This window comes from Lacerta agilis, chromosome 5 (assembly GCF_009819535.1).
Source record: "Lacerta agilis isolate rLacAgi1 chromosome 5, rLacAgi1.pri, whole genome shotgun sequence".
NCBI lineage: Eukaryota > Metazoa > Chordata > Lepidosauria > Squamata > Lacertidae > Lacerta > Lacerta agilis.
This window is the reverse complement of record NC_046316.1, coordinates 63,023,245-63,086,209: the sequence shown is the minus strand read 5'-3', so window position 1 is coordinate 63,086,209 and position 62,965 is coordinate 63,023,245. Positions and strand designations below refer to the sequence as shown.

The 62,965-nt window shown below is 42.2% G+C and overlaps 4 protein-coding genes and 1 non-coding gene across 6 annotated transcripts; 1 reads left to right on the top strand and 4 right to left on the bottom strand.

Moving 5' to 3' along the window:
• Positions 1–2,417: 2,417 nt before the first annotated feature.
• LOC117046323 (G-protein coupled receptor 55-like) lies at positions 2,418–6,744 on the bottom strand. The gene is made up of 2 exons (XM_033148116.1): positions 6,542–6,744; positions 2,418–3,493 (listed from the first exon to the last, which is right to left on the bottom strand). Exon 2 carries the CDS (start codon positions 3,479–3,481, stop codon positions 2,549–2,551), a length of 933 nt encoding a protein of 310 aa, XP_033004007.1. The 5' UTR covers positions 3,482–3,493; positions 6,542–6,744; the 3' UTR covers positions 2,418–2,548.
• Positions 6,745–10,845: 4,101 nt separating this feature from the next.
• LOC117047274 (tubulin alpha-3 chain) lies at positions 10,846–16,222 on the bottom strand. 2 transcript variants are annotated; one of them, XM_033150221.1, is made up of 5 exons: positions 16,122–16,222; positions 14,958–15,180; positions 14,569–14,717; positions 12,814–13,494; positions 10,846–11,232 (listed from the first exon to the last, which is right to left on the bottom strand). In XM_033150221.1, exons 1-5 carry the CDS (start codon positions 16,122–16,124, stop codon positions 10,936–10,938), a joined length of 1,353 nt encoding a protein of 450 aa, XP_033006112.1. In that variant the 5' UTR covers positions 16,125–16,222; the 3' UTR covers positions 10,846–10,935. The 2 variants fall into 2 exon arrangements, with proteins under 2 accessions (XP_033006112.1, XP_033006113.1); XM_033150222.1 differs by lacking the exon at positions 16,122–16,222 and adding an exon at positions 15,740–15,858.
• Positions 16,223–27,771: 11,549 nt separating this feature from the next.
• Positions 27,772–31,021, bottom strand: LOC117046373 (G-protein coupled receptor 35-like). The gene is made up of 2 exons (XM_033148172.1): positions 30,747–31,021; positions 27,772–28,730 (listed from the first exon to the last, which is right to left on the bottom strand). The coding sequence occupies exon 2, from the start codon at positions 28,714–28,716 to the stop codon at positions 27,772–27,774; it is 945 nt and encodes a 314-aa protein (XP_033004063.1). The 5' UTR covers positions 28,717–28,730; positions 30,747–31,021.
• A 5,163-nt stretch (positions 31,022–36,184) lies between these two features.
• On the bottom strand, positions 36,185–40,132 carry LOC117046322 (G-protein coupled receptor 35-like). The gene is made up of 3 exons (XM_033148115.1): positions 40,091–40,132; positions 39,439–39,591; positions 36,185–37,600 (listed from the first exon to the last, which is right to left on the bottom strand). Exon 3 carries the CDS (start codon positions 37,586–37,588, stop codon positions 36,629–36,631), a length of 960 nt encoding a protein of 319 aa, XP_033004006.1. The 5' UTR covers positions 37,589–37,600; positions 39,439–39,591; positions 40,091–40,132; the 3' UTR covers positions 36,185–36,628.
• Positions 40,133–61,131: 20,999 nt separating this feature from the next.
• On the top strand, positions 61,132–61,204 carry TRNAK-CUU. Its single transcript has one exon. It is a non-coding gene; the product is annotated as a tRNA-Lys (tRNA).
• Positions 61,205–62,965: the final 1,761 nt, after the last annotated feature.

The window sequence follows — 62,965 nt, the reverse complement described above, 5'->3', positions numbered from 1 at the left end:
TCCCGCGGCTCCGGCATGCCCCCTTTCAATGCCCTTTCAATAATAATTAAATGGTTATCGGCAAAAAAGGGCCAAAAAAACCATGAATAATCCGCATCAACGCTGAACAGCTGGGCGGTGTTTCTCAGCCCTCTCGGGGTTCCCGAGGACAGACCCAAGATTGATGTCCACCTTGACCACTCCCAGAGAGAGGAAGCGACTTCTTCACACCAATAAGCGTGTGGGGAGGGCTGAGCTTTTACCACCTCGGCGTGCCGATTGGCAGGACAGATCGCCCGCCTTGGCGCATAGGCTCGGAGCCGGGGCCTTACCACCGAGGTAGCCACTGAGGAGGGAGGCGGGCACGGGAGAGCGACGTTTCATCCGGCCAATGAGCCGCCGGGATGCCTGTTCCTGTTTGAGGGGAACGTGCCAATGAGGGTGGCGTTAGGGCGGGGAGAAGAAGGAGCTGGGCTTTGCGAGTTAACGAGAGAGAGAAAAGAGTTGGGATAATAAAGGCGGCGGGAGGTGGTGGCGGCGATTGGAGCGGCCCCTGTCGGGCGGAATCCTTTTCAAAGCGGCCGCGCGGAGGGCGGAGCAGGCGGGCCAGGCGTCGCCGTGACGGGAGGGCGGTAATGGTCGCCGACAGGATGAAGTAGAGCTGCTTTGGGGCGGCGGCGGCGAAAATGTCCGGGCTGCTTCTGAAACCTCCGCCAACCGGTGCTTCGCCAGTGCTCGCTGCGGGCGGTGTACATGCTCAACGACGGCCCCAAGGGCGGCTCGGGGGCCCGGAGCCCCGAGGCCGGCGTGCTGCAGTGCCTGGCGCGATTCCCCCCCCCCAAAACCTGTTTTTTGCTTTTTGGCTTTTTGTCTTGCTCTCCCACCCCCCCTCTCTTTTTCTTCCTCCCCTCCTTTTTTAATCCAAGGGGAGAAATCCCATTTTTAAAACAAACAAACAAACGAAAAACAAACACCCCCCACAGCTGCAGCAGCCACTCTATTTGAATTTTTATTATTACCCTTTTCTCCCTCTATCCCCCCTTTTTCTTTTCTCTTCCCCTTTTGTTTTTGTTTTCAAAAAAAGGAAAAAGAAGAAAAAGATTTCCCCCCTTTATTTTAATTTTTTAAACTACTACATATTTTTAATAGATATTCTCCCCACCCCACCCCCAATTTATATTTTTCCACCCCACTTTTCCATTCCCACCCACCCCTTTTCTTTCTTTATTAGTTCGCTTGCCAACCTATCTTAGAGGGGGAAGCCCTCTCTCCCACCCACCACACCCCCCCCAAAACAACTTTGAGCTGAACCCCAAAAAACGGGGGTAGATCACTGCTGAAAGTAGATCACAGTTTCTTGGGGGTTGGCCACCCCTGGTATAAGACATGTAACTAGAATAAAAAATTTTAAAAAAACCAAGCAAATAATTATAATAACTACTGTAATAAAGCACTGCTATAATTATATATAATTTCCCTAAAATTTTGGTTTCATTCGCCTTTCCGTGCTGAAATGTCACAACCTGAACGACCATGGCTTCCCCCCCCCCCAGTTTTGATCCTGGGTACGCCCCTGAGTCAATGCAAAAAAGTAAGAACTTATTCTTGTTGTTTTTACTAATTATACTTTGCATTGGCTCCTATACGTTATTTATTATTATTGCATTAAGGTAAGAAACAATATATGCAGCGTTATATTTGTTTTAAATGTCGCAATGGTTTTGCGGCTCCCAGTTTGTTTGTTTTCCTTTGTAAACGGGTCCAAGTGGCTCTTTGTGTCTTAAAGGTTGCAGACCCCTGCCTTAGTTAGACAGCACTGAATGTCATGGCCATCTGTATGTACAGTTCCTACTACTCGTAAAGCAACAGTAGGGCAATACCTTTATTACAACTAACTAAAATGTCACAAAGCAGTGAGCAGACTTTTGAGTTCCCCAAGAGGACTTCTCTAACACCAATCTTTCCATCTTGTAATTATGAAACCAAAGCTCGTAAACCAAAAGATAATGGAAGCTGCTGAATCATATTTCCGAGTAAAGTAAATGTTCTGCAAGCTTCAAGCCCACCATGCATCTTCCTCTCCAAAGCATTACAGTTCTGCAACGTAAGAGAAAGCTTGATGAAATGCAGAAAACTGCGCCTGAATTGCCTGTGCTATTCATTTTACTGGTTAAAACACGGAAGTAACATTATTACAGCCAATGGATTTATATCAATATTAAAAGACAAAAACCAGGACAATAGAGAAATCAGTTGCCTGTAAACTCAAATATTGTATGGGTTTGGGGGCAACTGCTACCTTACCACAGTCCTCATTGCGGGCCCTGGTTTGATTTCCAGGAAATTCTTAACGTGATTTAATTGGTGCACACAAGTCTGGATGTCCCTCTCACACAGTTTGTTTTATTTATTTAGGAATTGAAATGCCACTTCAAAACACAGTTTTCTCAAGATAACTTATAATTAACATCATATGACATGAATTTAAGCAAACTTCAGCAAAATTGTTCCAAGGGGAGAAATTTCCACTTCACAACAGCACATCCAAAATGGCTGCTCTCCGAATACTTTAGTCGGTGGTACTCGTTTGTGTGTTCTTCTCCATTGAGGGAAGTTTCATAAACTCCTTTAAGATGAAATAGTAGCAGATACCATCCAGGAAGCAGTTGAGATTAGCCCAGCACAGGCTGATCTGAACAAATGAGCGAATGATCTGCTGGCAATCATCCAGTATTTGGTTCTTCACGAGATAATATAACACCAGGGCCACATGCAAAGGGGTGAAGCAGACGAGAAACGTAGTCAGGTTTGCTGTGATTATATTGATGGATTTGCTCCTGTTTGTGAGGGGCTCACCAGGCGTTTGGTTCCTTCGCAGGCGTACAATGATCTGGACCGTGCAGAAGATCATAGCTGTCATGCAAATGAGAAAAGCTGTTTCCAGGGTGATAAACAAGATGGTGTTTTTCCAAATACTTCCGGAAAAGCCATAGAAGCAGGGGCCTCCATGTTGGTGAAGTTGATATGTACACGCAGTTCCTGCCCACACCCCAGCTGAGATGACAAGACAAGTTGTGGCTGCTTTTTTAGGAGATCTCAGGGTAACGGCAACAAATGGGTGCAATATAGCAATGTATCTATCCACACATATGCATGCAGAGGTTAAGATGCTTCCGTACATGTTCACAAAATACAAGCTTTCCAGGAATGAGCAAAAGGCACCCCCGAGATGCCACTCGCTTTTGTGATAGGAAATTATCTTAAAGGGAAGAGCAAAGAGCATCAAGGTATCAAAAACCATCAGTGATGCCATGTAGATAATGGGTTCTGTCCATTGCCTGATCTTGCGGCAGGCAAACCACATCGCCATTCCGTTGAACAGCAATCCCAGGATGAATGTGGGAATGTATATCGCAAATTGGAAGCGTTCCACATAAGGTGGAATGGAGAGGCTGTTGTTCCCTTGACTAGAACAGTTGGCTGGAAGGCTGCTTATCTCCATCAGTTCAGTTTCCTTCAAAAATGGGAAGAGACAATGAGGCTATTGAGGTGTAGGCTACTGGATGATAGTTTAAAGAATTAGTCAATTGGTCGGTGCCCCCCACCCACACCCATTCAAAACCCACCTGAACCATGAGCTCACTGGATAGCATCAGGGAATCTATTTTCTTTCAATCTCCCATATGTAATATGGAGGTAACAATACTCACCTACAATATTAGAGTTGCTGTAAGGATCGAACACTTAGAAGAGTTTGGATTTGATACCCCGCTTTATCACTACCTGAAGGAGTCTCAAAGCTGCTAACATTCTCCTTTCCCTTCCTCCCCCACAACAAACACTCTGTGAGGTGAGTGGGGCTGAGAGACTTCAGAGAAGTGTGACTAGCCCAAGGTCACCCAGCAGCTGCATGTGGAGGAGCGGAGAAGTGAACCCGGTTCCCCAGACAACGAGTCTACCGCTCTTAACCACTACACCACACTGGAGTAGTTGAGGAGACCAACCTTGTTTCTCTGAGTCATTAGCAGGGTCAAATCCCACCTTTGCCACTTCCACTCATGTAGGCTGGGTGTGGCCCTGCAATAGGACACCAACAGGTTTGATAGCACTGCAGTAAAGCTTCGAGTCTTAGCATTCATATTGGTCCTACTGCAAAATAAACTAAATCGTATCATAGTTAATTAAGGGCATCTCTAACCAACCTGGGTCAATTGGAATATGTTCTTCATTCTCCCATTGAAATGCTGCTGCGACGCAGATGTGAACATAAATTTTACACCACAGCAGTCAGAGCAGAAGGTACCAATGGGCTACCCATTCAAACTCCCAATAACTTATGAAGGAGTAGCTAAAATGGCTTCCTCCATACAACTGGAAGCGAAAATAAAATAGTAATTAACTCAACTGGAACTGCAACCAAATGAAGACAAACAACTGAGAGAAGTAGGCAGTGGAGAGGAAGACACAGAACTCGAAGAAGGCGACTGGCAGCAAATGAACAGAAAGGGAAGAAAAACAAGACGAAAAAGACACTTGCAAAAAAAGAAGAAGAAGCAACACAGATGTGGCTTCCTCTCTGCCTGACATCTCATTGAAACTACTAGCTGTAAGTTGGAGATCTATAACCAAAACAGGCAAGAAATGAGATCTATGAGATCTATAACCAAAACAGGCAAGAACTGGGCTATTATTCTCTTAATTTTTTTTTGTTTGCAATATAACCATGTAAAACATTTTCTGTTTCTGTGGGGGAGGGGTTAGTGCTTATGTCCCCCAATTTCATCTTAGCATCTGACTCATGAAAAAGAAGAGGCAGACTGTTCCACTCTCAGCTATAAGTGCAGACAGAGGGAGGGAAGGTTGTGGCATTTTTGTCTGTATTCTGAGCATTTGCCTTTTCACATTTTAAGCTCATCGTCGTACGAGGGTGCTCTGCGTGTGTAATGTTCCCTTGGAACCTGGCTGCTAGATTATTTTTTTTAATTTTTGTTATGGGTTAGGAGCTGAAATGTGACCTTGAAGTGTGCTGTGGAATATGGTGCTTGGTGATTTATTTTTTTAATTTGCTGCTGAACAAGAATGTGACCTTGAGCTGTGTTTCAAAACCACTTTAGCTTTAGCTAAGCATTGTTGTTCTCTTCAAAAGAGGGCATGGCACACTCTTTAAGTAGTGCCTCATTGTGAGACTCATTGAGAATCCCCTGTAAGCTGCCTTGCCTTCCACAATGGAGAAAGGTCATTAATATTCCAATAATATTCCATTAATACTTGACTTCCTTCACCAAACTGGTGCCCCACAGGTGATTTGAATTCCAACTCTGGTCAGCCGGAGCCTATGATTCTGCTGGCTAAGGCTGACTTACATAATAAGTACCTATAAAACCCTAAACAGTTCAATGCAAAACTACTTGAAGGACTGTCTCCTCATATGTAAATCTGCTCATCCTTTAAGATTCGGTATTGCATCCTTCCTGTGTGTCTACTCTATCGCCTTCTGAGGCAAGATTGGTGACCACCAGTAACCATGGTCTAAATGCCAATGCCAACTGCAATTGAGATAATCTATGTTAGCTCCACCAGCTCAAGTCAGTCAGTATTCAGGATAGTGGGATGGGAAGGCTAGGTTCAGGCTGCCCACACACCATACATTTAAAACACATGACTTCCTACAAATAATCCTGAGAACAGTATTTACCCCCCACAGAGCTACAGCTCCCATCATCCTTAAACCAACTACAGTTCCCCAGATTCTTTGAGGGAAGCTATGTGCTTTAAATGGTGTGTACACTGCCTCACTCCCCACCTTACAAACAGATGGGCATCACTCTCAAAGCTGATAGTGTCAGCCATCTGATTACGGCTGTACATATTGCTTCTGATAAACACACAAAGCACATTTTGTACTCAGGCTGAGGAAGAAATGCACCTTCAAGTATGCTATGCTATGCTATGCTATGCTATGCTATGCTATGCTATGCACATGCACACAAACACATAGAGGAGTTGCACAAGTATGATAAAGGTAAAGGACCCCTGGCCGGCTAAGTCCAGTCAAAGGTGACTATGGGGTGTGGTGCTCATCTCGCTTCAGGCTGAGGGAGCCAGTGTTTGCCCACAGACGGCTTTCCGGGTCATGTGTTCAGCATGACTGAACCGCTTCTGGAGCAACGGGACACTGTGACTGGTGCCATAGTGCACGGAAATGCTGTTCCAACTTCCCTTCGCAGTGGTAACTATTTATTTGCTTGCACTGGCATGCTTTCGAACTGCTAGGTTGGCAGAAGCATGGACAGAGCAATGGGAACTCACCCCGTCATACAGATTTGAACCGTCGACCTTCCAATCGGCAAGCCCAAGCTGCTCAGTGGTTTAGACCACAGCACCACCCACGTCCCTTAGTTGCACAAGTATTTTCCAGGGTCTGCCATATCCAGTACTGAGGCCTACATGAGATGGCTTGCTGGATATAGACAGATATTAGCCAAACTGGAGATAAAGCATTGCAAATTTAAAATCCTAGATGAGATCAATGGTATCAGTACTTAAAGCTCATAGCACTTACCCCCAAACTCACTCTCCATAGAACCAGCCAGAACACTGGATGTTATTCAGTGAATCAACAGTAGGTCCTTCTTTACAATGCCTGTCCTGGAGCAGAATAAACACCAGATCCGAGATGCAAATACTAGCTTCCTCTTATCAATGTTCTTAAAACAAACATGTACCTGCTCACTACTTAATTAGCTTGTGCCATCATTTGTGAAAAGCTGCAGCTCTATTCTGTCTACTCCAGCTAACGTTCTCAACTCACATTATTTGAACTCCTCAGACTTCTGACGTAGTTTTTAAAGGTATTTGCATACGACGTTCCACTTTTTACTATGTGGTAAACCTGTAGCAGAGGAAATGGTATTTAAAAGTCATATTTAGCAACATGCGTGACAAGCTTCTCAACTTGGCCATGGTTAGGGAATAAGATTATGTTTATTTGAAACCACTCGAGAGAAACTGTACCGACGTACCGTAGCATATGCTGTAGCATAACCCAGGTTTTGACGTTGATTTTTATATTGCACTGCACTGAACTGAAACCACGGCACTGCCACTTAACCTATTGCTGTAAATAATTAGCTAATGAATTTCTGGAAAAGAAGAAAGCATGCAGTATAGAGTGCTACTCTTTTACACTTGCAGGTTAACAGTCACTACTGGAGGTGGTTCAAAACTGATTCTTGGCACCCTATGGAATTAACAGGGCTAGATCTGTAGTGCATTATGTTTGCATACTTCTTTTGAAAACCAGGCCACAACTGGGATAACTATTTTAGAGCTCTCAAAGGGCCACACTTGATATTAAGAAGTGAATGATATGCACGACCATGATTTTATAACCTTCCCCAGTTTACTGCCATATTTACAGAATGAGATGTCAGTGTATTTGGTGCAAATGAGACTAGTCTGCTCATTGTACAACAGTTTAGTTGAAGATGAGATCAAAACGTAGTTGTGAGTTTTACTTCTGAATAAGAAAGTTTCTAATTTACTTTTGAGCAATTATTAAAGTCTTTTATAAAACATGACCTTCAGTTCCAGGAAACTTGCAAGTTATGAGTCATCTGCTGTTTTCCCCACGCTGTATAGTGCAAGAGGACAGACTATGACAGAATCATCCAGAACGTAAATGGATTGAATATTCATCATAAGAAAGGCGATGTCAGAACTGAAAATAGTAAAAAAAAAAACATCTTAATGTATGTCGCTTAAGGAATTTAAAAATATTAATGGATGTACAAACACACTGGGCATATGCCTATAGCAAAAACAATACCAGTGATATTATTTCTTTCTGATCACCTATGAAAATCCAAACTCAAAATGAAGTACATTTAACTTTACTAGACCCATCAAGATGTGTAATTAGCATCAACTTGTAAATTGTTTGTGAAAATGCTGTTAGTCCTATCTTACTAGTGAGCAGGATTTTCTGCTCAACACAGTAGTTGCTTCTACTAAATACTAAATACAGGGACACTGCCTTCTGAATAGTTTATAGCCTTTAATTAAAACTCATTATATACTAAATTTATTTCAGCTGATTGTTCATGTGGATACTTTCAAGATATTATTGATAGCTGCTCTACATACTCAGTCATCTCCTGGTTTTCAGTTGCTTTATTAGCCATATTTCAACACTCCTTAGCTGCAGGTAACCTCAGAAAACCACTTCCATCATTTGATTAAAATGAGCTTTCACAGAGCAAATATGGGATAGAATTTTTGTTTGCAGAGGCAGCTCATTCATAATTTTAATGATCAAGAAATGAGAAAGCAATGGTCATACACGAGTTAACTTGGCTTTAGTGTTGGAATTGCTTCCATCTCTCTTTTGTAGAGGGACACAGGTGGCGCTGTCGTCTAAACCACTGAGCCAATCGGAAGGTCGGCGGTTTGAATCCGTGATGGGGTGAGCTCCTGTTGCTTGGTCCCAGCTCCTGCCCACCTAGCAGTTTGAAAGCATGTCAAAGTGCAAGTAGATAAAAAGGAGCGCTCCGTGTCGGCTCCCTCAGCTAGTAAAGTGAGATGACTGCCACAACCCCAGTTGTTCACGACTGGACTTTTAACTGTCAGGGATCCTTTACCTTTACCTCTTTTGTAGACCTATTTCCTTAACAATTAGGCTCAATTGGCCTTTCCCATAATTAAGCTGCAATCAATTCCCATTATGCTGGTTGACTATCATTTCTTCCACTTTTTCATTTTCCTCCTCTAGCATTCTGATTTTAACTTTCAGCTGCCATCTCTTCTGGAGCAATGAGCATATCCTTTTTATTAGCATTTTCCCTCCACTCCACATTTCCAATTTATTTGTTTTATGGCTAAAAGGAGGCAAGTTAATACTTTGAAATTAGATCACTCTCATTTGACAACATACCCTTGAAAACTCAAACTGGGCTCTTCACAATACCTTTGCCACATAGTACTCATAGAAACGTTAAGCTCTTTCAGTTGTTCTGATGCTGCAGACTCTTGATACAAGGAATCAAGTCATTATTGTTACCTAATTATGTTTACGTGGGCTGAATAGCCCCAAATCTGGAAGTTTGTCGGCAATAGGATGTATGACCTTAACAACTCCGTTGATGGTTAGTACCACCCCCCTGGGTCATTCTGGGGCCCAAGCGATCAAAATGATCTCTAGAATTCAGCTGCTGAAATATAAGGGCCCTCCTTCAATGTCTTCCAAGATCCCATATGGCTGCTGAGACCTTCCTAGCTCTGAGACCGGGAGAGGCTATTTCTCAATCCAACAGAAAATCACTCACTCACAGGTCAACCCTGACACTATCATAGCAATAACAGCCAATGTATACAGAAATAAGGTGCTGGCATATGCATTCCATAAACCTTTGGCCATCCCGTATCATATACCCACACTGTTTTAGGGTTCAAGGCAGTGAAGTATTTAGTGGCCGCAGGCTCATTCATTCCTACCCGTTGTTCAAATAACTGCAACTGTTAAAGCTCATTTTTACAGGACAAGGGATAAATGCAAGCAGGCTATATTCATACTAACTGGCGGCTAGAAAAGTATTCAAATGTTGTAAAAAATGCAACCCAAGTTAACTGTAAACTTAACATTGAGAGCAATGCAATTTTGAATAAATGTGCAAATAATACAGTGGTACCTTGGGTTAAGAACTTAATTCATTCTGGAGATCTGTTCTTAACCTGAAGCACCACTTTAGCTAATGGGGCCTCCCGCTGCTGCTGCGCCACCAGAACACAATTTCTGTTCTTATCCTGAAGCAAAGTTCTTTACCTGAAGCGTTATTTCTAGGTTAGCGGAGTATGTAACCTGAGGTACCACTGTATAAAATAGCACCCATCCTTCAAATTTAACAGCATTTTCTATTATAATGAATCTTAGTAAGTCTTTGGATTCCCAACAATAAAGACACACACAGGCTGCCATTGTTGTTTATCACAATTACCCCTGCAACCAATATAAATGTTTTGGTTGCAGGTTTTGCATAGCAGGGACACGAGCTCTAGAATCAGGAGCTTTAATAGGCATCCATGTTTGTTTAACGACTAACAAAAAAGTTAATGCCTGTAAGCTATTGCTGCTTAAGATTGTAGTATGTACTCACCTCGAGTAAAACAGTGAATCTTGCTTCTAATACAGAATGACATTGCACATGAACTGCAAGCTACTTCATGCTATGATCCTGTTTCTTAAGACACAAATACTATTATTTGGAATGGCTCCAAACCTTTGTAAAGGACTCAACTGCCTGCAAAGATGGGTTTATATTCCCTTTCTCAATGTATTGCTTGCAATTTGTCTTTATTTTAAAATTTACATGGACCGATTACATAGTTTTTCTGCCTACGCTTTAAGGATACTTTCATGAGGTATTCTTTCCAGTTGGTTCTGGAAATGTCCTGTATAAGGGTGAACACGACACCGTTATCAGGTTCTATTAAACCATAGGATAGGAAACAGAAACTTTTAAAAAAAGAAATAACAGAAGATATATATGTATATTCATTCATGTTTCTTTATTTAACACAAAGCTCAATGTGCACAATGAAACAATGATATCCCCATGTGATTTTCATTATAAAGACATGTCTGCTAAGATTTAGGATCCTGTAACGTATTAGTATGATTCTTTTCAATATAAATTTTTCAGGTTTTCAAGATTGCTGCAAAAGGAGTGCAAGGGGGAAGGGAGAGATCTTCAAATCTAGGAGGCAGTATATAGCATTTCTGACAGAAACTTTATTTTATACTTTTCTCAGAATATATTTGTATCTATTCTAAGAAAGATTTTAAAGCTATTTTAAATGATTAAACCAAACTGCTAGAACGCTTAAATGTTTATTTGAAACTGAACAAGTGAACTGAAGTATGAAAATATTTTCAAATAATCATCTGACATTACTTTTTTTCTAATACTCTTCTCCTTCTTCAGCCTCAGCTTCCACAGAATCAACACCCACTTCTTCATAATCTTTCTCAAGAGCAGCTAGATCTTCACGAGCTTCAGAAAATTCTCCTTCCTCCATACCTTCTCCAACATACCAATGCACAAAGGCTCGCTTAGCATACATCAGGTCAAATTTATGGTCAAGACGAGCCCAAGCTTCTGCAATGGCAGTTGTATTACTTAACATACACACAGCACGTTGCACCTTGGCCAGATCCCCTCCTGGCACAACAGTAGGAGGCTGGTAGTTAATGCCCACCTAGAAGAAAAATGAAAGTTTAATTATGTTTCCCTACAAGCACAATGCTCCACTACCCACATTCAAGGGAATCATTGCAGGGATTAGGAGTTTTGCTTCTTCCTTACTTCCCATTACAGCAGGCAAGGACATTACAGAAAGAAAATTTGAGGTGAACTGAACTAGACAATCAGGTAGGTGAGAATATAAAAATTGTATATATCTATTCTCCACTATGTTCTGAGGTTCTGCTTCTACACCATAGGGAGGGAAGGACAAATGGGTTTGTGGGCAATCCTGAGGATCCCACTGTGAGCAGACTGTACTTTTGACCTGGGGGTTTGTGTTTATCAATACAATGATAAAACTACACAGGATTAACATTCAGAATGCACTTATCATTAAGTTTTATTTCAGCCAAGAAAGCCCTTTGGGTATAGGGCGGTATATAAATTCAAATAATAATAGTAATAGCAATAATAATACTGTTAAATATATGGTTAACTTACTAATATCTTAGGATCACATTCTTTGGCATACACCAAGATCACAAAATCTACCAGGAAAGGGCAAACTATTTAAAAGCCTCTCTATCGATAGTTAGTCCCCCCCCCCCAATGCTAAAACAAATACTTTTAAAATGATAGGCAAACCCTACTTCTTAAAATCTACATTATTCCAATTCTGAAAATCAGTAAAAGCAATGACAGGCACTGTTCCATCTGATCACCTATTTGAGGGAATGGAGAAAACTGGACCTCTTCCTTGCCCAAATGTCTTTGTTCTGCAGAGGGAAAATCTGCAGCCCATTTCTATATGAGCTATCTGGTTAAGGAGTGATTTCTGTTACATACTTTTTATTTTACTTTTAATAGGTTAGTTGATGTGGTTCTCTGGGCACTCTGGGTAAAAGGGAAAATAAAAATAGAAACATTAATAATAGTCCTTAGCTAGAAGATTTTTAAAGGAAAAATCTCACCTTTTAATATTCTACTTTGAGCGCTTAACGATGATAGGAAATGCTAACTGCCACAAATTAGTAAAAAATAATAATGGTACGGCCATGTACTTTCCAAACTACTGGATATCTTGTGCCTTAATGACAAATAAGAAATGTAATTTACATGAATTTAATATTGTTGGGATAACTAAAATGCACTGAATACCGCACACTCTCCCATTTGGATTATGAAGCACGGTGCATGGGCCTGCCTCTAAAAAATATCTGGAAATCTTTGGAACTCAACACAGCTCAATACAACTATGTGACAAGGATCTGCTCTGAAAGAATGAAAGGGGCCTCGTGAATGAACAAATGTACCCTGTCATTTTAGACTGAGGACTGCATATTCAAGAAGCTTTTAAAGCTGTATTTGATTCATTTTGATTAGTGCAGCATTTTCTATGAACTAATTTGACTAATTTCACTTTCAAAATAATGGATTGAAATGTTAAAATGGCAAGTGTGGAAACAACTACCTATTTGTTGTTAATTTACAACAGATTAAAAATGAACTTATGGACAGCTTGTGTACCATAAAAACAACCTATAAAGAAATGGCTGAAAGGTTCTGTAAACTCACTTAAAATGCTTTAAAATACCTTGAATCCAGTTGGACACCAATCCACAAACTGAATGGTACGCTTTGTCTTGATAGTTGCAATAGCTGCATTGACATCTTTTGGGACAACATCACCTCTGTATAACATGCAGCAGGCCATATATTTGCCATGGCGAGGGTCACACTTTACCATCTGGTTGGCTGGCTCAAAACATGCATTAGTAATTTCAGCGACAGACAACTGCTCATGGTATGCCTTTTCAGCTGAGATGACAGGTGCGTATGTTGCCAAAGGAAAATGGATTCGTGGGTATGGGACAAGATTTGTCTGAAATTCTGTCAGATCTACATTCAGAGCACCATCAAAACGGAGTGAAGCTGTGATAGATGAAACAATCTGGCCAATGAGACGATTTAGGTTGGTGTAAGTGGGACGTTCAATGTCAAGATTGCGTCGACATATATCATAAATAGCTTCATTATCTACCATGAAGGCACAGTCAGAATGCTCCAATGTTGTGTGTGTAGTAAGGATAGAATTATAAGGCTCTACTACAGCAGTAGATACCTGTGGAGCTGGGTAAATTGCAAACTCCAATTTGGACTTTTTGCCATAATCAACTGACAGTCTTTCCATGAGTAAAGATGCAAATCCAGAGCCAGTGCCTCCTCCGAAACTATGAAAAATAAGGAAACCCTGAAGACCTGTGCACAAATCAGCCTAGAAGAAAAAGACAGCAAGCAAAATATTACAGTATTCAATAGTGTGTACTTAATGTACAAATCATTCCTACAAATCACTTTTCACTGTGTGCATTTAAAATATTTGGCTGATTAAAAATTTCCTTTCATTTTTCTTAAAATCTAATGATCCTAGACTTATTTAATGAAATACGCTGTTTTGTTACATTTGTTATTTTGTTAAGAAGTATGTTGTTTGATAGATAAAGCTAAGCAGTAAAGTACTGCATTCTATACTAGTAAGTTCTATTTAGTGTAGAACTAATTAGTCAACTTAAATTAGTCAAGCCCATTAATTTCAGTGGGTCTACAAATATGTTTAATGTTGGATACAATGCACTGAATTTAATAAGTAGTAAAATGAAATCTTAACACATTTTACTTGAAATCAAAGACTTCCAAAAAATATTAAAACATGGTATGTGTGAACAAAAGAGAATTTATTTATTTATCTATTTCAGAAAACATAAATTGTTGCTTTGGATGAAATTAGCTTGTTACTGGTATATGGCTTTTTTCTCACCATCTAAGACACATAAATGACTTCCAATTATTTATGTGGTCAATTAAAGTGCATGGCTTTGGGAATACTCTTTAATGCGCAATAAAGAACCAGTTTTCCTGTCTTTGTTAATTCTGTTAAATCTATTTCAATTACCTTTAAACTCTATTCTGGCACAATAAAATCATACCTTTAAGATTAAGGACCTAAACCAGAGTAACATGGGAAGTTTGTACATACCAGAATCCTGTTAACATAGAAGAGCCCTATGCAATACTGATAAGTGTTGATATTTTACTGCTCTCTATACAAGTGTACTTGTTTTAAAAACCCACTCACTTACAGTTCTATAGTTGTCTGTGCAGAAGTCAAATTGATTCAAGATTGATGGGTCTTTACTTGTAAGTTAAGTTTATATAAAGATGGGAGGTTGTAAGGAGGGTGTGATTACCGGTAGCAATTTGGTTGTGTGTGTCCTTTGGATTTTTCTGACTAGTTTGAAAGGTAGCAAAATAGGTTGATGTCTGTTCTTAGTTTACTACTAAAACTTACCAGCTTGCGAATGCGATCCAGCACTAAATCAACAATCTCTTTTCCTATGGTATAGTGGCCTCGGGCATAATTGTTAGCAGCGTCTTCTTTTCCAGTAATAAGTTGCTCAGGATGAAATAACTGCCTATAAGTGCCTGTACGCACTTCATCTATAAAAAATTATAAAGAATCTTGTAAACCATTCCTATTTCACCTTTGCCTGATGTATTTAGCCTTAAAACATTGTGCATGAAATGGTAAAAACAGATAGCTTGCCACAAAACTATTTTGGAAAATTTGTATTGCTAGTTAATATTAATCCATAACAACTCTAATATACTGCTCAAAACTGCAATATAGTCTATTTAATACTAGGAATTTCATACATCAGAAAGCAGCAATATACCTACCAACCACAGTTGGCTCAAGGTCCACAAAGACAGCTCTAGGCACATGCTTGCCAGCTCCAGTTTCGCTAAAGAAAGTGTTGAAAGAATCATCACCACCTCCTATGGTCTTGTCACTTGGCATCTGACCATCAGGTTGGATTCCATGTTCAAGACAATACAGTTCCCAGCAAGCATTACCAATCTGAACACCAGCCTGTCCAACATGGATGGATATACACTCACGCTGTTAAAACAAAACAGAACAAAACAAAACAAAGCAACAAAGACACATAGAAGAGTGAAAATTAGTTTGCTCTTTTGTAAATCACTGAGAATTAAAAAAAGTAGTACTGTACCATCACAAATACCATAGGCTATTTTTTTTTAAGTGGCTCTCTTTTCAAACACACCACTATCTCAGCTTAGATAATCTATTTAATGGAATATCCGAGGCCCGTTTAACTAACACCTTCAAAGAGGAATGTATTTCTCCTACCCTCCATACGATCCAATTAAGTTTTACTTATGCACTCATTACCTGTCATCTTTCACAGCATTTTGCCCTAAGCTGGCCATTACGTACTTCCCAAACGGTTAATAATTACAGTGCATTCCCTCCCTACCACTGTCTCCTTTCGCCCTTCTCTACGATTTCATGCCAGGATACCCGGCTTTACATTTCAACAGCTCCGACTTATCCCACTGTGGGCCTAAATCAAAGGAAAGCGACGGCTTTCACGCCTCCTCCTCCTCTTCCATGCCACCCTTTAATAGCAAAACCACAATATTCCACCGCTCCGCACCATGGCGAATCTGAGGCGAAGAGACGGTCAGCCCTCGCGCTCTCGGCCCTGAGTAAAGACCGCCAACGGCGCGAGGCCAACCGACTCCCTCGGCAAGATTCGCGCCTTTCGGGGGTCACGCGGCCGCTCTCCATTGGCTGCGAGAACCGCCGCTCGTTCCCTCGTGCTCGCGCGCCACCTTCACACGAGTCGGCCGGCCTTCGGCGCGCACGATGAGGGAGACCTCGGGTTTCCGTCTCCCCGCTTGCCATAGGGCCCTGCTTACCATCCTCTTACCCCGAGCTCACGGCCCCCGTCAGAACACCCTCAGCCGAAGGGGTTCAACACCCGCCATGCCGTCCCTCCCTCCCAAAGCCCCACCACAGAAGCCCCCGCTCCCTACCATGGCGCCTCGCGGAGATGACGAGTTTCACGGTCACCGGTGGAGCGTTCTGCGCCCTTCCTCGTCTGAGACTAACGTCAATTGTTCAGCCGTTGGGGGCAACGGCCTCTCTCGCGCCCCTTTCGGTCGCCCTACGGGTGCCCTATTGGCGGAGGCTGCTCCGCTTTTGCACGCTGATTGGTTGAACGGGTTCTTTTCCAACCAGGGATGGTTGTGGCCTGAAATGATGAGGGTGGTTGGAGGGGAGCGTGACGTTTTAGGCGGGAAACATTTTCGCTCCTGGGGGAGGGGTGGGTAGCTAAATGGATCGTCGGAACCCCTCGTCAACAAAAGTATCCTATGGGGGGGGGGAGTGCAACTTTATCACTCACTGTCAAGTGTGAAAACTGCATGCTTTTCACACATAATTGAAATGCGTGAAGTAGCTCATGCTTGTGGATTGCCAAGTGCATTGAAAACATTTACCCCCTCCAAACTTTGAATTAACCAACTGCCATTTATAACTATCTACTTTGAAGGCTGCAGCCTTATATGCACATAAAAGGTAAAGGTACCCCTGACCGTTAGGTCCAGTTGCAGAAGACTCTGAGTTTGCACGCTCATCTCTATAGGCTGAGGGAGCCGGCGTTTGTCCGCAGATAGCTTCTGGAGCATGTGGCCAGCATGACAAAGCTGCTTCTGGCGAACCAGAGCAGCACGCAGAAATGCCGTTTACCTTCCCGCCGGAGCGGTACCTATTTATCTACTTGCACTTTGACGTGCTTTCGAACTGCTAGGTGGGCAGGAGCTGGGACCGAACAACAGGAGCTCACCCTGTCGCGGGGATTCAAACCGCCGACCTTCTGGTCGGCAAGTCCTAGGCTCTGTGGTTTAGACCACAGCACCATGCACTTACTAGGGAGTAAATTCAACTGAACAAAGCAGTGAACATGTATATGATTATATTGCTTTTCACAAAAATGTGGCTCAAAGCAACTGAGAAACTCAGAAATAAACCACTTAGAAAACAGTAAAAAACAAGTACTGTACTGTATACAGAAAAACCAGCAAAAGACTAGGTCCATCAGGCCTCCTCTCCTTGAGCTGTCTCCTGGGAGCAACCATTTTATCAATCCGTCTCTAGGAGAGATAGAAAGCAAAGTTCACTCCCCACTACAAAACGACCACTATCCCAAAAACATAATGTAAAGGTAATGGTAAAGGGACCCCTGACCATTAGGTCCAGTCGTGGACGACTCTGGGGTTGCGGCGCTCATCTCGCTTTACTGGCCGAGGGAGCCGGCGTACAGCTTCTGGGTCATGTGGCCAGCATGACTAAGCCGCTTCTGGTGAACCAGAGCAGCGCACGGAAATGCCGTTTACCTTCCCGCCGGAGCGGTACCTATTTATCTACTTGCACTTTTTGGGATGCTTTCGAACTGCTAGTTTAGCAGGAGCAGAGACCGAGCAGATTCGCACTGCCGACCTTCTGATTGGCAAGCCCTAGGCTCAGTGGTTTAACCCACAGCGCCACCCGTATCCCCAGAAACATAATGTACCGCAGTACAATTGTGTCGTAAAATATCACCATTCTCATTTAAAATTAATACAGAAGCTTCCAAAATGCACAATGAAATGTATGTTTTAGCTAATGAGCAACATTATTCAGAAAGAAAACCACCCAACAGTGCCACCGTGTGGGAAATGTATCTGTCATTTTGTAGCAGTGGCTACAATTTGAAATCCTGTGTTTCTTAACTGTCTTAAACAGTTTCTGTACTTGCCACAAGGAGGAAGCATAACCCACATTTAGAAAAGCTGCATAGCATTTAAAGAATGGTTTAAGAAAGTAAAGTTTTCAGCATTTGTAATGAGGGTTACAAAAACAGTAGAAGGGCTGTATTTTAGTATTCTCTTCAAAGCTTCATCCAATAAACAAAGCATTGTCAAAAACTACTGAATTGCAAGAATGCCTTTATGTGCTAGCTGTTATGTTCTGCTTAACACAGATTTATTGAATCGGAGGCAGTTTTCAAATCAAACTGGATTTTATTCTAAGTAAAATATTATTATGAGTGGGTGGTCACTCACCAGATCCAGACACTCTGGGAGAAGACTGATTTTCTAGATCCATTTCTATAATGGTTTTGATCTGACTTTGGCACAGAAACTGCCTTGGTTGCCTTATGCAGTTTGCCTAGATGCCATAAAGTTTAATACGAACAGTCAATTTCAACAAGTATATGTTGGTTGAATACTGCAAATCAGTTGCATAACCAGCCCTTAGCTTAGGATATTACCAGAAAATTTGCAGTGGGCAGGATTCCAGTGTCAGGGAAAGGGAAGGGAGTATTTTGTAAAAGAGCTAAATCCTAAATACAAGCAGCAAAGAATCATTTAAATTATGGCTGTTATTTCATAACTTTAATAAAGTTTTGTTTTAATACTTTAAGTGCCAACTGTTTGCCATTTACATAGTGTTTACACTAACTGGTTAGAACATTTTAAGCCAGAAAAATGCTTAGGAACATACAATGCTGCTGTCTATCAGGCCTGATTATTCCTTTAGTCCAGTATTAGTCTGCTCACCTGCTACCTAATCCACTGGAGAAATGAAGGATTGAACCTGGTACCTTCTGCATATAAAGCATATGCTCTACCACTGAGCTATGCTCTCTCTCAATAACAATTGGGAAGCATAATTGGCTTCATGCTTTTTATATCACTGGAAGTTCAAACACTAGGGTCATTCCTTTTTAAATAGCAGATGAACATTCAATAAAGGAGTTTAAAACAGGTCTGCAAAATCTGTGATCCACCAAGTGAACTCCTTGCCTCCTACTTCATCTGCTGCCAGTATGTTAGGCAGGCAAACAGGAGATTAATAAACCTTGTCTGGGATTGCAAAGAAGAAGAAAAAAGGTAAGCAGTCAATAGTCCCCAACAATACATGGATGGTGGGCTGCAGTAGGGTTCCCATATCACAAATGGAGTGCAGATTTGTTACATAATATCCATAGGTCCTTGCATCACAGGCAAATATATTTCTGTTATCCCAGGTTTTTTAATCTGTTTGGGTGATATTCAATAATGATGAAAACTTATGTAAATAGGACTTACCCTTCCTTTCCTTCCTTCTATAACTGCATGTACACAACCTAAATCTGCTGTGGAGAGTTGTGGGATCCTTCAGAGCAGAGATTGAGTTTGTGGCCTTATGGATATGTTGTATTCTAGCCTTTTATTTTTGTGACTCATGCTGGAAGAAAGCAGGCAAAAATATTTTTCATCTCCCAGGGTTCATTGCCAGTGGCAGACTTGCTTTACTAGCTCGCTGCTGGCTGAAATGCAGCCGGCTGTCAGCCAAGGTCACTTCCGTTCAGATGCTGGAAGTCTTCATTAATAAATACAGTACCTTCCTACCAACATCTAAGAGCATCATTCAGAAAACATGATGAACTGAAGCAGGGATGGGGAACATCTGGCTAGCAGACTCATTGTAATCCAGGTGCTGGGATTTTCCCACGGCTACCTCCCCTGTCCTAGGACGTGCCTTCATGTGGTTTTGCTTGTGTTCAGGGAATGTGTCATGCTGAGAGGTAAGTGAGGGGCACATGGGGCTCATCAATCTGGGAAGGAAAACTCTGAATCTAAACCTCCACTGCCTTGTGGTATATCTTTGGGAGAAGAAAAGACTAAGGAGCAAACCCTATACAAATCCGAAGTGGAGTCCTTAGGATGGTTGGATGGTGTGTTGTTCCTCCTGGAACTCCTGCAGCCAAACTGGTGCCAAACGTATGGCTCTGTTTTCCTTTGGACTACATCAGCAAGGCCAAGAGTGAGGTCTTATCATCTGGGCAGCCCAGGACCTCCATACACACTGCCCAGGTTTGTTCCCTGGGGAAGTCATTTGGTGCTGCTAATGCAGTGACTTCACCCCCAGAAGCACACTATTGTCTCTTGAGACAGCTGGATGCCAGCAAAAATATTTAAATGATGGCTGCATTTTACAACATATCTTTTCCCTTACACAATTAAATGGAGACATTTGATTTTATGATAATTTCCCCTATTATCATTAGCATTCATCTTTAAGCTTAGATTAAATGTGCGGGGAAAGGCGGGGAAGATGACTGACTTTACTCCTCTTTATAATCCTAGTTCTTGTGCCATACTGTCCTATATTCTGTAACTGCACAGCTCTGTAAGGGTGCTGCAGAGAAGAATCACAGTTCTAAATTGCAATGAGACTGCATATTTCTCATTCTTCCACTCATTGCAAAATAATACAACACCACATAAACCTTTCTGCTGGAATATATTTGGGGTGGGGTGGGGGAACACTGTAAAATATTAAATACATAGGAAAGACAGACAGAAATGAAATTTTGATGTAATCACACTACAGTCATTTACATTACTTCAGAGAAGAGGCCAGCTCCCAAACTTTCTGCACTTACCGGTACTTTGAAAATAGTTCTAGACAAGGACCAGTTTAAAGAAGACAATGTAATGACTGATGTGCTGAGGCATGATTGATAGACATTGAAAAGACGTGTCAGAATTCTAACATTTAAAAAGTGCCTTATCTTAAAAATGTAGACAAGCAAACGGAACAAGCTGGGTTTTTTTTTTTAAAGGAAATTAGCAATCAAAATAGATAGTTGAAACCATGTTATAAATAGCAAAGCTAAAAATAAGTAGGATTTCTCTGTCATTTCAAATAATTTTGCTGTTACTTGTTAAGTGGCTGTTAGAGCACTTTAGGACTGAGTTTTAAGTCATAAATCATGATGAGGCCCTGCCTGTGATTTCAGAGGTGGTAATATTGTGTGTAATAAGGAAGTTGTATAACTGGCTGACAACATACACGTTTGCCTTCCCAGGTGTTTCGTCTGTGTTTTTACTTTCTGCCATCATTACTTACAGACTTTCAGCGATCATTTCCCATTATATACTGGAAACAACGTTCAAATCAATAACCCATTTGCTATTAGCCCCAGTGGCTACAGGCTAAAGCAAGACTGGATACAGAGCAGCAGCAGCAACACACTTACACCAGTATGTGGCAGAATTGTGCATATTTAGACAATGGCCCAGTTTGCATGCCACCTTAATCCACACTGTTCAGAAGTTTGTGCTTTACTCCTTCCGTGCACCTGCCTGTTGCCTTCCTGGCAAGCCAGTTAGGTTTCATGCAGGTATGGGCTCATGGTTTGTGTCCCACAAAGAAACCATGATCAGTAAGCAAAAAACAAACCTTAGGTGCCACTTGTGGTTTGCTTGGAGAGAAACAAACCAGTAGTCTGGTTTTACACTGTCTCCTTTCTGGTGCAGAAGCAGCAGGACTGGGGGTAGAGTGAAGTGCAGACATGAGCAGTGAGTGCACTGTTTGCTCACATTAAACAATCATTGGTCTAAAGGTAAAGGTACCCTTGACCTTTAGGTCCAGTTGCAGACGACTCTGGGGTTGCGTGCTCATCTCGCTCTATAGGCCAAGGGAGCCAGCGTTTGTCCGCAGACAGCTTCAAGTCATGTGGCCAGCATGGCTAAGCTGCTTCTGGTGAACCAGAGCAGCGCACGGAAACACCGTTTACCTTCCCGTCGGAGCGGTACCTATTTATCTACTTGCACTTTGATGTGCTTTCGAACTGCTAGGTGAGCAGGAGCTGGGACCGAACAACAGGAGCTCACCCCGTCGCGGGGATTTGAACCACCGACCTTCTGATCGGTAAGCCCTAGGCTTAATGCATAAACTAGGCAGAAAGTTAATTTCCTGGAAAAGAAATGATAATGAGGCAAGAGGGGCATATTAGACAAGGCAAAGGGGAAAGGGAAAGAAAGAAAGAAAAGAAAGATTGATGCTAGTGACATACATGTATGTGACCATTGCAAAAGAAAGTTTGGAAAATGTGTATAGTGATTAGGGAACTAGGATTAGCAACATTACAGGTGCCCAGACAAAGAAAGAGGATGTGGGTACAATCTGCTTTACCAGAGGGGAAGAAGTGAGAATAAAGATTGAGAAACTGAGGATAATACACCTGCTTTCTGTTTCCCTGGATCACTGGTAAAAAGATTTTTGAGTAATTTATTGGTGAAAATATTCAGAATTCTGTCCTCATGAAGGATCTAACAGACAGATCTCTTGCATACTCTAGATAGTGAGACATGGGACTCAGGTGCCACATGATCTTAAATTACCCTTGGCTACAGGCAAATTTGTCACACCGTGTCAGGAGAGTTAAATACTGTGTTATGGTGTAATGTGCTTCTTGGCAGCTCACATTGAGCAGGGGACATATTACTGTGTTTTGTACCAGCTGTGCCCTCTGAATACTGGCAGGCCGACAGATAAAGTCCTAAGATGGCAAAAACATGATAACAATTACTGTCTGAATACAAAAGCTTCCAGCCTTTACAGTATAATAGCAGGGTAATCCCATGCTCAAGGAGCTGGCGCAAAGCATGCTGGCCCAATTGAGGCTGCCGTATAGTCCATCGGAAGCCCAGAGGAGGTGAAAGTACCAAGCTGAGCAGGTATTTACAAAGTAAATACACAAAATACAGAATGGTGGAGTATCCAACCTTGCTGCCAGCTGTTGACATACACAGAGGAGTATTTCTAAATCACTCTGTTCTGCTTTGGTCAGAGCTCACCTGGAATACCGTTTCCAGTTCTGGGCACCACATTTTAAGGGGGATATTGACAAGCTGGAACACATGCAGAGGAGGGCGACCAAGGTGATAAAGGATCTGGAGGCCAAGCCTTATGAGGAATGGTTGAGGGAGCTGGGTATGTTTAGCCTGGAAAAGAGGTGACTGAGAGGACATATGATAGCAATTTCTTCAAATATCAAAGGGCTGTCACATGGAAGATGGAGCAAACCTGTTTCTGCTGCTCCAGAGGGCAGGGCTCGAACCAATGGATTCAAATTACAAGGAGATTCCCACTAGTGGGCACCCCTTGGCAGAAAACACCCACTTGGCGTGCTCCATGAGAACTCCAGAGGGGGAAGAGCAGGGTGGAATGGGCAGAGAGCTCCTGTGGTTGAAGCTTTGCATTTAAGTCAAGCATGTCAGGGTTGTGAGCCCCTAGTGCCTTATGGCAGTTAAATCTAGAGGAATAAATGTGGGAATACGCTCTGACGCCTCCCGCGCGTGGCTGCTATCTCTCCGATCTTGTGCTGCCGTGCGCGGAGGAGAGAAGAGGATCCAGCCGGAGTTAGAGCCGGGATCCCTCCGCGCGTCTGAAAGCGCACCAGAAAAGCCTCTGCTAACGGCTGCTGGATTGCTTTCCCGCCCGGAAGGGCTTGTTTTGTTTTACTGAGTTATGATTGGTTAAAACCTGTTTAATGACACTGTTCAGTTCCTTAATAAATGGCCCCTGCCTCAGTTGGAGGCAGTTGGGAGAGCTTGCTACTAGTGAGTGCATTAGAACCATTGACTGCAGTCTCTTTTATTTGGCCTCTTTCCTGCTTTCAGTCACACCTTCTGCTTTACTTCTCGCTCTGCCTATCCTTTCCTTTTCGGAAACCTTCAGAAGCCTTCGTAACGCAACTCCAGAGAAACCTTCAGAACTCCAACAACAATCTCACAACCTTCAGGTTCATAACCAGCGGACCCTTTCACGGCCAGTGGGAGCAGGCACTCTGGAATTACTGGCTGTCCCAGATGCTGGTTATCCACACAAATAAATGTGTTTACTCTTCTCTAAGAACCCTCATTGTGAGTAAACAAATGTGCCAAACTGCATTTTAACTGCTATCTAATCTGTAAGAAAATCAGTCTTGAATATCCATCGTTGGAAAACAACCCTTTCACCATACTGCTTAGCATTTTTAGAATAACCGTTGGACCAGGATCTTCAGCGTTGTACAAACCCGTGCACATCAACCAGTTTGTGCTCAAGCGGATGACTAAGAACAAATCATAGAAAGAAGGTTCTAATAATTATATAGAATCTTTTTTCCCCCTGCATGTTCTTTTAAAATCAGACTTTTAGAATTCCCTGAATAGAATGGAATGCAAATGAGATAAGGGTTCCCATAGGGTCGCTGAGTCCATTATTTGACCCTCCCCACAAGCCAAGTGCAGTTTTCATGATTCACTGCTGAGGAAAACCCGAGTTGAAAAACAACTGGCATGCAAACCGTAAACTTCTTCACCACATATTTTATTTCCTGTTTTTAGAGGGAAGCAAACAGACCAGAGTTCCTGTGTGTGTGTGTGTGTGTGTTTTAATGTCACCCTTTTGAAGTTATAGTGAATTCAAGGTGGTGTCGTAGTGGTGGGAAAAGATAAAGTACGCATTTCCACTATCACTACCAGGTACTTAAGTTGTGGGAAGAAGGGGAAGATCTGTAAATGCTGTCAGACAGATGCATATCTTTGGTCTTGTAGCTATGCTCTGTGGAAAATCACACACTCAGTTGTTGTTGTTGTTTAGTCGTGTCCGACTCTTCATGACCCCACGGACCAGAGCACGCCAGGCGCTCCAGTCTTCTACTGCCTCCCGCAGTTTGGTCAGACTCATGTTGGTAGCTTCAAGAACACTGTCCAACCATCTCTGTCGTCCCCTTGTCCTTGTGCCCTCCATCTTTCCCAACACCAGGGTCTTTTCCAGGGAGTCTTTTCTTCTCATGAGGTGGCCAAAGTATTGGAGCCTCAGCTTCAGGATCTGTCCTTCCAGTGAGCACTCAGGGCTCATTTCCTTCAGAATGGATAGGTTTGATCTTCTTGCAGTCCATGAGACTCTCAAGGGTCTCCTCCAGCACCATAATTCAAAAGCATCAATTCTTCGGCGATCAGCCTTCTTTATGGTCCAGCTCTCACTTCCATACATCACTACTGGGAAAACCATAGCTTTAACTATATGGACCTTTGTCGGCAAGGTGATGTCTCTGCTTTTTAAGATGCTGTCTAGGTTTGTCATTGCTTTTCTCCCAAGAAGCAGGCATCTTTTAATTTTGTGACTGCTGTCACCATCTGCAGTGATAATGGAACCCAAGAAAGTAAAATCTCTCATTGCCTCCATTTCTTCCCCTTCTATTTCCGGCTTGGGATTCATCCAGTCCAGCCTTTCACATGATGAATTCTGCATATAAGTTAAATGTTGTTGTTTTTCCTGGTTGCAGGTTATTCAGAAACTATGCTAGTTACAGGCAAACTATCAATCTCCTCCCTCCCTTATCCTGAGTAAATGAAAAAGTAAAAAGAACCACTGTTTTCCTCTTTTCCAAATTTCTGGTTGCACAACTACTCAGTAAACCAGGCACCCCAACCTCCAGCTCTCCAGATGTTTTGGACTACAATTCCCATCATCCCTGACCACTGGTCCTGTTAGCTAGGGATCATGGGAGTTGTAGGCCAAAACATCTGGAGGGCCGCAGGTTGGGGATGCCTGCAGTAAACAGTGCCCCCAAAGTGCAAAACAAAAAACTAGTGCAAAACAAAACCAAAAACTTTACACCAAGCAGTTAGCTGCTGACAGTGATGCTCTACTTCTCAGAAAAACTTGTTTGTTTGTTTTTTAAAATTAACAAGTGATTTACAACAACAGAAGCAAATATATTTATTGTTAGGTTTATGTTTATTGTTTGTAATAACTTTTAAATCAAAACATGAAAGAGAAAGGCTACAGTACCCGAGAAATCCCTAGCTGTAGTAACAGGTGGGTAGCCGTGTTGGTCTGCCATAGTCAAAACAAAATCGAAAATTCTTTCTAGTAGCACCTTAGAGACCAACTGAGTTAGTTGCTGGTATGAGCTTTCGTGTGCATGCACACTTCTTCAGATACACTGAAACAGAAGTCAGTGTATCACCCATTCCCACCACCCTTCTGAGTAATACCCCTCCCCACTCCCCCACTATATTTAAGGATCTGGTGACTTCTGTTTCAGTGTATCTGAAGAAGTGTGCATGCACACGAAAGCTCATACCAGCAACTAACTCAGTTGGTCTCTAAGGTGCTACTAGAAAGAATTTTCGATTTTGTTTTAGCTGTAGTAAAGCATTGATAATGCTTAGATAACTTGCCCTTTTTGGCTGCAAGCAAATAGCAGTATGGGAGATAGACAGGTAAATAAACATGAAAATGGGTTGTGGGACCTATAGTCCTTTGGATGCTATTGGACTCCAACTTCCATCATCCCCAGCTAGCATGGCTAGGGTGTCTGGGGTGATTGGAGTTGTATTCCAACAACATTCAGTGGGCCATCGGTTTTCCATCCCCTTATTAATGTGATATTTTTCTACTGAAAGCAAAGTGTTGAAGAGAACAAAGAGTTAAATGTGTGGGTACAACTGAAACCAAGTGATGCTAAAAATAAAAGTGGAATTTCCCCCAAACACTGAATGACAACTAAACGAGGAGGTATGTGGCAACTTAAAAACTGACAAATGTACTGTGGCACAGACATTTATGAACTGAAGTGCACTACACATACACACGCAGACTATTTCAAACCCTCCAACATTTCTCCAGTGAAAATAGGGATGTCCTAGTCCATAATAATAATAACAACAACAACAACAATAATTTTATTATTTATACCCCACCCATCTGACTGGGTTGCCCCAGCCACTCTGGGCAGCTTCCAACATATATAAAAACATTAAACATTAAACATTAAACTGTAAACCACCTTGGGTGCCTTGGCAAAAAGACAGTATACAAATACAACGAATAAGAAAAAAATCTTAGCTAGTGTTCGGACACCTGTTGAAAAGGTGGCTCATTTTTTAGACACAGGCGGCTTGGGCTAGGGCTTCAAGGTAGGCACTTCTTAAAGTAGCAGTGCAGTCTAGTCTCTGAGAATGTTAATGTTTGTAAAATATAAAAGGGGCTTGGAAATGCGTCAACTGAGACAGGCGAAAGCTCTGTGTACGGGCTGCTATAGGAGCCTGTCAATTGTTGTTCTGAGGGACGAAATCATTGCTTATTGAGTCCGTAATCAAGCTATAATAAACACTGCTATCCTTCACTTATTGCTTTGGTCATGGCATTCGGATAGAGTAAAAGAACAGTTGCTGCTGGTAATACAAGGGACAATACGTCCAATTCTGGAAGAGGGTGATTCCTTTCAGAAGAGCTAGTAAAATAATATAGGGCGGATACAAAGTCAAGATGCAAAGAGAGCCATGCTCTTTCCCCATGAGACAAGTTGCTTAGAATGAAGGCCACAGTCTTGACACCTGGATTTTATAAGGTTTTTTGGAACCAGGTTGGCAGTGGGGATGTTAGCTGATAGTGCTAAGCCAGGGGCCTACTGACTGAGTCAGTTAGCTTGCATTGCAACTAAGCTGGCACCCTTTGGAGACAAAGTGCCTTGTGTTTGCTTGAGACAGCTCATGACCTGCTAGCCTACTTACAAACACACTGGCCATTAAGATGGACCAAGTTTCTATGCAGAGATAATATCATATCTGAGGGACTTCTGGGGAGATGCACGGTGTGTTCTATGTATAGAGTCATTGCACCCCATGCATGAATTCCCTGTTGGTGGAGGTCACACAACTTTATCAGTATTGAGAAGTAATTGAGAAGAGCTGCATTGAAGCAGTAATAACGGCACATTATTTGTTGGAGCACTTTGGGGGACAGAAAAAAACAGCATTTTGAGTGGTAGTGCACTTGTCACCATTACATATATTTGGGCATGCAGTCCTTCTAAATAATTTCAAAATCTTGATCTTCAGAGCTTTGCTTCTGTTGTGTTTCATATTTGGTTGTTAGCTTCATGGAAGCTTCCTGGAATTCCTTGTTCACAAAGTAATAGCAAATGGCATCCAAACAGCAGTTGGTGTTGGCAATAATTCCTGCAAGGTTTGTAAAGTTGTCAATTTTTTCTATCTGAGTGCAGCTGGCCTCAGTGTAGTCAGCTATGAACCGAATTAAGTATGCAAGATGAATAGGTAAGAAGCATATGACAAATACGCTCATATTTGCAAAAATGATATTGATTGCTTTCTGGATGCGCTTTTCTTCATATGGGTTTGTTTTCTTCTTCTTCACGAGTTTCTTTGTGATTTGAATGGAACAGAAACTAAAAATAGTTAATGGTATAAAAAATCCCCAAATGACAGATGCAAATACATACATTGATGGTTCTCTGGAAATCCTTCTAAAGCAAGTGCCTGATGAAGCTCGTTTCTCAAAATTTTTAGTCACATATACAATGCTGATAATCAAGGCCCAGAGAAACCCAGAGATAACTACTGACTTCAGAGGGGAACGTATAAGCTTTGCTTTGAGGGGATATTTTATGGCAATGTATCGATCAATTGCTGTGATGGTGATAAGGAAGATGCTCATATACCTGTTAATGAAGTATGTAGACTCAAAGACCAAACACAGTGTAGTCACATCGTTTCTCTTATAAGCCATCTTGAAAGGCAAAGTAAAAAGCAACAAAAAATCTGCAATGGCTAAATTGGTCATGTATACTCTCGTTTCAGTCCACTTGCTCAGATTGCAACAGAATATCTTCAAGGCCAAGGCATTTAGGATGACTCCAATGCAGAAAACGGGGAAATAAATAAGTGCTTGAGTGAGAAATATCAGTTCACTGCTAGTGTTGTTGCAGTTCAATTGTTGATGCACTTCTTGGGTCATTTCCCACACCGGTGCTGTAAAAGAAGCATGCTATGGTTATTATACAACTTTAGTCGCCAGGCAAAAACGTTCCTCTTCAACAGGGCCTTTGGCTGTTTAACATCCTATGCACTTTGGGATGTGTTAGTGGGAGTGGGTGTGGGGAGTGGGGTTATTGGTTTGTTTTTGTTTTTATTGTGTGTTTTCTTAATAAAAAATCTTTAATACTTCTAAAGAGTTTTGCATTCCAAATATTTTGCTTATTTAAATATGTATGCTTATTTAAATATGTACGATTATTTAAATATGTACGCTTATTTAAATATGTAAGCAGCACTGTCATATAAATTATGACAGCTGCCCCATAAAAGTACATCAGTATTATTTATCCTCATATAGCAGTAGATACCCATGTAGTCCTGATCAGTTATAACTGGAGATCTCTCCCCCCCCCCCGACATGGTTATAACCAGCAGGAGTGCCAGTTGGCCCTGCAGCCATAGGTGCCCAGGGCTGTGGGTGCCATTCAGCTTGCATGGCCCTGGCACTGAAATTTGTGAGTGCCCTGTCCCTTCATAGGGAATTTTGTGGGTGCTCTGGCACCTAGGGCCCTAGGGAGTTGGCACCTATGATAACCAGCCTGAACCAGAGGGGTCTGCAGTCATCCTTGGAGCTAACTGCATGGAGTTAGTGCCAACACTGTTTACAGTTATAGTCATGTTTTTTTTTAAATTAATATTTATTGAGTTTTTATCCAAAAACATACATAAAGAAAAAACATAACTACAATAACAACAAACACAAAAACACAACAAAAACAACAACTTATTATATTTCTAAAGAAAATAATGATACTTCCTCACATCTTAGTGGGACTTCCTCCTGTCTCCTCCTCCTGCGTCCCTTGTGAATACCTTTTTTGTAACTTCCAAAATCTCCCATAATTCTATTTTATTTTCTAACAACAAAATTCATTAATATCTCATACCTCTTAACTTATATTATATCATTGTCTAATTAATTAAACTTATATCTTATCCTAATCCTTATCATCTTCTAATTTATTCATCTATCTTCTACTCTACAACCTATCTTATCCTCAGGTTATATCTAACTATCAATCATACAATGATCTTTTAAATACAGTTTAAAATTCTTCCACTCTTTCTCCACCGCGTCGTCCCTCTGGTCCCGGAGTTTCCCGGTCATTTCTGCAAGCTCCATATAGTCCATCTATAGTCATGTTGCCATTATAATGTAGTCAGGGAGTCCTGTACGACAATCTCTTGAAGCTCAACTAGATTTGGTGTCACAAAGGACCTTCTATCCGCTGAGGCTGACGTGCTGACTGTAGACAGAGGGAGACTAGTCACAATGATCCATGCTCTGGCAACTTCAAACTTGGGCTACTCTGCAGACAGTTTGAAAACTACAGCTAGTCCACAACACTGCAGCCAAGTTGCTGACAAGGATCTGGTGCAGAAACCATTGCTTGCCAGTTTTGAAACCAATGAATGAGCATCTATTAGAACATTCTGTTCTATTCCCACTATGCAAAGTGATTGCCCTTATCTAGTGATTAAATTAGAATAACAAGATAGCATATAAATTATGTACATAACAAATAATGTGTAAAGTTGACCTTGCAGAGTCTCGTTTAAGGACTTCACTATCTCACAAATGGAGAAAATTGTCCCATCGTGAGATTAAAAAGAGAAAGATAAACAAGCCACCCATATTTTTGATTTTCACACTATTTGCTTCCCAACTGCATATTTTTAACAGCTGCTAGATTAGGAAAAAAAAGCCTGAGTTTACACACATTAGTGGATTCTAGCCTGCAGAAAAGCCTGGGACAACCTTTTTGGCAGGCTGCAATCCACTGCTGTGTAAACTCAGTCTTTGCTTCTAATCTGGCGGCTGTTAAAGAAATAGACAGATGTGAACCCTGGAAGCAAAGACTTTGCAAATCTGAGTGGTGATCAGCTGCAGCAGAGAGAAGCTATCAGATTAAACGCACAAAGACAATGTCTCCACACAGCAGAACTTACCACTCAAGAGTTCCAAGTAGTCCACTTGAACAGGTCTGGCCGGGATCTTTTGGTTGAGCTTGAAGTATCCTTGCCGTAGGTTTGTTTTCTTTTCAACTCAAGGTGGCAAGTCTGGCTACTCAGCCTCCTCTTTTGAAAATCTTGTTCTCACAGCCTGTTTCTCCTGTGAACCAGTTGTCCCGCTCTTGAAAAGGTGTCTTGAAATCCTGTCTTGAAAAGGTTAGTATTTTAATTTTGAAGTTAGTTTTCTCAGAATTCGTAGGCACAGTCGGAAATTTTTAAGACTGCATCTTCGTCAGTTAGATCTTTTATCTATTTATGTGTATATAGCCTTTCCTGCAAACACAATTTTTTTCATGACTAATAAGTCACCTGCTGTTTTTCTGCTGTTAAATAATGCTTAGCCAAGGAAATGCATTCAAAGGCTTGTGGTCTGTTGCAAAATACAGCGCAGTATTTCACTAAGAACGTAAGAACAGTCTGCCGGATCAAGCCAATAGCCTATCTAGTCCAAACTGTCTTTATGCATTGTTTTTAAAGCTGCAAAGCTTCACTGGGACCTTGGGGTGAAGGGCAGATAAGAAGAAGTAAGGAAATAAATAAAAAATATTCTCCTTGCTTTCTGGTTTCCCTGCATTCCCTCCAGTTCATCCTCCTTGCTTTTTGACTTCCCTGCTTTCCTTCTCCTCCTGTCCCCCCCCCCATTTCCATTTAGTGCCCCTTGCTTCACCATGGCATTTCTCCTCCCCATTTCATGCCATATTCATTGCCCTTCCTTTCCCTTCCACTAATCCACAGAGTCCGGGTCATAGGAGCCAACTCCTAGGGGCCAAGGGGGCTTCGGTCCCCCCAAATAAAATATTTTTTTGGGGGGGGGCTTCCCTAAAAGTTGATGGGCACTGCCGTTCAAATGGTGTGTGCGCACCATGTCATGTGAGTGATTATGCGGGAGAAGGGCTTACCTGGCCCCACTCCAATATTTTATTGAAGTTGGCACCACTGGCTCTGAGCAAATTCCATTCTACCTATGTGTGCAGCTTTCTCCTGACGGGCAGGTTCCCAGCTTTGCAAGAGAACAGCTTCAGTCTCTAGCCAGTAAGCCATGCTGCAAATGCAAGAGAGAGGTCAGTTTGCAGAATGGAAAGAGGAGGCATGCATTTGGGGGGGGGAGGGGAGGGAGAAAAAGGAATGCTCTTTCACTACCACCATAACTTCTCTACATCCAACAACAAATTTCAGTCAGTAAAAAACGCAAGGAGGTTGTAAAGCAGGTCTGAGCCCCGACAGAGAGGCTTGATATTCCCTATCCATGCTCTGACCTATGCTCTATTCTTCTTTGTGGTGAACTAGCTATAACAGAGCTGGAGGAAGAGTAGAGAGGAAAACAAATCCTTGAAAAAAAATCTTCCAACATTCAAAAGGCATCTTCAGTTTAATGCAGGCCAGGAATCAGGACCCCAAATTGGAAGTTAGCAAGCTGCAGGCTGTGAGGTAGGTCACACCAGCGGCCAAAAGTGACTGGCAGTTGAATATACACATATCCATTTATCATTCTTTTCTGTCTTCAGAGGCGGTGAACAGGATACAAGAGAGTCAAAGTGTATATTAAATTGTTTATTTAATACGTTTTAACACATGTTCATGATCAGTTGTTTCAAGGCACATGCACCCAAAGTGGTTTTTTTTAAAAAAATAATAATAATGTAAAGCTTTCAAAAACACCGTCTTACACAACAGCAATTAAACCAGCCACAGTAAAATAAAAAACATTTGAAGCTCAAAAATTAACAGTAAACTCAGTTAGGGAAAGCTCTGGAGCATGGGTAGGCAAACTAAGGTCTGGGGGCCGGATCCAGCCCAATCGCCTTCTAAATCCGGCCCGCAGACAGTCCGGGAATCAGTGTGTTTTTACATGAGTAGAACGTGTGCTTTTATTTAAAATGCTTCTCTGGGTTATTTGTGGGGCATAGGAACTCATTCATTATTATTATTTTTTCAAAATATAGTCCAGCCCCCCACAAGGTCTGAGGGACAGTGGACCGGCCCCCTGCTGAAAAAGTTTGCTGACCCCTGCTCTGGAGGATGAAATACCTGATTCTCGAAGGAAAAGGCATCCCCTTGTCATCCTTTGAAAAAAAAAAAAAAAAGGAGGGATGGTGGCAAATGGCTGACAGTTTCTACAACCACCTGGGTCTTGGGAGGGGATCTAATAACCTCTTTCAATGGGACCAGAACCACACCTTCTCTTAATGAACTATTTATGGAGACACATCACTTTGTTATTTGCTTGTTGTCCTTAATATAGTTAGTAAATTGAACTAAGGGCAGGGACAAGGGTGGCGCTGTGGTCTAAACCACTGAGCCTAGGGCTTGCTGATCAGAAGGTCGGTGGTTCGAATCCCCTGACAGGGTGAGCTCCCGTTGCTCGGTCCCAGCTCCTGCCCACCTAGCAGTTTGAAAGCACATCCAAGTAGATAAATAGGTACCACTCCGGCAGGAAGGTAAACAGCGTTTCCGTGCGCTGCTCTGGTTCGCCAGAAGCGGCTTAGTCATGCTGGCCACATGACCCGGAAGCTGTCTATAGAGCGAGATGAGCGCGCAACCCTAGAGTTGTCCGCGACTGGACTTAACTGTCAGGGGTACCTTTACCTTCACCTTTTAAATTGAACTAGGAGCTGTGATTCAGTACAGCAGCAGGCCTGATTAGCTGGATGCAATTGGAAATGTGGTTTTGCTTGATGCCCTCCATTTTCCCCAAGGCAATCTGTGGCTGAAGCAGTATGCTTGAAATGAAACCACAATGCTGACAAGATATGTCAGAGATCTCCCATCTTTTAAACCAAGGCTTTGTTTCCGAGAGCTCATTTCTCAGAGCCCCCCCCCCCCAATTGATTACTATGACTCAGCTGAATCCAATAAAAACCCATCACAGCAAATAATTGTTCACATGACCCCAATTAAGTATTGAAATATATTTCAAGGAAAAGCAAACATCTATAAGAGAAGGGGTGTAGAATGGGGAATACAGATAGGAACAGAGTGAACTGTTTTCATTCACAATAGAGTGCTCATCTTTTTTGGATATGGGTTCTGCAGGGAAATGTCATACAAGCCTCCTGTCGTCTCTTTGCAGAAGTACAAAAATATTTTTCTTATTGGGGGTGGTGGTGGTGGAACCCCCAAAGGGTGTTTTTATAAACAAAAACAAGAAACTCATTAAGGACTGAGTATGTTCAGTGGGTAGACTACATTGATTGGCTGCTGAAGGGGAAAATGTAACGCCTGGGGGGCAGGAGTGCCAGCTCCTGGGGGTTGAGCCCTTTTGGCCCCCCTATATAAATTTGGAGTAGGGGCTGGGGCCCCCAATGTTCAAAAAGCATGGAGCCGATTGAAGGACAGTTCCAGTGGCTGGCTCCTTCCCCTCCTGTTCCTGCCACGGTAGTGAAGTCACCAGCCATTGAAGCCCCCCTTTGAAGCTGGTGCATCTGCTGGGGGGACAAGAAGGAGGAGGAACGGAATGATGGGGAGTGTCTGGAAACCTGAACAGGAGTACTTGCCAACTGCAACATTTTGTTGCAGCAGGTACCAGTTGTCCTACATACAGTATTACTAATGAACTCATTTTCTAAGTTACGCAGCCAGAATGGCATCGACCACACACAAGAGGGTGGTATTGCTATCAAGAGGCTTGGGGGGGACCCCAAGGGTTGTAGAAGTACACCCACTACAAAACCCCCCACCTACTTTAGAAAAAAAACCCTCAGGTGGAAGAAACCCCTAAACAGCCCAATTGGGCCTGTGTCCATGCTTCCTGGCCACAGAATGCAGACTGACTGCTGGAAGGTGGGAGGGGAGATGGAAACCAGGGGAGAGGGAAGGAACTAGATGCAGTATGCTGTTAAGGGCATGGCTGGCTAGCAAGAACCCTGAACAAGGGCATTTGAGCTGCAGCTCAGTAGCAGAGCATCTGCCTTGCATGCAAAGGTCCCAGGTAGAATCCCTGGCAGGCAAGACTGAGAGAAACCCTCTGTCTGAACTACTGCTAGTCAGTGTAGACCAGGCATAGGCAAACTCGGCTCTCCAGATGTTTTGGGACTACAACTCCCATGATCCCTAGCTAACAGGATCAGTGGTCAGGGATGATGGGAATTGTAGTCCCAAAACATCTGGAGGGCCGAGTTTGCCTGTGCCTGGTGTAGACAATATGGAGCTGGGTGGAGCAATGGTCCGACTCGGTGCAGGGCAGTTTCCTGTGTTCACTGCATAGGGAAGGTCCTACTTCTGTTTCTGAGAATAGCTATCAAGGTGCAGCCCAGGCTTGGCACCATGGTAGTACCCTTAAACCACATAGCTCAGTCTGCCAGGCTTGTGGTTATGCTGTAGCCTGTCTGCCAGGAACTGTGCTTCAAGACTTAACATTAGCAGGAAAATAACCATGCATGTTATGCAAATAATATGCGCATTTCTGAATAACCTTCTAGAATAAGCACATCACTTCATATGTTCACACATACACACAGAGAGATTTTTTCTGGGGGTCCGCAGGGGTCTGCATACCCCTAAACATTTTGTGAATCTTTGTACTTTTGTCTATTTACTGTGTTTATTTTTCCCAATTTGAACTATAAAATGGTGATTTTCTTGAGTCAAAATGAGAGTACCCCTAAAGATTTTTTAAAGAAAAAAGCACTGTGTGTGTGTGTGTGTGTGTGTGTGTGTGTGTAAGTGTAAATGTAAGTGTAATGAATTGACCCTTTAACTGACAGAAGGAAGTACATTTCTTTCTTACAGACAATTCCTTTTTGCATACAAAAAAGAGAAATATATTTATGTGTTAAATTAGTACCTCACCTTGACCCCAAGGAGCTCAATTTGGCAATCATAGTTTTGCCTTTCCCAATTTTATCTGCACAACTTCCCTGTGAGGTAGGTTAGACTGAGGCCTCATTTGCACTATACATTTGAAGCAGTATCATGCAAGTTTAAACAGCCATTGTTTCCCCCCAAAGTAGTTACGTAGTTTGTTAAGGGTGTTGAGAGTTGCTGGGAGACCCCTATTCCCCTCACACAGTTACAATTCTCAGAGTGGTTTAACAATACCTCTTCCCAGGGAATTGTGGGAATTGTAGCTCTGTGGGGGGGGGATAGGAGTCTCCCTTAACAAACTACACTTCCCAGGATTCTTTGGGCAAAGCCATATATATTTAAAGGGGTATGATGCTGCTTTAAATGTATAGAGCAGGTTGGGGCCTGAGAGACAGTGAGTGGCTGAAAGTTAGCTTCACAGTAGAGTGGGGATTTGAACTCTGGTCTCATAGTTCTAGTCCAGCACTCTAACCACTGCACAATGCTTCTATATAAAAACTATATTGCACATCATACAAAAAACAGCATTTATTTTTTTAAAAAAGGTAAAGCTCTTAATATAGTACATGCATTCTGCAACCAAATGTATATCAATCATAAAACAAACTTACAAAGCATAATACAAATCCATCATTGTAAGTTGTATCAGCTGCAAACTAAAAGCACTAATTCAGCTGAGGAAGGCCTGAGTATAAAGACAGGATTTCAACATGAAAAATACCATATTGGATATAGGGATATGTATATTTCCGCAAGAAGCATGAATCCAGAACATAATTTGCCGTTTCAGCTAGAGATGTTAAACCAGCACACTGATCTCCATCGGCGATAATTCAAGGGAGCAGCATCGGTTTAAAATGTATCAGCTAAAATTAACGTGATATCCACTTTGTTTACTGGTCTTGAATAGTCTGTGGGGCTTTGTTTGACATAGCGTTCGAAAGGCGACGTTTCAGTTGACTGGACATAGTGCTCCAAAGGTGAGACTAGACGCATCTTACAATGACATTGTGATTTCAGCTGTTTAAACTTTGCAGTTGTGAATTTTCGGGTGTTTTGCTTTGCAGCTGTGAATCTTGAGTTAAGTTGGACCTGGACCGCATTGTGTTAAAGGGAGGCAAGAGAGCTGCAACTTCCTGGAATTCCTTAGCAACCATGTAATAGCACATGGCATCCAAGCAGCAATTTAGCTTGGTTATTAACGCAGTTGCGTGTATGGCATTGGCAATGGCTTGCGACACCTCGCAGTCAGCCCCTTCTAATGCTTTTGCTACGTAGCTAAACAGTAAACTCAAGTGGAAAGGCAGGAAGCATATAATGAAGGTGGCCAAGTTCACTGAGACTACCCAGATGGCTTTCTGGGTTAACTTTTCTTCATGAGGACTAGCATTATGTTTCTTCCTGAGGCATCGGATGACTTGTATGGAACAAAACAACAATATAACCAGTGGTATGAAAAAGAAAATGATTAATCTGACCAGGGTATGAGCTTTGTTAGAAAGTCTATGGAAACAAAAAATTTCTTTTCTCAAAGAGAGACTGAATAGGATTGTATAAAGCAAGCAACAGAGCCAAAGAAATAAGCAGGAAAGAGCTGCCTTCCACGGAGACCTGATTACTTTGGCTTTCAGAGGATGTTTGATTGCAATGTACCGATCAACCGCTATTAGCATGATGATGCCCATGCTCATTGGCATGTTCATGCTACTGATTCCGAATATGACACGGCAAAAGTCATCCACGGGCCATTTGTGGTAGTGAAAGTACATTATGAATGGTAAGATAAGGACCAGCGTGTAGTCTGCCAGGGCTAAATTGATCATGTAAACTCTGGTCTCTGTCCATTTGCCCAGTTTGAAGCAGAAAACCCACAAGGCAACTGTGTTAAATACGATTCCGAAAAAGGTGATTAGGCTGTAAAGAATAATTTCAAAAGTAACTATGCCTGTCTCAATCGTGCCATTGCAGTTCGCCATTATGACAGTTTTCTGTAAAGAGATATTTTAAAAATAAGTAGCAAAAATGGAATGCAGGGATAATTAAAGCTAGATTATTCTAACAACAGCACCCGGATTATTTAGATCCATTCCTATTATTATTATTATTATTTGTCAAATTTGTATTCCACTGTATACCTGTAGATCTCAGGGCAGTTCACGATCTGTGTCTGGGCCTGGCAATTGAACTAAAGAGTTTTGGGGTGAGGTGCCATGGTCCTAAAATTCCATCTGTAGCTGACTAAATAATGCTTGTGAAATGTGTGGATTGCTTTGTTTTTTGATTTGTCTTTTTACTGAAAGGGGCTGTCTGTTTTAGCAGAGGATTGGCTGCTTGACTCATTCCCCCTTCATATAATTTCTCTGCTTTCCAAGTAAATTTTCTTCTCACAGAGAAAAAAATACAGTGACTTTGCATACGCCCCCCCCCCCCGGGCAAGAAAGGAGCTGTTGAGAGTGATTTTGAATGTGACAATGACATTCAGCCTCTGGGCAGTACCTTCCTCCAGTTTTCACCAATCTTGCTCTGATGTTGCCTGACTTTGTCTCTGTCACATCTGCACCATACATTTAAAGTGCTACGATACCACTTTTTACAGGCATGGCTTGTCTCGAATAACAATGGGAGATGTAGTTTGTAAGGGGAGTTCACAGTTGTTAGGACAGTGTTTCTCCAGCTCGGCTCTCCAGCTGTTGTTGGACTACAACTGCTGTCATCCCTAGCTAGCAGGATCAGTGGTGAGGAATGATGGGAGTTGTAGTCCAACAACAGTGAATAAACTTTGTGTTAGGAGAACCTTATTCCCCTCACGCACCTACAGTTCCCTGGATGGTTTCACAATCAGTTTTCCAAGGGAACTCTAATTGTAGCTCTGTGAGGAGGAATAGCAGTATCCTCACAACTCTCAGCACCCTTAGCAAACTAGAGTATTAGAGTACTATTACAGTGCTTTAAATGTATGTTGTGTATTTGTGTGTTTATAAGAGTAGAGAGATACAATCAAACCTCGGATCCCGGCCGCCTCCATTTTGGAACGTTTCGGCTCCCGAATGTCGAAAACCCGGAAGTAAACGCTCCGCTTATCAATCACTTTTCCAAAGCTGAATGTCCAACGCGGCTTCCGCTTGAATGCAGGAAGCTCCTGCAACCAATTGGAAGCCACACCTCAGTTTTCGAACATTTCGGAAGCCGAACGGGCTTCTGGAATGGATTACATTCGACAACTGAGGTTTGATTGTAGTTTATGCATGTCTTATGTATTGTCTAGTTTGACCCTCAAGTATGGGAAGTTTCTAAAACAGGACCTGTTAGTATTAATGAAAGTTGCACAGTACATAGATTTATACGCTACCATGCAAGTAGGAGTTGAAACAAGAACCAAGCAAAATAGGTTATGAAAAATATATGGTCTGATCTGATTCAGAAGCCTGTTATTAAACTGCTTATGAAAGGGAATCTTTCCAGCACCCCTCATATCTTACGCCCAATCATTCTGTTATGAATGGCTGGGGCAACCCAGGACTCAGCTACATTACTCATGTTACAATGCTATAACTGCGTCATAAACATGCAACACCAGAGGGCGCTGTAGAGCTAAAAACATTGTCTATGCGATTTTACAGAGTTTTTTTTCATTTTGTTATGATTTAATTTATGACTTATTTATAGTGTTTTTCCTGTGTGTAGATTCATCCCCTAGTCAGATGGGCAGGTGCAATTAATAAAATAATAATAATTATTATTTTTAAATGAGAAATGTAGTTTGTATTTTTGCTCAGCCTTCAGTGGAGCAAAATGTAAAAGAAGAATGCAACGCATGATTACCTACCTTATCTGATTGCAGTTGCCCACAAGGAAATGTTCAGTTTAACATAACCTTGATTATCTGGATGCCATAGGAAACATTTCATCTGATAGCTGATGGCACCACTTGTTCTATCTGATGCCTCCAACTTTTCAGAATGCTAGTTCAGCAGGAGCTCTGCAAGCAAGTGCCATAGCATTAGTAGTATCTGAGGTAAAATTTTGCATCGTTCCTGGAGAGGGGAAACCCAGCTCTTTATCACAAAGCGATAAGCTTCAGAAACTTATACATACCTTGCCAGATTCTCCTCTGATTCCTTGTGCCCTTTTCATGTCACATTACTCCCTTGTGATAGTTTTGTTGTTGCATCTACCCCCATTTCCCTCCCTCAGTATTTAATCTATATTGAATCATCACATTGATCTATGTAATTTTTCGCCATATTTTTCCACAGAAAGAAGAATCTGGAACTATTTACATGCGAGGCCTGCGCTACCCTGCTGAGCTTTGTCAGCACTGGAAACATAATCTCAAAATACATGAAATTATGCGAGTTGCTATACCAGGAAGCTACTCCACAGAAAATATTTCTGCAGAAATATGGATAAAACTAATTTGAGTTCCTGCTGTTTCTGTATAGTCCTATAGAACTCAGTTAATTATAACATATACTAACCTTGTATACAAGTTGGAAACAGCTTGTTCGATGGTTGAGTGCAGAGTTTGTATCAGGAAAGGACAAGCGCCATTGCCAGTGCCTTTTAAAAACTAGCTGTATGTCTTATTTGCATTGCCTCTTTGTCTCTATGATATAAATCAGTTTTCTCCCCAACTGAAGTCTCTGAGTGGTTGGGTATGTCGTATTAAACCGTACAGAGTCTTGCGTGCTAAAGGGCTGGTTTGTGGCTTTCTTAGAAGCAAAGGGCATTACCCTAGTAGAGTTTCTCTTCTCTAAGTCATGACGGAAATGGGTTTTCATTTCACTCTTGCGTCAGGCATAAAACATTCTTTCTCTCATTTACTTTCTGCTGCATCCCTGTTGCCTGTTACTGGAGAGTAAGACCCATTGAAAAAGTAATGAAATTTACTGCTGAGCTAACAGGTGTAACGCAACACACTTAGATGTTATTTGTTAACTTACCTGTTTGTTTGAGGACACCGTTAAATGCACCTAGAGAGCACACTACACCGGGCAAATGAGAACTGTCAAATCAGAATAAAAAGTTGTACAGATCAGTGTTTTGTTCTGTTTGTGTTGATGCAGTGGTTTTTTTTTTTTTTTTTTTTTTTACTGGGAGGGGGACTCAGGGGTATGCAAACCCCTAAACATTCTGTGAATCTAGGTTTGGCCTCATTGAGGGACAGTATTTCAATATGAGTAGGGAAATGAAATTACCCCTAAACATATATTTTTTAAAGAAAAATAGCACAGGCTAGATCTGTTATAATTCTATATGAAGATAAGAATGATCATATACCCATAGTTCTGGAAGGCTTCCATGAACTCATGAGCAGAGTCGGTTTTAGAGTCGTATGACCAGTTTGTATCCCTTCAGCCGAGGTAGCAGAGCCAGGTGTCCACTAGCTTTTGAACTTCTACTCCCATCATTCCTGACCACTGGGCATGCTAGCTGGGCTGCTGAAAGATGAAGTCGAGGGCACCATGTTGGCTATCTGTATATCAGATCATGACCTTCATGTGTGTTAGAGTAGAATATATCCCACTTGAAATAAGTCAGGTGAGGACCACTTCATATACTTAGGCACCTTCAGTAGGCTGGCCATTGCTTGCTGGTGAATGTGTCTTCATTTGATAGATGGGAAAGCAGAAAGGACCAACTTTGACCTTGCAAGGTCTTCAAGCTCTTTATTCTAAAGCGGGTGTGCTGGTGTGCCTAAGCACCAAACCAAACGTGATGTGGGAGGCAATGGGATTGGATGCCCTCTTTTCCTAAAAGCAGTCCCGTGTGGGGTTGGGATGATTTGGAATAGGGCTGCCATGCTTGGGCGGGGCGGGGCGGGGGGAGGCCCAACTCTCCCTGCTGACTCCTGACATGTATCCCTCTTGCAGTTGCTTTTAGGAAGAGAAAAGTGCACCTGGGATCACAGATTCCCTAACTCACCTGTAGCTTGGCCCTAAGAATCGTGAATCAGAATGTTCTCTGTTTGAATCTCACTTCTGCTATGAATACTCCCTACTTTGGGAATGTCCTTGGAAACCTTCTCATCCCTGCCCTTCTTCCTCCCTTCTGTAACACAGGCTATAACATGGGTAGGCAAACTAAGGCCCAGGGGCCAGATCTGGCCCAATCGCCTTCTAAACGTGGCCCATGGACGGTCCGGGAATCAGTGTGTTTTTACTTGAGTGGAATGTGTCCTTTTATTTAAAATGCATCTCTGGGTTATTTGTGGGGCATAGGAATTCATTTATTTTCCCCCACTTCAAAATATAGTCCGGCCCCCACATGGTCTGAGGGACAGTGGACCGACCCGCGCTGAAAACGTTTGCTGACCCCTGGGCTATAATAACCATGGCTGGCCTCGCAAAGAATTACTGTATAACCCGTGCCAAGTGTTTACACACGCTTAAAAAGTGTTATAACGGTTTATTATTACAGCATAGCTGATGAATTTCAGCTTTGGAAAGTCATAACATTGTGGGCTTGTATTTTTCTATGACACTCTGCATGATCTGCACACCTTCTTTTGTCTAACATTTTTTCTTTCTTTCATCCCACACCTCCGTTCTAAACGGATGCAATTATCCTCCCTGTTAAAACATCCTCATGAAAAGCCTAATCTGCAGACAGCAAACTCGAGTCTATTGGAATGAGCATGTATTAATTTTAATTCCACGAGGCATGTCAGTTCTGTTAACAGTTTTTGTCTAACATTCCATTATATACATATATTTAAAAAAACATGTTTCACTAGATATTTAATTGCTTCGAAATATTCCAAGCTAGTTTAGGAGCCAATCTCTGGAAAGTTTCAGGGTGTGGGTGGGAGACTCACAGCTATTTTCAGGGTTGAGTAAACATGAAAAATGCCATTTTGGGTGCATGTTTTACATCTATGTAATTGTGAAGTAGGAAAGATGTGTAGTCTGGGGCTTTGCATTATGGGTATTTTTTTTTTTTTAAAGCAGCAGTAACACTCAACTTCCACTAAAATGGCCATGTAAGAGCCCGGGGTGGAGAGAGTGGCTGCACAGCTGGATGTGGCCCATGAGGGGCCCTTCTAAGCCCCCAGGGTTCTTGGCCAGTGCCCAATCTGGTACCAGTAAAGGTTTGCCTTTACTGAACAGCTTCTCCTTCTTCAGTTCCATGGTGCTGTTGTTTGCTGGAGGTGGTTGGAGCATGGATGGCGGCTAATGGATTGAGGTTGAATCGTGACAAGACAGAAGTACTGTTTTGGGGGGACAGGGGCAGGGGTAGGGGACTCCCTGGTTCTGAATGGGGTAATTGTACCACTAAAGGACCAGGTGCACAGCCTGGGAGTCATTTTGGACTCACAGCTGTCCATGGAGGTGCAGGTCAATTCTGTGTCCAGGGCAGCTGTCTACCAGCTCCATCTGGTACGCAGGCTGAGACCCTACCTGCTCGCAGACTGTCTCGCCAGAGTGGTGCGTGTTGTAGTTATCTCCCACTTGGACTACTGCAATGCACTCTGTGTGGGGCTACCTTTGAAGGTGACCCAGAAACTATAACTAATCCAGAATGTGGCAGCCGGACTGGTGACTGGGAGCAGCTGCCGAGACCACATAACACTGGTCTTGAAAGACCTACATTGGCTCCCAGTACATTTCTGAGCACAATTCAAAGTGTTGGTGCTGACCTTTAAAGCCCTAAATGGCCTCAGCCCAGTATACCTGAAGGAGGGTCTCCACCGCAATCATTCAACTGAGGGCCTTCTGGCAGTTCCCTCATTGCGAGAAGCGAAGTTCCAGGCAACCAGGCAGAGGGCCTTCTCAGTAGCAGCGCCCGCCCTGTGGAACACCCTCCTGTCAGATGTCAAAGAAATAAACAACTATCTGATGTTTAGAAGACACCTGAAGGCAGCCTTGTTTAGGGAAGTTTTTAATGACTGGTGTTTTAATGTATTTTTAATCTTTTGTTGGAAGCTACCCAGAGTGCCTGGGGAAATTCAGCCAGATGGGTGGGGTATAAATAAATTATTAGTCATAACTCAAGTTACGCATGCTTCAGGATGCGTACAACACGGGTTACGAATGCGCCGAACCCGGAAGTAATGGAATGTGTTACTTTCGGGTTCGGCGGTTCACACATGCGCAGATGCGTCAAATGACATCACGCACATGCACAGAAGCGCCAAATCACGTCGCGCACATGCGCAGACGCACACTTCAGGTTAAGAATGTCACGGGTTATGAACGGGGCTCCGGAACAGATCCTGTTCATAACCAGAGGTAGCACTGTATTATTATTATTATTATTATTATTATTATTATTATTATTATTATTATATCATGAAAGGCTGCTTTAATGTATTGCAAAATTAGCCCAGGCAAACTCTGATCCTGCGTTAGCTGTGACATTTGAGAAAGCAGCCAAAGTAACTGGGGATCCAAGAAGATATTTATTTTCCTGCCATTGCTGTTTGCTTTTTGGAATGGCAGGAACCTTTCCAAAGGCTTCAACAGTGGAGATGGGACATTGTCCTCCACTGCACCTGACAGCAGCAGGTGATGTAGGGCACGCCACATATTGTAGTTCTGCCCTCCAACATCTTTCCCATCCACCCTGCAGCGATTGTCGCATGTGATGTCTGCCTCACTCTGCCATATCCATCTGAAATGTCATGCCCCCATGAAAGAACTGGTCACATCTTTTCTTTTAATTCTCTCTTCCTCTTTTAAAAATAGTACTGCTTTCTCAGTGTGGGAAATGCAACCTACCAGCCAGCAAATAACTTATTTTTCCGGTAAAGCTTCACTTTCAGAAATGCCAGCGTGTGGGGAGGTGAATCAGGGGTGGCCTGGCAGCATTTCAATGTTTTGCACAAGTGCTGTCATTGCAGGCAGGGAAAAGTACACAGTCGCTAAAGACTTTTTAACAAAACTAGTCGACGAAATTGCAAATTTGCTAGCTAATATTTGTGCATATGGGCATGCCTATATTACATTCATTTACAGTTCCCTCCCGGTCTCCTGAGCAGGGCAGTGTTTCAGAAGCAGAGCTATCTGGGTCTGACTTCCTGAACAATGAAAATTTTCGATGTCTTTGCAATATTTGATTTATTAAAAAATACACAAGTAGAGCACAGCACCGGTGGAAGCAAGTAGCACAAATACTCCTAGTAAGTCGCAGGCCTGTTATTTCAGGGCATATTCAGACTTCCTTTTGTGCCACATTTCTAGGCACTCTTTAAAGCTGTGGGTCGAAGCGCTTTAATTTTTGTCCCAGCGCTTTCCCCACGAAAACCCGCTGTTTACTGCTAATTTGGAGTAAACTGCAATCCACAGAAAACCCCAATTGCTGTTTGTTTGGATTTAGAGTTAAAGAGCAGGATGTTTCTTTTAGGGAAAGTGGTGGTGGTGGTGGTGGGAAACCCAGTGTGGTTGAGCCCTCACATCAATTCTACACAGAGAGATGCATGTACATGAAGGAGTTTTCAGACAGACACGGAGGAAGAAGAAGAAGAAGAAGAGTTTGGATTTGATATCCCGCTTTTCACTACCAGAAGGAATCTCAAAGTGGCTAACATTCTCCTTTCCCTTCCTCCCCCACAACAAACACTCTGTGAGGTGAGTGGGGCTGAGAGACTTCAGAGAAGTGTGACTAGCCCAAGGTCACCCAGCAGCTGCATGTGGAGGAGCGGAGACACGAACCCGGTTCACCAGATTACGAGTCTACTGCTCTTAACCACTACACCACACTGGCTCTTTGCCACCCGGGACGGCAAATGGAGGGGCACCCCCCTGGGGGCAGGGTGTCGTGAGTGAAAAGGCAGCTTGTGGGGCTGCCGTTCGCGATTGGCAGCTCCCCACAAGCTGCCTTTTCACCTGGCGGGCTCACATCACCGCGAAAGCGGCAGCACCGGCCCAGACAGAGTGCGCACGCGCGATGCCTTTCCATTTAATACGCTCAACTTCATATTTATAGTCTCTTTGAACCTGTTAGTTTGGAATTGATTCCCATTGATTAAACTGCCACCAGTCCCTGCTCATTCCTGTGCTAACTCTGCAGTCTCATTGCTTTCTCCTCGTTGGGAATTTGCACAAGTTTATAATTATACAGGCATTGGTGGTGGCTTTATTCCAGAATAAAGGAAGTCATCTGCATAATGGGCTCTCTATAAATGCATCATTTTGTGTACATAGTTCTTTTCACAAAAAAGTAAGAACTTTAATGCTAGGAGTGCCTTTCATATTAAACTTATTATTGAATTCAGAACACAGCAGACTGATTATTTAGCTGGAGAAGTCTGAAGTCTTTTAGCAGGAGCCTTGTTTTAACTAATTACAAGGAAAAGAGACTTTTCATTGCACGTGCGTGTCACACAGCTAGTTGCCACAAATGGAGACTGATGATAAATTCCCGAAATTGTATAGGTAAAAAGAATGTGGCCATTGATTCTTTTAAGTGGAAATATGCAGAAGTTTGGCAATTTCAGTCACTGCGGGATACTTCCTTTTTTTTTTTGCTCTAAAATGGGAAGCAGTTATTTATCTGTAGAAAAGAAAGATGGGCTATATGCCTCTAAAGTCATGGAACAAATGGCTGCAGAAGCAGACAGTCTGTCTATTCGAATCCATTGGATATTTTTCAAAGGATGTTAATCCACAGAAAATTGGAATGCCCCCCTCCCCCAAACAGCAACTTCACATTTTAAGATAAGGTTATAATGATATTGATTTACAATCCTATGTAACCCAATCTGGGAGCCTTTGTGGCTGAAGGTTGGGGTACAAATGCTCTAAATAAATGAAATAATAGCCCATATTTAGGAACCAATATGAAATATCAGAGCTAGCTAACAAACAACCATTAATCCAGTGCTGTGGACCTAATGGTACATTGGCTTATTTTTTTCTCTCTAAATAGCAGTGCCTCACAAAGCTGGCAAACTGCTTTTGACACTGAAGTGAGTTCCAAGGCCAAACTAAATGTGTCGATTTCCTCTCTTTAGTTCCTGAGTAACCCCCCCCCCAGTAAATTGGTTGCTGCAAGGAAACCTGAGATGGATTGGGATTATTTGTTTATCCACACTCACCTTTCCTCCACGCTTTCCAGGCACGGCCTGCATTTTTAAAGCTCCATTTCCAAGCTCTAAAATAATTATTTCACTTTTCTTTTGCTCTGGATCTTTCCCTGCAAAAACCTGCACTATAAAAAGCTGAATCAGAGCAAATGGCAATCTGTGGGAAACCTGAATGGCTGTTTGTTGCACTTCCGCTCCGGGGCAAGAAAAGAAAAAGAAAAGAGTGTTTAGACATGAAGCTTTTAAGCGTAGACTTGTGCCTGGAAAGGTAAGTGTGAATAAGTCCTATAAAGAGAGGAGAGCTTACCGTAACTCTTTGTCTGTGTTGTGGTCCGGAGCTGAATTGGATATCTGTTTTTGCTTGGCATCAAAGGGAGGTTTCCTTCTCTTGAGAATAGTGGACGGGAGGATCCCCACCAGATTTAGTAAAGCCAAAGGACCAGCGTCTTGTCCCCTTTCCCTAGGGACACCTGCCTCTTTTCTTGTCTGTGAAACACACATACAAGTGGCTCCGAAAATGTTCCAAGACTAGAGAGATGCAAAGAGACACCAGCGGCTCCCACAATCAAATGCACCTTTACAATGTGATGGGTCTGCTATCTGTAGATACAAGATAACAAGCTGTTCTCTTTGCAACTTAACTTTCCATAACCACAAAACATAAAGTTCTTCGAATCCCTAATCAAAAACATTACATCTGCCAGAAACTTTGTGCCACTATCAACACTCAGCCTTTGTTGAGGTGGCCAGCCAAATGAGAGACTGTACAACGGCCAGAGGTGGCACAGAAATCTGTCGGCAGTGGAAATTGCTGCTGCTTGCCTTTTTGTCCTGGATCCAGAATGGGAATAAAGCCAGAGAATACAATCAACGTCAGTCTAGCAAATATGATCAGTATTTGCTCATCATGCCATTTGTTGTCAATTGTTTAAATAGCCCACACTCAATAAATCAGAGGATTACGTACTGTAGTCCTTGGACTACCAGTGGTTCACAAGCTTCATTCCGGTGGTAGAATCATAGAATTGTAGACTTGGAAGGGACCCTGGGGGTCATCTAGTCCAACCCCATGCAATGCGTGAATCTCAACTAAAGCATCCCTGACAGATGACCATCCAACTTCTGCTTAAAAGCCTCCAAGGAAGGAAAGCCCACCACCTCCTAAAGGAGCCTGTTCCACTGTCAAACATCTCTTACTGTCAGAAAGTATCTGAAGAAGTGTGCATGCACACGAAAGCTCATACCAAGAACAAACTTAGTTGGTCTCTAAGGTGTTACTGGAAGGAATTTTTTGTTTTGTTTTGTTTTGACTATGGCAGACCAACACGGCTACCTACCTGTCAGAAAGTTATTCCTAATACTTAGTCGGAATCTCCTTTCTTGTAACTTGAATCCATTGGTTTGGGTCCTACCCTCCAGAGCAGGAGAAAATACGGTAAGCTTGCTGCCTTCTCCTTGTGACAGCTCTTAAGGTATTTGAAGATGGCTATCCTATCTCCTCTCAGTCTCCTCTTTTCCAGGCTAAACATGCCCAGCTCCTTCAAGAGCTCCTCATAAGGCTTGGTTTTCCAGACCCTTGATCATCTTGGTCCCCCTCCTTTGCACACGTTCCAGCTTGTCAACACCCTTCTTAAATTGAGGCGCCCAGAGCTGGACACAGTATTCCAAGTGTGGCCTGATTAAGACAAAATAGAGTGAGACTTACTATTACTATTGCTACTTCTATTATTAATAGAGTGGAACTATTGCTATTATTACTATATTTGGATACAATACGACTGTTGATGCAGCCTAGAATAGCATTACCTTTTTTTTTTTGCTGCTGCTGCTGCATGAGATTATTGTCTCAGGTTAAACCTGTGGTCTCCAGTTCACAGGGACTTCATCTGTTCTCCAATAATTCTCAAAGATTATAGGCAAAGGCTTTGAGATTACAGCTCCTTTAGTACCCTTGGGTCCATCTAATCAGGTTCCGGGGATTTTAATTCATTTAACGTACCACCCCTTTCCCTATCTTGGGCTTCAGCAAGTCTCTGGATTTGTGGCTGAAGATAAGAGATGGCCCATTTATCACATTAAATATAAATATTGAGCTTTAATTTATTTTTATTGCTTCCTTTGTTATATTGTATTCTATTTTATTGCATTACGATTTGAATTCTATGGAATTCAAATCAGAATACTATATATAAAGAATAAAAGTAGCAATAAAAATACAATATAAGTAGCACAGCACATTAAAATAGCTATAAAAGGAAGAAAAATCTTTAAGTGGTCTCCCAAGATCCTCAATAATGCTCAAAGCGGTCCATGGTGGGTGGGTGGGGGAAGTTTGGGAATGACTACTGCAATGCATAATTAACAACAGTTTTCTTGTGCATTGTTTTGACATTTCCTTTAAATTGACTGGTATGGAAACAATGACATCATTGATTACCTTAAATCTGTAACATAGATAAAGAATTGGGTACAGTACATTAAATAGTGAAAAGCAAGATGTGTTGCGTAGTGGACAGGTAGGAATGGAAATGACATCCTCTAATACAGTACTATCAAATAAAGCACTTTATTTATTCTACACATAGAATCCATAGAATTGCAGAGCAAGAAGGGACCCTGAGGATCATCTAGTCCAACCCCCTGAAATGCAGGAATATGCAGCTGTCCCATACAACCTGCAACCTTGGCATTATCAACACCACACTCTAACCAACTGAGCTATCCAGTTATCCGTAGGATGGAGGGGGAGGGGGAGCCTCAGGTCTGTGGGCTCTTTACCAGGCTGCCCCCTCTCCCCAGCCACACCTCCTACTGTCCCTGCCTCACATCCTCCTTGAGTCAGGTAGGTAGCCGTGTTGTTCTGACGCAGTTGAAATAAGTAAAATAAAAATAAGAATTGTCCAGTAGCACCTTAGAGACCAACTAAGTTTGTTCTGGGTATAAGCTTTCGTGTGACCTAAGCCTGTAATTTCCCTTTACAGTCCTTCTGATTTATATAGCATCCAATGCAATGAGTACTGGACAACTCAAAGCCTACTTTTTAGATCAGGCATAGGCAAACTCCAGATGTTTTGGGACTACAATTCCCATCACCCCTGACCGCTGGTCCTGTTAGCTGGGGACCATGGGAGTTGTAGTCCCAAAACATCTGGAGGGCTGAGTTTGCCTATGCCTGTTTTAGATGGTCCTAATAAAGGTATTGTTTGACTATGATGAGTTTGGGCACTTTGCTTTTAGTACTTTGATGCAGGAATCTTTAGGTGGCATCCAGATGTTTTGTCTCTGCATGTGCAGTGCCAATGTTCGTGTGCTGGGGAGTAGGTGCATTTGCTTTCTCCCTTCCCATACTATAATGTATTTTTTTCTCTTGTGTGGTTATAGGTTGTAAGAACATGAAATTATTATAGTGGCTCTACAAAACAATTTACATAAATTTAATAAAATGACTCCAGTTACAGACTGAATGAAATCATTAAACATTTCATTATGCAGGTAATATCCATGAAGGCTGCAATCTTGCAGAGTCAGGTACCTGAGATGAAGTCCCACTGAGCTCAATGGGAATTACGTTTCACTAGACATTTAAAGGATTGGGTGGTAAAATAGTTTAAGCAGCGCTGACAATCCGATTCCATTTTCTAATGGGAAATTAATATGAGTTATTAGTAATAGAAGGATACGTTTCTTCACAAGCATTAAATGCTTATGTAAAAGTTGCCACTTTGCAATAACCGAGCTCTTAGCCAAAAATAAGAAGAAAAGAAGATTCTTAGATCAGTTGGCTTTTCCTGGTAAAAAGTGAGTCAGATATCTATTATGAATGTCCTCCATGATAGGACAATAAAATGACTCAACTTCTCAACTCCCACGAATGGACTAAAATAGATATTATCCAACTTATGGGTGAATAGAAGCTTTCTTCCCCCTGCCCTCTAAAGTAGCCGTCAGTAATAGCTGGAGCTTGGCCAATGTGAATATTCTTCATAGAAGAGATTTGACTAAAAAAGCTTCATCTTAGTATGCCAGTCGCGGACTGGATGTAAGTAAGGAGGCAGGTAAATCAAAATGTGTAGGGCAAGGCCCAATATGATCTAAAGGATCTGCCTCCAGTGGACAGTTTTCTTTGTCTCCATCTAGTCCCTTATTGTCTTCAGCAGCTTCCCAGGGTCTCAGGCAGACAACATTCGCACCAACTGCTACCTGACGGTTTTAATTGGAGGCACCAGGCTGTGGGAATACACTCCGTGGGTATCTTTGAACCCGCAATTATTTGTATTAAGTTAATGTCAATTATGTGTACTATTTAACGTGTTCTTCCGAGTAGAAGTGAAAGCGAAAGCAGGGCTCAGTAGGCGTCTTGCCACTGAGATCCCTCCGCTTAGACTTTTTGGTTCCAAAGGTTTGAACTTGTTAATGATCAGTTAATCTGCTTCCCGCCTTTTTTAAGGGCAGCAACAGCGTTCTGATTGGTAAAATTATTGATCATGACGTTGCTTGTTTGTTGCCAATAAAAGGCTGCGGCTCCCCGTTTTAGGGGGACAGTCAGAGTTAGGGTTTGGATGATTCAGATGTAGATAGTTGGGGTTTTGGGGAACGGGTTGGTTGGGTTGGTTGGGTTGGAAGCGCGTGCAGGAGGTAGAGAGGTTAGCTTGCAGAAGAATTGGCGGTTTAGGCTTAGCTAGCTTTAGTTTTAGTTAGCCTAGAACTTGCGGAAGAATTGGCGGTTCAGAGTCAGCTAGCCTAGGTAGTTTTAGAACAGTTGAGGCATAGAGAAAAGTAATAGCCTATGCGGGTCAGCCAAAGCCATCTAAAGAAACAGTGGTTGTCTGTCTTTATTTCGTCTTAATTTAATTTTTCGTAGTCTATTGGCGTTTTTGCCTGGCCGTAGTTTTGGCCACCTTTTATTTGGGTACGTTATTTAAGGGAACAACTTAGGAGGTCGCAAGTGCTTGCAGTTACTTTTACGAGGCACTCTTTTTATCCGAACTACTCACGCACCCTTCAGATTTAGCCTGGCGGACAATGGTGCGGTGTGAGTTTAAGCTCCGGAATTATCGGCTGTCCCGTTCGCAGGCTTGGCTGGCGCCCGTGCAGGAACGCATGTGAGGCGCTGGCCGCAGATCCCCGGCAACTGGAATCCCGTGTGCAGTTGACCTAGTCCTGCACGCGGGAGGCTCCAGCAAAGAATCCCCGCACCAGGCACTGAGTATGGGACCTTCAGCATGTGGAACACAGGCTCTGCCACTGAGACCCAGTGCCCTCTCCACAGAACGCGGTAAAAATTCACAGGCAATAGCAGTACAGGGTAATAAAAGCAAAATTACACCCACAGGTGAACAGAAGTATATGTGTGACAAAAACCGGACATATAATATTTAAGCACAACGATGGAAAGTTATGGCCTCTGAAACAGCAGCCCACAGGCATTCGGCATGAAAGCTGATGAGGTTTGCTGGCTCAGGAGAGTTGCTGTATGGAGTCACTAATCATTTGTGGAGGAATCCATATGTCATTTGTGTGGGGTGGGAAGGTTATCTAGGGAAATTCCCTAGTGTGAATTGAAATCAAAATGAAATGAAAAGCAAAGACATAAAAAGGAAAGTGGAGCTCCAGTTCAGGTATTTGCACTGTGAACAGAAGCATCAATGAGCCCATGCTGGTTTCTACATTACAGCATATGAATGCAAAGTTCATTCAATCAAGGTGGAGGAGGTTTGATAACTGGCTGAGGAGTTTGTCCTCTCAAATATGTTTGCCCTAATCTGAATTTGTTATGGCATTGTGCCCATGTGCCCATCTTGTTTCTGGATGCATGCTTTTAGAATATTTGTATTGTTTTATTGGTACCGTATTTTCTGGTGTATAAGACGACTGGGTGTATAAGATGACCCCCAACTTTTCCAGTTAAGACATAGAGTTTGAGATATACTCGACCGCAGAGTCTCCAGTCTCCAGGCGAGGCACGGGGTTTTGCAGGCACCAAGGTCCAGCTGATTGGTAGTGCTTGCAAATTATTGTTATCATTATTCTTTATTAAATTTATATGCCACCCTTCATCCGAGGATCACAGGGGGGGCTGCAGTATAAAATCACAGAAAAAGCACACAACAAATGAAACAATAACCCCTCTTTTGGCTGGTGGTCATAACTTTACCTGGCCATACCCAACATGGACTTGCGGGCCAAAGTAGGACCCCGGTAGTAGGGATATATTGAAGCTTAAGTTTTCCAAAATCAACATAGCATTGTGACCTGACATTTAGGCAGTTCTGTAGCTTGGACGAAAATGCCCCCCATCCTTAGATATTAACGTGTATTTCTTCACTTCACCATCTGGTAAGACAGCCCACTGTGTCCTCCCTCCGCCCAACACCTCCTGCTACCGTAATTCTGGAACCACTGCATGGCAACTCTAACTAGCCTATTTTGGGGGTTGCAGACTTCTAGTCCTATGTTGCACTGCTTTTCATCCTGTTTACATACCTTATTATTGTGGATTAAAGGCAGAGTGGAAAATTCTCTCAATTAGCCGTGTTTCTCATGCGAATGACAGCATTAATGAATCGTCATTAGATTTTTCATCACAGAAGGAGCTTAATATCAGCAAGCCACTCATTTGTGTCACTGCGCCTTTCTTCATCTGCTTGAAAGAAAATTGGAGACAGACATTCAAAACTGAATGGGGGGGATGTGAGCAACTATTTCCTACTGTGGCCAATGAGTATAGTTTAGTTTCTGTGCAAAGTATTATTCTCTGAATATATGATAAAGACTTGTGTACGTCAGCATGATGGGAATCATCCCCTCTCTGCTCAGAGGGTCTCACTTTAAAGTAGATATGCATAAGATTGCATTGTAAATTAGTAACTTATCAGATTTTAACAAGATGCTTATAGGTCAACCTGCCTTTTGAAGCAGAGTTTCCTGCTAGGATGAGTTTAATAATCTTGCAAGTGGATCAGTCGAGGAACGCTCATTCAACCACAGCAAAGGTAATCAACAGGGGCCTACCCCGGGGATCAGCAAACTTTTTCAGCCGGGGGCCGGTCCACTGTCCCTCAGACCTTGTGGGGGGCCGGACTATATTTTGAAAAAAAAAAAAGAACAAATTCCTATGCCCCACAAATAACCCAAAGATGCATTTTAAATAAAAGGACACATTCTACTCATAATAATAATTAATAATTTATTATTTGTACCCCGCCCATCTGGCTGGGTCTCCCCAGCCACCCTGGGTGGCTTTCATCAAATATTAAAATACATTTAAAATATCACAGTTTAAAAACTTCCCTAAACAGGGCTGCCTTCAGGTATTTTCTGAATGTCAGGTAGTTGTTTATTCCCTTGACTTCTGATGGGAGGGCGTTCCACAGGGTGGGTGCCACTACCGAGAAGGCCCTCTGCCTGGTTCCCTATAGTTTTGCTTCTCGCAGTGAGGGAACCGACAGAAGGCCCTCGGCGCTGGATCTCAGTGTCCGGGCTGAATGATGGGGGTGGAGACGCTCCTTCAGGTATACAGGACCGAGGCCGTTTAGGGCTTTAAAGGTCAGCACCAACACTTTGAATTGTGCTCTGAAATGTACTGGGAGCCAATGTAGATCTCTCAGGACCAGTGTTATGTGGTCCGGGCGGCCACTCCCATGTAAAATCATGTAAAAACACGCTGATTCCCGGACCATCCGCGGGCCGGATTTAGAAGGTGATTGGGCCGCATCCGGCCCCCGGGCCTTAGTTTGGGGACCCCTGGTTTACCCCTATGCTATGAGATTTATTGATTTTTTAAACATTTTACAGTATACTGGTTGATTGTAAAAAAAAAGAGTCAAATCTCTAAGTGGTCTACAGAAAAGAAAAATAAAACACTAGCATTATCAACAAAAGACTCAAAAACTGTTATTTTAAAAGATAATTAAAATGAAAAATGGGCTAAAAAGACATGTGTTTAATCTCAACTTCTACATGTCTGGATAGGCCTGCCTAAAAATAATGTTTTAAACAGGTGTCAAAAAGTGAGGCTGTCTGATGTCACTAGGCAGGGAGTTCCAAAGTTTAGGAGCTGCCACACTAAAAGATTGGCTTCTTGCAAGTTTGGTATGAGTACTAGGTGGCATCTGCCAGTCTGACAGATCAAAGCAGTTGAGTTCTCATGTATGGGTAAGGTGAGCCCACAAGTAATATTAGACATGAATGAAAAAGTTCAATTTTTTAAATACAATTTAAATTCCTTGAACAGTTTAGGAAAACAACATGCAATTCAGCGTAACTACAAATTGTTGTGTGCTATTGATTTCCAGAGTGTAACGGGCTACGACAGATCTTGAAATAATGACATTTGTTACGGACGATTGCCAGCATTTCACTGAAATAAGATCGAGGATAAGAATTCTCACGGTGGTCTTTCCTTTGTCACCATCTTTGACAAACTCGGTGCCTTTAAGATGTTTTCAACTACGACTCCCATCATCCCTGGGATGGGGCTGATGGAAGTTGGAGTCCCAACCACGTTTGTAGGACGCCCAGGTTGAGGAAAGCTGATCTGTTGGACTTGCACCTGTGCAGGTGTTCAAAGAGTGCACTCCCAATTTTGTCTTCAGAAGAATTTGAAATTGGGCAAGGGCATTTTCATTGAAATTGTGCAGTGTTTCAGGCAAGACAAGGGGTGAAGCTGTCTCTTGCTAGCAGCTTCCTACTGATCTTGCAACCCATGAATTTCCTCAGAACTGAGAAAGGCAGAGAAACACCCAATGTGGTTTACTGACGTCCCCTTTCTCTCATGCGGTTTCTTCTTCTTATGCTTTGTTGCTGAAGTGGGCGTTTCTCACTGTGGATGCTTATGGGCAATGATTCATGGCACTCAGGGCGAGAGCCTAAATAGACTGGAGGAAAGTGAGTTACCCAGGGTGTTCAGCTACTCAGAAACCACAGAGTGAGAGGCTGTTGGCTCAGAATCAGGTTCCCTTTGGGTGCAAGACAGGGGGAGAGAGTAGGTCAACATAAATGAAAAACAGGCGGGGAACTGTTGCTAATCTGGTTGCTTAATCTGTTTGAATGTTTTGTGTTTGTTTTTATGTAGACATTTAGTTGAATTGGAAATTTTAATTTTTGTTGTTGTGGTTTGGCTGGTTTACCTTATGACAGAATTGTTAATTTGTTAGAATTGTTAGTTCATAATATTTTATATATTACTCTATCTATCTATCTATCTATCTATCTATCTATCATCTATCTAATCTATCATCTATTTATTATGGTCAATGACAGGTACTCAAAAATAACCTTACTAGATTGATATCTATCTATCTATCTATCTATCTATCTATCTAGTAAGGTTATTTTTGAGTACCTGTCATTGACCATAATAAAGAGATCAACTGATTGACTAAAGAGTTTTAAAAGATCAAAAAAGAATTCAAAAAAGTATTCAAAAAAGAAAGATTAAAGAAATAGATAAAATATTAAGAAAGAAAGCAAAATAAGAGAACCATGACAATGAAATTCCTAGTAAGTGTATTGTACTGCAGACTGCCAGGCATAGAGAATAAAATCATAACTTTGCTAAAAATGAGTTTTACATGCAGCAGCTCCATGTCTAGCTACCCTGGCAGAGGTGGACACATTCTGATCTGAATCATCTGGGGGTTTTCTGTAAAAAAAAGGGTTCAATAAAAATATTATGTGTATCGTGATAAAAGGAGCAAAACATTAGAACATGAGTTTAGAACCAAGGCCAGTGCTTCTTTTCTGGGGTGACACAGGGGTACACATACCCCTAAACATTTTGTGAAACTAAGTTTGGCCTCATTGAGGGGCAGTATTTCAATATGAGTAGGAAAATGAGAGTACCCCTAAACATTTTTCTAAAATAAAAAGGACTGACCAAGGCACTTGAAGGACCACCTGTGTCATCCTACCCACCCACCGAGCTCTTCAGTGGAAGACTTCTTATATCTGCCCCCAGCATCTGAGGTCGCTACAAGAGTGAGACAGAGAAAGAGAGAGGTTATTCTTGGGGGTGGCACCCCATTGTGCAATACTCTCCTCTGAGAAGTTTGCCCGATGCCTTTCTGCTTCCCCAAACCCTTTAGATGCTATTTTAACCTTGCTGACTGTTTTGAGCTGCTTTTGTTCACTTTTAGCTCATGGTGCTGTGTTCGTCTCCACCCTTTACTTGTTTTATGATTACTTGCAAACAGCCCTAGGAATATGATGCGAAAGGTGGTATAAAAATGCCTACAATATACTCTGTCTTTCTGCCATTTTATAAAGGTGATATCTCCCAAGCGACAAAAGAGTTAATCACATTTACCGTAGTAGGAGCAGATGCTGAAGAAAAGTGAATCCTTTTATTAAAAACGAAATGGAATGAAAAATCTCCATCAGTAAAAGCAGTTCTCTGAGTGCAACTATGATGTGAGTTCTCTACCTCCATTGAAACTGTTCAGAAACTTCTTGTTGAGTACATCAGAGTGTATTTTTATAGCTCGCTTGTTTTTGCTCGAGATGCATCAATATCCTTTCATGGAATCTGAACGGACTGGTTCACCCTGGTAGCACATATTCATCAGCTATGAAGTGCTGCAGTCAAAATGTCGTGACTGAAAGATAATGAGTGTCCCCATTGACATAGCTATGTCTGCAGTGCCTCTGAAACCTTTTATACTCAGGGTTGACTTGAAAGGGAATAATAATTTTAATAATTTATAATAATTTATTATTTGTACCCCGCCCATCTGGCTGGGCTTCCCCAGCCACCCTGGGCGGCTTCCAACAAATGTTAAAATACATTAAAATGTCACAGATTAAAAACTTCCCTAAATGCAGAAGAAAGGGGGAAAGGTTGCTGCCAGATTTCCTCCAAACTTCACTCACTCCCATCACTAACATGACATCTCAGTACCAGGGTGTCTGTTGTGCCACAGGGTGTGTATGTTGACTCTGCTGTTTTTGTACAGCTTTCAGATGGATTCCAGCAGCTTTCAAGCAAAGGGGTTGTTTTTTTTTAAAGCAACGGAACCGTGTTTTTTTTTTTGGCTAAAATTATTTATGGATAAACCTGAGGACTGAATGTGCATAACGAGATTTTGAAGAAATAGTTTGGCAATGTCAGATACATGTTCGTTGAGTCAAGCTGAGAGCAATTGTGATGTGGCAAATAAAGTGATATGCATTATCTGAAGGTGGCTTGTGAGGACCCCCAATAACGCTTGCTCTGGCTAACACTTGATGGAAGGGGTTGAACTAGATGACCCTTGGTGACCACTCCTACTCTATACCTCTATGACTCTAAAAGCACTGAACACATCACAAAGTAATTAAACTTACAATTCTTGGAAATGTGTTCTTAGTCTAAAATATGGCGATTTTGGCAAGAGAAAGAAACATGTTCATTTGATGAGAAATGTTATACTGCCTACAGGGATGCCGACTGATGAATTATCTGGTACACCGTCTCACCTTTGGAGACTTTCCTGGTCGTGCACAAAACGTTTTTTATCTCCAAAAATAAATAGAAATAAATAGCAGCAATCAAGTCGGTCTCTAGATGACTGTAGAGAAATGATACATAGTTTGACATTTATTAAAATGCTGCAAATGGTAGTGATGCCATGGTAGTTGGCGATAGTTTGTTAAGAACTAAGCATTTTTGTCCGTTACCAAGGAAGTCCATGAAGCACTGTTCCAAAACTTTTTAAGAACATATGAAGAGCCTATTGGATCAGGCCAATGGCCCATCTAGTCCAGCATCCTATTGTCACAGTGGCCAACCAGATGCCTGTAGGAAGCCCTCAGGTAAGAGCGCTCTCCTCTCCTGTGGTTTCCTGCAACTGGCATTCAGAAGCATTTATATGTTCAACCATGGAGGCAGAGCCATCAATGGACTTCTCAGCCACTGATAGCCTTATAGTCCACGAAACAAATAGATCCCATAGACCACTTGAAAATTGCTGAGGGTCTTTGAAGATCACATAATCATTTTTCTGCGTCTTGTAGCAATTGCAAAGTTCACTGCTAGGTGCTGTATGATTGTTAATTGCATTTTTACAGGCACACTGCGAAACACCTGAAGAAAGCTCAAGGACCTACAGTTTGGGAACTTGTGCCACAAAGCCAGCAACAGTTTATGCTATCTGGCTTGATTAAGGAAGAGGCCTGGCTTTATTGCCAATCTTCACTAGTTTTTGTTATGAATATGAATGTTTGCATGAGACGTAAGCAAGATGAGGGTTGCTCTGTGCAGCACAGTGGCAGGGTGAAATCTTCGTTCATTTTTCTCATTGCCTTGACAGCATTGACTATAAATTGATCTCTGATGATGGTTGTGACACAAGATAAGATCCAAAGAACCGGGCCTTGCTGCAGGCTTCTCCAGCCTGGTGTCTTCCATATGTTGTTGGACTCCAGCTCTTATTGGTCATGACCATTGGCTGTGCTGAGTCCAACAACATCCAGAGGACACCAATCCTCTGGAAGGCTTCCTTGCTGGGTCTATCCAACTTCAACAAGTCCAGATGCTAAGGGTGTACCAGTCATTTAGATTTGTGCCTGTTTGATTGGCTTTACTTCAGTTTCATTTCAGACAATGTCGAGACATAGGTACATATACAGTCGTACCTTGGTTTTTGAACAACTTAGTTCTCGAACATTTTGGCTCCTGCAAACCCAAAAGTGAGTGTTCCAGTTTGCAAACTATTTTTAGAAGTCGAACATCTGACAGGGCTTCCGTGGCTTCCGATTGGCTGCAGGAGCCGCACTTTGGTTTTCAAACATTTTTGGAAGTTGAACGGACTTCCGGAATGGATTCCGTTAGACTTCCAAGGTACGACTGTATAATGTATAAATGTCCAGCAACCTCCACACACACTTGAAGCTATTTGCCTGCAGGCTTAGCCCACTCTGGAGGGGCTATTATGTTCCATAATTGCACTCACTTCTGTCAAAATGTTACAGCCCTTATTAGCTTCCCCAATAGCAAATAGAGGGAAACAAATTATAGCCACCCTCCCAGAGGACTCTGTCTCAGATGGTCAGGCACAAAACTGCAGTTGGGTACCTGAAGCATGCAGTTTTCCAAAGTGCCACATTGAGGTTTGAACATGGTTGGTGCACACCCCTGTTGAATATGGGCACACATTTAATGGGGTGGGGGGTGGGCAGGCAGGGGAATCTTCTAAAACAGGACACTCTTAAACTTCGTCTCCTATGTTTCAGTCCATATTGGTGTTAAGTGTAAAACTATACCAATGATTCAGGAGGGCAAGACAGCAGCCTCCTCAATCCCAGGAATATTGCCGCTTTTTCTAGAGAAGGCTCCAGGGAAATGGAGTTTTATCCTGCCACATTACTTTTTCCTGCGTCTCCGAACTAGGCATTTGGTAGGATTCGTTTTGTGCGAGAAACTAAGTACATTTTAAGAGACAGTCCCTGGAGGCAGAGTTTTTCAACCTAGGCCAAGCGTGCTTCTTATTTGCAGGGCTTATATGAGTCTCTAGAGAGAATGAAGACATGCGCATCTGCCACACTGTAAGAGGAATGTTATCGGGGGAAAGCAAAGCAGTCACAAAAAGTACCCTGTGAATAATATATTGCAGTAGAAAAAAGCAGAAGAGAAGAAAGCAATAAACACTGGAAAAATAAAAGCAGTCTGCATTCAGCGCAAGTTCATGACTGCAATGGGGAACATGATGCAAAAGTTAACAGACGACTCCTAATTAACCTTCGAGCTCCATTGGGGCATTTTTAGCATTATAATATTTGTCCATGGGAAGTCTATGCTGCTCCATGTAATGTTTAGTGCTTGTGGTAGACTCATTGTAATTCTTCCATTCATATAATAATTTTCATATCATTTACTGTTTTATCATTTCTATGACATTTACTGATTATTTTGTAAACGAATATTTGCACCCCCCCAGTTTGCCAGTTATTTTTAAAATGAATTTCCGTTTAACTTTCTTTTTGGTGTGGTTCTGCCTCTTTTGCCACTATCCAGATGTTTTCGGGATCAAATGGATTTAGAACCTGTTTCTCAGTGCCCAGAAAGGTTTATTTTTCATCATTAAAAGAATGAAAGGTGGTTTGCTAATATTTTAATTAACAGACACAGCTAGGAAAAAAACATTGTAGTGCTAATTAAGAGATGGATAAATAAATGGGGTGATAAAATGTTGCACACAACACTTTAAGCATTGTTGCAGTGGGCATTGGGTCACGACATTATTTCATGAGGGCTGAAAAGTGGCATATAAACAAGGCTGAAACAGGAGTGAGTTGCTTTCATCTGGTTTATTGCCAATAGGTGGCAGCAGATGACAGTCAAAGACCAGCCCCCTCAAGCTCTCTGATAGTTTTTGCACAATCTTGGAGTGGTGCCAGAGACAGTTGGTCTCCAAAGGCAAATTGTTTTCTGGTGAAGGGGGCTTCTTTCTAACCACAGCACAAAATGGAAATATAACCACTCTCGCCATTGTCCAAAGTCCCTTACAGTGTTTGGCAGCCTGGCTAGCTCAGTCGGTAGAGCATGAGACTCTTAATCTCAGGGTTATGGGTTCGAGCCCCACGTTGGGCGGAGTGTTTTAGACAGTCTGCTGAAAACTTTTTTTTTGTTTCAGCTTGCTTTTCTAGCCACATGATTTAGTTACATTTGTTTTCAAATCTTTTGTTGATTTTTATCATGCTCTTAAATGATGGATTGGTTTGTGTATGTTTTTTTTAAAACCTGTATACCACTCGATTTCCTTTTTTTTAAAGTGGCTTATAAATTTTCTAAATAAACAAATAAATATTGCTTTCACCACCATAATATGGGCCAGAGTGAGAGAGAGGCAGGTAAAGAAGCAAGATTGGGGATTCCCCCCCCGTAGGTGTGGGCCCCCAGCAGATTCCCCATCATGCATTGCATATGGTCCCGCCCTCACCCCATTCTCTTCCAAGCGCTTGATTGGTTCCTCACCTCCACAGCTCTTTCACCTGCCATTTGGACCAGAATTATGGAAGCCACGCAGAGGTTCCCTCAAAGCCTTGTCAGACGTTGGATGAATACAGAGGGTAAAAGACTCTCTGCTCAAAAAGCTGCTGAAAAGCAGTTGGAGATGGATTGCGTTTTCCTTCTTGAAAAAGGCATTCTGTTCCCAATAAATCTCAAACACATTCTTCCATAGATCACTTTCTTCCTGATGTTCAAGGAAATGCTGGGTCGAAGAGTAATGCTCTTAAGGGAATGATTTCTCTTATGCACTTTTCAAAGCACCCCCCTATTCCCCCCCCCCAAGTATTATCCAAAAAGTGCCCTTTTGTCTTTTTGCTGTATTTTAGCTTTCTCCTTCAAAGTATATGGTTATTAAAGGGGAAAAAACTAGCAGAGGCCTTCTGAAAGAGTCACCGTTTCAGTGATCTGAATGACTGTTAATGTTTCCTCTTTATCAGGGTATTATCAGGAGTTAAGCTTCCTATAAGAGCACAAAGGAGGATGGGAAAGCCATGACTTTCCAGATGTTGGTGGACTCCAAGTCCCACCAGCTGTTAGCCATAGCAGCCACTTGCCAGGAATGATGGGAGCTGTATGCCAGCAACATCTAGTGGTCTCTAGCCCTCAAGTCTGAATAAATCACTATACCTGCCTTTCCTCCTTTCTTCCTAAGTTTCTGACAAACTTGCTTCTTTTTCTCTAGTGAAGTTGCATACCTGTATTCTTCTTTGAAACCTTTTTTATTTTTAAAAAAGTGATACAGAGAAAAAAGGGGGGAAGTGAGGGGAGAAAGAATGAAGAACACACACACACACACACACACACACACACAGCAATATAATCCCATAATTCCGATATAAATTGATATAGTGTTATTATTCTAATAGATATGAACATATCAATAGCCTACTACCAGTACATTAAAGGGTATCATATTGTTATTCTTCCAATTCATCCGTATCAGTCTCTTGGCCACCATTAGGGCACATAGAATCCATTTTCGTTGTCCTGTCATTAATTTCTATACAATAGGCATACAGTTCAAAAGAATATTCTCTGCTGGAAGATTTAACTTTTTTTTCTGCGCAGTCATAGTTATACAGTCCAGTACTTTCTCCCAAAACTTATAGAACACTGTACAAACCTATGTTTCAGGGAAGCATTGTCCTTGCGACATCTCCAAAGCTAGCTAGTCCTTTTAAAAAATACATCCGTATCAGTCTCTACAGCCGCAGCAGGTGCCGTAACTCTCCAACGGTTTGACTTCATCGCCAAAGGTGCATTCTTCCATTATTTCCCAAGACAGGCAGATGCCAACCATGAGTCTATGATCGTAGCTGCTTTCTTTTAGAAATCCTACTT

What these genes read in the sequence shown, in the direction of transcription:
- LOC117046323 (XM_033148116.1), bottom strand. Translation starts at nt 3,481, where the DNA reads ATGGAGATAAGCAGCCTTCCAGCCAACTGTTCTAGTCAAGGGAACAAC.
- LOC117046373 (XM_033148172.1), bottom strand. Translation starts at nt 28,716, where the DNA reads ATGACCCAAGAAGTGCATCAACAATTGAACTGCAACAACACTAGCAGT.
- LOC117047274 (XM_033150221.1), bottom strand. An exon ending in CCTTGAGCCAACTGTGGTTG is followed by an intron (nt 14,718 to 14,957) that starts GTAGGTATATTG and finishes AATTTTTTATAG; the next exon opens with ATGAAGTGCGTACAGGCACT. An exon ending in TGGATCGCATTCGCAAGCTG is followed by an intron (nt 13,495 to 14,568) that starts GTAAGTTTTAGT and finishes TTTTTCTTCTAG; the next exon opens with GCTGATTTGTGCACAGGTCT.
- LOC117046322 (XM_033148115.1), bottom strand. Translation starts at nt 37,588, where the DNA reads ATGGCGAACTGCAATGGCACGATTGAGACAGGCATAGTTACTTTTGAA.